Here is a 60,948-nt window from a genome sequence, read left to right as displayed (position 1 = left end):
CTGTGCCGACTGCTAGCTCGGAGCCTGGAGCCTGTTTCGGTCTGTGACTCCCTCTCTCTCTGACCCTCCCCTGCTCATGCTGTCTCTCTCTCTCTCTCTCTCTCCTAGAAATAAATAAAACATTAAAAAAAATTAAAAAAAAAAAGAAAATTAGTGATTGTTCATATTCTGCTTACATCCCATGGAGTGGTTTTCCCACCATATGCTGATGACAGGGATGTACATCACAACCCATGTGAGGTTTTGAGAATGTTAGTTATAAACAGACTGACTTCAGAGGTCCCCAATGAGGGACCAAGATGTGCAGTGCAAACGACTCCTCTTCATGCCTCAAGGGGCCAGACGGTGCCTTATCAGAGGGTGTTCTGGCTGCGCCTGTGCACGGGCCTATGGTATTTTCACTCAGGGCAAGAGAAGCAGCTGGTAATGTCCGCTTCATTTGAACACTTCTTTTTAAGTGGCTTTTTCCCATTTCTGTCTCAAATGGGAAAATAACATCTTTAGAACAAGGAAAACAACCTTTCTTTCTGAACTCAAAACATTAACCATTATTTCCTATGGTGATCCCAAGCTCGCTGCAGATGCGGCACACAAGGAAAGCTCATACAGCAGAAATGCCATCACATAAACCGCTCTCTGTATCTCCCCTACTCACCGCTCTTCCTCTTACTTCCCTAAGAGTAACTTCCAAAGCATCTGATAAAACTCCACATATGTATTAAGATGATGCACAACATTTCGCGCACTGACATCAGTCAGTTCTGGGAGCAGATCTTGCTTTGAGTTAGTTTCAGATGACAAGGCCCAGTTAGAGGGAGTCTACACTCCGAGGCTATCCCACCTCGGGAGAACCTAGCGCCTGCCAGGAGCCTGCTCCTCATGGTGAGGTGCCCTCTGGTGCTCACCAGCCACCTGCGTCCTTGTCATCTGTGCGCGACAGTGGCTGGGCCAGACTGCAGACATTAGTAACCTGTAATTATTACATTAAGATTCCTAACTGGTTTATTGGTTATTTCCAAACTGTACCCAAAATATTTAGACTACTGAGTGCTCAAAGTAAAGACATGCTACGCTACTTCCGATCGTCCATTTTTTTCAGAGGACGTCTACTTTCTCCAGCCTTCCAAACAGCAGCATGTAGAAGATACTCCAGTGAGGGTTTGTATTACAAGTTGAAGGATAAGTTTTAGGAAAGGATATTTCCAAGTCACTGAAAGCCGCCTGTGAGAAAAATGAGGAAACAGCAACGCTAACCCAAGTGAATCAAGCAAAAATACTAATTGTCCTCATATAAACTATTAAGCACAAAATATAAACAACATATTGTAACTTTATTAGATTTTTCTATTTTACTGGCTGTTTGGACTCAAAGGCCTTAGTAACCTGTAACTTTAACACCTCAGGTGTCAACAGTACAAAGCACAAATCTGACTAGGTGGCACAAGACCAGTCAAGCTGTCAAACAGAGCACCTGCTGACATCACAGCTGTGGCCATTCGATGTATTTGTATTAACTCAATCACAAACATAAGACAGTTGGTATGATGTGAGAGTTCACTGCTGCTGCCGTGCAAGGCATCACCCACGAACAGCCTACCAGACCAGGCCCAATTAATGGCAGATACCAGCTGGTGCCACTGTGCAGGTAAGCCAAAACTCTGCCTCATATTTAGAAGGAGAAAAGTACCAAGTCTATAAAAAACTATTTTCTTTTGGGCTCCTATTCCTACACCCACATACTCATTCCCTGCTCAGTATGTCCCATTATCCATTCATCTAATATCCGGATAGGACTCTGTGGGTACTTTCCAAAGTGAGAGCGGTGCTTAGGATCAGGGAAGGAGGCAGATGCGTGGATAAATGGACCAACTGACAAGAGGAGGGCAAGGAAAGGTTTCAAAACTTTCTTAGTTAATAGGATGTTCTTCATGACACCCCTCAGAATGTAAACAAAGCTCGGTGTTAAAAGGTTCATTCTGATGAGTAAAGACTTACAGGACTGAGTCAGGCAGTATCTTGGCCTATGTGCACCCCCTTCTAATAGATTTTCCTAAACCTGTGGGGCAGTCAGGGAGGAAGCATAGCCACCCTTGCCAACAGAGGGCAGCAGGACTCTTCCCGGAACGTAACGTTGCAACACTGGCTCCTGAAAGCAGCAGCCGCCTGCCAGCCGCTTTGCGACAGGCAGTCATAGCTGCACAATTTGGAACCGTCAGGTCTCAAGTCTGGTGTCTGAGGAGCGTTTCAGTCCACCTCCGTGCTGTGAGGGGCGGTGGCGCTCGGTGGCTGTGGTGGGTGCTCTAGCCTTTGATCACGGCAATCGGTCTCAGTTTAATGGCCTTCTTGCTGATGCCGGCGTCATGGCAGGTGTTCACCACGTCGGTCACGTTCTTATAGGACTCAGGAGCCTGCAGGGGGGTCAGACATTGTCAAAGACTATCAAAATGGAGCCCTCGAAAGCATTAAATTTCATGTGGGATTACAGAAATGCACATTAATGTGCATACGGAGTTTCCTCTTGTCTATCAAATAAAGATTAAAATGACGAATGAGCTCAGTGTTGGTAAGGGTGATCGTGAGATAAACACTTCCATCCTGTTTTATATTTTTTCTGTAGTTCTCATAATTTCCCCATAGAACATATGTTACTTGTTTTACTAGGAAAAGAGGTAAATGTAACTGAACAAAACATAGACACCAATACCCAACAGAAAAGAAATGCACCAAACTATCCTGTCAGTGGTAATTATCTATGGATGGTAGTTACTGGCTATTTTGATTTTCTTTCCCTATATATTTCTGCAGTTATCACAATTTCTGGAATGAACACACATTACTACCTTCACAATAAGGGAAAGTTCTGTTCAATGCATGTATCTCACTGCCAGCGTATGTGCATACGTTCATGTGTACACACACGTACACGCACACTGTGAGTCTCCAGCAAAACCACCACCCACGCCTCCCACCCGGTCACTGTCCTTCCACACACCCGTTCCTGGTCATGTCAGCACAGGCGCTCAGGCCTCCTGGCTGACTCCTCTCGAGCTCATGTCCCTTTCCCTGTAAGTTCTAACTTCCCCACCGCAGCCCCTAGAACTCCCTCCAGGGAGTCGTGTGCAGAATCCTCTCTCTCTTCCCCTCTTCTCCAGAGAGCCCCTTCCCCTTCTCGTTCTTGCTGAAGCACAGACCTCCCCTAGGGTTATTACTCTCACCTCCAACCTCTGAAGTAGTAGCTATTTTCTCTCCTAAATGGGGTCCTGTCATGAGGCCCAGACTTGCTCTTCTTGGTTCTTTCCAGACCATTCATACTCCTTCCTCCGTAAGTACCCCCAGCTTTGAGTCTCACAGTCATAACATGTTCCTACCCCTTCTTGATACAGTTCTCTGCTAGACTCTGAATCACTCCCCAGCATTACCTGAAGATTTCTTACCCTTGGCTCACTGTCCCTCTCTCGTTAATAATTCCAAATGATTTCAGTATCTAGGAAGAGGACCCTTTCAGTATCTTGACTTCTTAGTTCCCTGAGTTTTGCTCCTTCAAGTTTATTTATTTTGAGAGAGAAAGAGGAGAAAGAGAGCACAAGCAGGGGAGAGGCGGGGTGGGGAGGAGAGAGAGAATCCTGCACTGTTAGCACGGAGCCCAACATGGGGGCTTGATCTCATGAACCATGAGATCATGACCTGAGCCGAAACCAAGAGTCAGATGCTAAACCAACTGAGCAACCCAGGCGCTCTGAGTTTTGCTCCTTCAGTGCTTACCTGGGCCATTCACTCCCACCCAGGGCCGTGCCCCAGAACTTGTCATTACCAGCGATTACAACCCCTCCATAATCTCAGTTTCAAGGATGTCAGGCTGGTGACGACAGCTGGGTTTCCAACTCACTCCCCTCCTGTGCTCCATCTCCAACAAGACCTACAACCCCTTTGCAACACCCTCAACAACTTTGCTTCTCTTCCACTGCACCGTACTTGCAAACCCGGTTTAAGTTAGCCCAACATCTAGTCCAGGCCTGCACCTGCACAGCTGAATGTAGTTGAAAAATACCCAACCACTGAATTTAGCTCAAGCAGGTGCTTGCTGTTGTCCTGGCAACTACCCAAAACCTCCCCAGGCTGATTACTATTTCTCTTAAATAGTCATCTCCTACCTTCTCCTGGAGCCTTACTCTTAGTTGCTCGTACTACTTTCTATTACACTGAAAACAGAGAAACACCTGGAATAGAATCTCCATAAACTCTCATCATTATCTTCTCTGACTACCTGCATCCTACCTTCTCTGCTTTTATTAACGATTCATTATCTGAGCTCCTGGCAAAACCAACCTCACCCACCTGCACACCTGATTCCATCTCCTCTCTCCAGACACTGCTCCAGTAATTCCCTCTGCTTTCCTGCATTACCAACTTCTCTTCTAGATCATTCTCATCAGGGTGCCAGACCTTGTTACTCTTCTGCTCAACATTCTCCAATGTCTTCCCATCATCTCACTCAGAGTAAGAAGAGCAAAAGTCTTTTGAAGTAAGAAAAGGCAAGGACCCACACAATTTGGTGCCCTGGCCTCTCTGACCTCATCTACTCATGGTGGCCTCCTTGCTATGTCTCGAACACTCAGGTATAACCTTGCCTTAGGGCTTCTGCACATGGCTGTTCTCTGTGCCTGGAAAGCTTGCCCCTAGTTCCCCACATATACTCCACAGCCCACCCCCTCACTGCCTTCAGGTCTTCACTCAAGTATTACCCCCTACACCCTACTTAAAACTGCACCTACTTCCTATTTTTCCCAATCCCTGTCCCTTTTGTACTTTGTAGTACTTACTGTCATCCAACACATTACATCTTTTACTATGTGCTAAATTTCACAAGAAAGGGATTTGTTGGTTTTCTTCAGAGCACCTAACTATAGCAGATGTTTAATAAGTGTTTCCTGAGTTAATGAAATAAATCATATGCAAAACATGCAACTAAGGAAACTACCAACTGTTAATAGAGATAACTAAGGAAAATACCAACTGTTAATAGAGGTTATCTCTGGCTGGTGGAACTTTACGTGGCTTGTTTTCTTCTTTGAGTTTCCAAACTCTCTTAATTAAATAGGCGTTATTCTTAAAATCATAGAAAAAATTAGTAGTTCTTAAAAAATAAGGCTTTGTAAGACTCTGTGATTCAGTAAACCTACTTTTGGGACTTCACTGTAATTATTAAAACAGTATGAAGACACACATTACAACTTAATTTATAGCAGCAAAAATTTGGAAGCTACTTAAATGTCCAATATGGGCAGAAACTCATGGTACTTAACTGGCAGAATATTTGGCAATCATTAATAATTAATTGTTTGATCCTTATAAACAATACTACAGTAATGTGCTAACTTAAAAAAAGGACTACAAAATGTTTGTAAATCATGATTATAATTAGTTTTCCAAAAAAGCATTTAGGGAGGCTATTGCAGTCAGCATCTTAAAAAAGGAGGTAACAGTTGTGTTAGGGCACTGAGTTTCTGGATGACTACTTTTCTTTTAAACTTTAAAAAAAGTTATATTGCTTCTAATTTGAATATGTACATATCGGTACATAAACATACACATAATTTAAACAAAACCTTGGCTCCCTTTTGAATCAAAATTATTTCCCTAAACAGTTTACCCTTGCCTTTTAAAATCTGCTTTCAAACTTATTTTATTTATGTATTACATGTATTTAGAGAGTGTGCACAAAGATGGAAAGGGGAGAGTAAGAGAGGGAGAGGGAATCTTAAACAGGCACCACGCCCAGTGTGGAGCCTAATGGGGGCTTGATCTCACGACTGTGAGATCATGACCTGAGCCAAAATCAAGAGTTGGATGCTTAACCAACTGAGCCACCCAGGTGCCCAGCTTTCAAATTTAAGTATACAGCTGTGCAAAAGAAAAGTTAAAATGAGTCAGCTCAAACAATTTTTAAAGTTTAATATGTAGAAAGGTAAGAATCATTCTATGGACTTGGCTTATAATTAGTCTCCAAACAAAAGACAATGATAAACTATAATTGAGGTTGTTTAAAAAAAAAAACCCAAACATAGTATCTTAAAGCAATACTAAAAATTATTCTGTGTAGTGACCTTAACCACAGACAGTTTTGTGTTGAATATTTATCAAATTTTCACTCACCTCCTCCATAACCAGTTTGGGTGAGGCAACGCGGATGGCGATCCCCATATCTGCCAGTTTGTCCAAGACATCCTGGAAATCTAAATTACGTCGAGATTTTGCTCGGGACAGTGCACGGCCCTGGATTGGGAACAGAATGAACTTCACTTATAAATTCTGAGCTACAATCTATGTTCAATTCCAGCAATTATTTAAGCCCTTGGGATTATATGCCTTTTCCTTGACTTCTTTTTAAATAAAAAAAAAAGTTAAAAAACAACAATCTTTTTCTGTATTATTAACCTTATTAGCTGTCTTCTGTTACAAGTCTCATCATAACCTTCTGGAAAACAAATTTCCATCTATACAAAACATTCAGTAAAGATTTTGTTTTGTGTTTCTAAAAACTGTCAATCCAAAATAAATACATTGATTTTAATTGTAAACAGTATGTCTATTATCACAAAAACTTTATGCTTTGTGATTTAAGACAATTTCTCAATGTCAACATTACTGCCATTTTATTTATGTGCTTATTAAATGTTTATTTATTTTTGAGAGAAAGAGAGAGAGAGGGAGAAAGAGAGCGAGCAAGCAGGGGAGGGGCAGAGAGGGAGGGAGATACAGAATCCGAAGCAGGCTCCAGGCTCTCAGCTGTCAGCACAGAGCCTGACGCGGGGCTTGAACCCATGAACCATGAGATCATGACCTGAGCTGAAGTTGGACATTTAACTGACTGAGCCACCAAGGCACCCCAACACTACTGACATTTTGGACCAGATCATTCTTGGTCGTGTAGAATGTTCAGCAGCAACCTTGGCCTCTACTAGATGCCAGCAGCAAAGCTACTCCACCTCACTGTGACCAAAAAACAAAAACAAAAACAAAAACACCCCCCACCCAAACCAAAACAAAAACACAACTGCTTCCATGTGTTGCTAATGTGTGGTGTGAGCTGTTGTGCTGGTTTTGATCACTGAGTTAAAATTAGGAATTGGGAGGCAGCTGGAAATGAGAAAGGATCAGAGAAAAAGGAGGATTTAAATATACTTGTGAAGGTCTGTCCTAGGAGAAGGTACTTTAATTTCTGTTTTCTACTTCACCACTAGCTAAGCACTCTCATGGCTTAGAACAGGGACTGGCAAAATGGTCTGTGGGCCAAATCTGGCCTACCACCCATTTTTGTAAATAAAGTTTTACTGGAACACAGTAATTCCCATTCCCATTTGTTTATGTATTGTGTACGCTGCTTTTTCACTACAATGGCACAATGGAATAGTTGCTACAGAGATCACTTGGCCCAAAAGCCTAAAATACTTACCACCTGATGCTTTACAAAGTTTACCAACCCCTGACTTAGAATGTAAGAGGAGATATGGTCAATAGGTGTGTATGCAGTCTATGCCTGGGCTCTGATTTGCAAATCCTCCAAATCTTGAGTGGACCTACCTAGTAAGGAGCAAATTATGCAAATGACTAGGTCCAGTGAATGGCTGAGATAAGCTTTGATGTAAACTTGCATCAGTTAAAGTTATATTCGTTATGCTGGTGTGACAATTTCTCAGTCTGGACTTTGTGGCCATGCAGAGACGAGGCACAGCCTCTGGCCCTACAATGACTCCACTAAAGTAGACATACTAGGTGACCTTAGTCAGTTCCTTAGACAGTGTACACTATGGGAATAAATTCAGGTAGAAGGCAAGATACATCCAAACTTCAACTTTGTTAATGCTCAAACACATCTACCTATCGAAATGCAAAATGATGATGAAATGGAAGACAGCATTACTACCTAAGTTTCTGTTTTCCTTACCGCTCCGTGACAAGTTGTTCCGAAGGTCTCAGTCATGCCCTGTTCAGTGCCAGTAAGAACGTAACTACAGGTGCCCATGGTGCCACCAATGAGCACTGGTTGTCCAGTGAGCTGAGGATACACAAATCAAATATATTACAATTTAGAAAAGCGTGAGCTTTTGATGCCTGGGATTTACACTTCCTCTAGCATTGCAAGACTGTGGGAGAAACCTGGGCCTCTAGATATATTGTTTTCACAACTGTATTATAAAATTATTTTAATTCTTTGATAACTGAGAGAGAAGTGGAAGGGAGTGAAAATGTGAGGACCAGGAAGGCAGCAGAAGACATACAATATAAGAGCAAAGCCAAATTCAAACATTTGGAGAAGTATTATTAGGAAGAACTATCCCAGGCAAGGCACCTTGCCCTCTCCAAGGTCTGGTTTCCTCATCTATAAAATGGGAGCAGACTAAGGGCCCTTCTACCTCGATCACAGCCAGGTATCAATAGGAGAAGAGAAATGAAGACCGTGTTTAATCTTAATCTTGCCTTCCAATCATTCACAGGCCTTGGAAAGATCACCTTTATGGAGTAAAATAATCTCCGTGCAGGATATTTTAGACAGCCCACTGCAAGCAGATGCTAGGAGTCGCTACTTCAGAGAAGACTGGAAATCACCGTTCTCAAGGATGACAGATTTTCTATTCACAACTGCTGCCTTTCTCTTTATTTATTATCTTTTTAAAGTTTATTTATTTTGACAGAGAGAGAGAGAGCAAGTGAGCGAGCAGGGGAGGGGCAGAGAGAGAGGGAGAGAGAGAATCCCAAGCAGGCTCTGCACTGTCAGCACAGAGCCTGACACAAGGCTCGATTTCACAAACTGAGATCAAAGTCAGACACCCAACCGAGCCACCCAGGTGCCCCAGCCTTTCTGTTTAAATTCACCCATGTTTAGAGCTCCCTATATCATGCCGCCATGGCTTGAAACCACAAATGGCTTAGTACATACTTGATAATCAACAGCAATGAGGGGATGGTGAGGAGGAAAAGCTCGGGTGGATCCTTTCCTGTGCACCAACAGCGTCCGTTCCTTTCCATCCACCACATGCTGTTCGACTTTGGCAATATTATGAGAAACATCATAGATCACGTGCAGGTCCAAGTCATCAGGAGTTGTGTTGAAGACCTTGGCAAAAGCCTAAGGGGAGAAACCTGAGTTAAAAGCAGCCAGAACCAGCTCTTCAGAACTCATCTGATTTCAGTTCATCAGTTTCTGAAGGGAGTGAGGCGTTTAAGAACTCAAATACAGAGGCATTATTAATCTTCACATAAAAGACAAAACCATCTTTTACACCACATTGCAAATTCTACTCCATAAATTCCAACTCTGGTTGAAAAGCCGCTGGGCTATTCTTGATCCCACACTCAAAACTTCTTCCTCAGCCTTTTAATTTTCGTGGATGGCACTTCTATCCTCTCTGCTGCTCAAGGCAAATTCTAGGAACAATTCTGGGCTCTCTTCTTCCCTCATTCCCCAAGCCTGATACCCTGCTGATTTAGTTTAGTTTGAGGAGACACCAAGAGCCTGGACATTTCCAGTATTACATTCATTTTGAAAACCAAATTTTATAGGCTGTTTTAAACTTCACCATGAGTAACAGAGGAGCAAATTCAACTGTACCTGACGAGTTAAGAAGGTCATGGAAGAGCGGTTGACCCAGGCATAGTTCCCAGCAGCTGCCATTCCCTTCAGGTAGTCCTGACCCTCTGGGGAAGCGATCCGAGCACAAGCCAACTGCCGGTCATTGACTATGATCTTGTCTCTCTTCATGGCTTTTTCCATAGCAACCAGTGCATCTGGACGAGAGAGAAGCAAGTCTAAACCAGCCAGTTTTCCCTTTATAATTCAGATTGTTTGCAGAAAAGCAAGCTAATTTCAAGCTTATTCTTTAAAAAGCAAAAAACGGGGCGCCTGGGTGGCTCAGTTGGATAAGCGTCCGACTTCGGCTCAGGTCATGATCTCGTGGTTCATGGGTTCGAGCCCCGTGTCAGGCTCTGTGCTGACAGCTAGCTCACAGCCTGGAGCCTGCTTCAGATTCTGTGTCTCCCTCTCTCTGAGCCTCCCATGCTCACGCTGTCTCTCTTTCTCAGAAATAAACATTAAAAAAAAAAAAATTAAAAAAAAAAGCAAAACACAACTTTCCCTTTGAAGTGTTTCTATGTTCATCTTGGTCAAGACACACTTATTGAGCACCTTCTGTCAGAGCTGTGTGACAGAAGTTACGTGGGCTACAAAGACAACACCTTCCCTTCAGGAACTTTTAAAGGGGAATGAGATGTGTGCACAAATAGTAACAACATGGTCTCAGTCATTCCTTTCCTGGCATGAGAATGTATGAATAGAAGTAGTAAAGTACATTTTATTACCATCATGGTTTTAAAAAATAATCTTTCAATGACGTAACAGAAAAGAGAGACAGGTTGCTAGAACTGCAGGAAAACCAAATTGATAACAAAGTGCAGAGAGGACTCAGTAGAAAGTTTAGTATTACTCACCAATGCTCCATATATTTGCCAGATTAATGATGCTAATGGGTTAGGCTGGCCCAAATTATTAAATTCCCATAGGATGAAAAATGCACAGAATGATGAACTATATAACACACAGATAAGGTTTACAATAATTCCCATATGTCCACATGCTCATCAGTCCTTTCACACATGCTTATCATCAAAGCGACCTTGCTGCTATTCCCCTGCCTCCTCTTTCGGTCATGAATGTCCTTTGTGCGTGACTATCCAGACTGCAATAGTACGTGTTCATGCCACTCCCAAAATCTTTTTCCTACACACTTTACATCGACTCTTCTATAGTATTTTATCAATTATGAGCTTTTCATTTTAATGAACCTGACATCTTTTTCTTGAGATAATTTGAGGGCAGGACCTTGCCTGTTTCCTCCGTGAATCCACCATGATACTTAATCTTGCAGTATAGGTATGTAAGACATTTGTATATGCCATAAATGTATAAATACTTTACATGAAATATGCTATTTCATTTAATCCTCCATGACACCACCATCTGAAATAGTAAAAACCCACACTGTTCCCAGAGTAAAAACCCACAGTATGATTCCAGGGCTTTCTTTCTTAAATCTCTGTTTCCATAAATGCATGCTTGAGCACCGAGTCAAAAATTAGTTCCAGAACATACCTGTGGCTACTTGGTGGCCCAAGCCTCTGCTCCCGCTGTGGATCATCACACACACCTGTCCCTTATGGTCAATGCCCATTTTCTTAGCAGCGTACTCATTGAAAATCTCATCCACAACCTGGATTTCTGCATAGTGGTTGCCTGCTCCCAGGGTCCCCAACTGCAAAAGTAAGAATGTCTGATAAAAATAGCTTCTATTCTGCTTTAAAAAAAAATTCATTTAAGAAGCAAACAGGTAGAAACAACCAATAACAAAAAATAATCACAATGTTTTATATAACAAAGACACTTCTGAGCCTTAGAAATGCTTCATGCATTTAAAGCAATACACAATAAAAATACAGTACAGTAGTTCTTGAAGTTTACTGTATCACTATCTGCTTGAGGTACACACATATTAAAAGCTTCATAAACCAAAATCCAGACCATTAAAGGGCTCATAGGACATTTTAAACATTGTGGAGAAAAGGGTCAAATTTTGGGATGAACTCTGGTGAATGTGGACTCTTATACAAGGTCCAAATTCAAATGATTTTTGAAACATCTATGAGTTCACTGACACCTACCACTATCCACCATTGAAAGAGAATGTCCCATACCTGGAATTAATAGATTTAGGAACTCCGTAATCGAAGCACTGGAAGAGTCGTTAGAGGGCGTCTAGTTTTAACCACTCCAATTTTCAGACAAGAAAACTGACCCAGAGAAGCAAAAGAGACTTGCCCACAGTCACAGTGAATTAGTGGCAAAGCCATCACAATTAGCTGTAGATTTCAAACATGTGGTATATTCTGATCTCATTGGACACCATGAACTAAGGTCTTCTCACTTTAGGATCCAGAAAACTCTCAGCCAAATCTGCAGATTGTCAAAGTATGTACATATACAACTTGGGCATACATTTTATGCCTTATAATCATATCCCACTTTTCTCATATCCATTTCTAATTCAGGACATCTTATTTTATCTTATAAACATCTGTGAGCTCCTCATGGCTTTCCAAAAGAGGAAGAACAAAACATAAACAAGTTTGTGTTCTTTTTGATACACTGCGAAAAAACCTGGGGATATATTTGCTATGTAGAAGGCAACTTTTCCCCTCAACAAAAACATATGGAAAAAATGAGCATGCCATCCTTCCAAAGTGTTACCTGAGGAAGGCCTCTTTTCTTAGCCCTTGCGGAGACCTTGTTGGGATCGGCCTGCAACATCCTTCCGTACTCCTCACAGTGCTCCTTGTCTTCAGCCCAGGCATAGCCTTCCCTTAGGGACCAGTCCACACCCATCTCCAAGGCCTCCTCCAAGTCTCTGAGTGAGTAATAAGGTCTGGTCATTTCACAGCCAAGGCCGAGCAAACGCTAAGATGACCACATCTCAACAGGGCAGAGGGAAGCAGTTTCACTTACTGCTTATTGCCCGCGTACCAGACACTGCCCTAGATGCAAAATTTATGCTTTCAGAGATTCCAGTATTTTGAGGAAAGCAGTTACATAAATAATTGCAACATAAGTGGCAAAAAACAAGTTAAGTGTCATATTAGAGATGTTATAGTCTTTAAAAAAATTTTTTTTAAGTTTTTTTTTTTTAAGAGACAGAGTGTGTACCAACAGGATGGACAGCTTGGGATTCTTGCTTTCCCTTTTTCTCTCAAGATAAATACACTTTAACACAATTTATTTATTTAAGAACTCCCACCCAACATGGCGCTCAAACTCATGACCCTGAGATCAAGAGTTGTATGATCCTCTGATTAAGCCAGCCAGGCACCCTTACTATGATCTCTTTAAACCTCAGTTTCCTTTCACGTAAACTGGGAATAACACTAGCTTTACCATCTAGATGAAACAACAGGATATACATATGCTGTAGCACAGTGCCTCCCATGTGGGAAGTGCTCACTGTCAGTTGGTATTATTCTATTATAAATTCTGTATGTCAAAGGCTGTTCTAATGAACATCAGTTGACTAATGCCTCTAATAAATGGGCAGGACCTCATGCTTAAAAGAACAATTCATTACCACTTCCTGAAAAGTGATTGAACAATCCCCATCTCCTAGGCGGCCTATATTAGATATGAATATGAGGGTCATGTGGTCATTTTCTTTCTCACTCCATTTATTGGAAAGTTGTCCTCTTACTTGGCATTCATGGGGATGACACCTTTTGATCCCACCCCAACAGGAATGTGGTCAAACATAGCCTGGGCGAGCTGCTCCTTCACTGGCTGGACATCGCTTTCATCTAAATTGGTTCTGAGCAAGCGGACTCCGCAGTTGATGTCAAATCCGACACCACCTACAAAACAGAGAAGTTAGTCAGAGATCAGCAAAACCAGGTAGTTGGGCAATGTTACCTGTGGTTTCTCACCATTAATACGGGTTTGAAAGACACCTATTCTTTTAAAAGTTAACTTTAAAATAATTTATTTTTTATTCTTTAATTTTGAGAGAGAGACAGAGAGAGTGTGAGTGGGGGAGGAACAGAGAGTGAGAGACACACAGAATCCAAAGCAGGATCCAGGCTCTGAGCGGTCAGCACAGAGCCCAATAAGGGGCTTGAGATCACGAACTGCGAGATCATGACCTGAGCCGAAGTCGGACGCTTAAGTGACTGAGTCACCCAGGTGCCTCAAGGTTAACTTTTGTTTTAAAGGAGCTCACAAAGTAGGTAAAGTCTGATGGCATCAAGATGTTTAAAGTTATATACATACTACAGGTACTTGGTGGGCCAGGAATGTGGTAATGAACCATGAGAATCATCTAGACTAGAAATTAAATTAAAATGGGAATTATTTGCTTCTCTGTTTCTATGGATCATTCTTGTTGGGGGTTTATGAATTCTATTAGCTTTTTCAAGGGGCCAATATTTGGTCTTGTTCATCCTTTCTACTATATATCATTTCATTAATTTTGTTTATTATTACCATCTCCCTATCTTTTTTGGGTTTGTTGTTCTTCTCTAGCTTTTTGAGATGGATGCTTAGATTACTGCTATTTCAGCCTTTGTTCTAATTTGTACATTTAAGACTATGTTTCTATCTAGTTTGGCATTAATAATAAGCCAGTTTCTAGACACAGCATTTTTTATTAACATCGTTACAATTATTTTGAGTTCCTATTAAGATCTTTTTTTGACCCATGGGTTATTTATTTATATTTATTTATTAAAGTTTATTTGAGAAACAGGGAGAGTGGAGGAGGGGCAGAGAGAGAGCAAGAGAGAGAGAATCTTAGGCAGGCTCCGTGCTGTCACGAAATGGGGCTCAAACTCACGAATTGTGAGATCATGACCTGAGCCTAAATCAAGAGTCGGATGCTTAACCGACTGAGTCGCCCAGGAGCCTCTATTTATTTATATTTCAGAGAGAGAGAGAGAGAGAGAGAGAGAGAGAGAATGCATGTGCATGAGGGGTGGGCAAAGGAGAGAGAATCTTAAGCAGATTCCACACTCAGTTCAGAGCCTGACACAGGGATTGATCCTACAACCCTGGGATCATGACCTGAGCTGAAATCAAGAGTCAGACACTCAACGGACTGAGCCACCCAGGTGCCCCTGACCCGTGGGTTATTTAAACACACACTACTTAATTCGTAAATATATGGGATTTACCCCTAGCTTTTGTTGTTCTTAATGACTTCTAACTTAATTCCACCACAGTAGATAATACCCTCTGTACCAGTAGTACTTAAGTGTGGTCCAGAGAAGCTTTCAGGTCTGTAAGGGTAGCTAAATAATGCTAGGGCACCTGGGTGGCTCAGTTGGTTGAGTGTCCGACTTCGGCTCAGGACGTGATCTTGCAGTTCCTGAGTTCAAGCCCTGTGTCAGGCTCTGTGCTGACAGCTCAGAGCCTGCAAACTGCTTCAGATTCTGTATCTCCCTCTCTGCACCTCCCCCACTCACACTGTCTCTCTCTCAAACATAAACACTAAAAATTAAAAAAAAATAATGCTAGCATATTATTCACTTTTAAACTTACTCTCTTAAGAGCAGAGTTTTCCAAAGGCTACACGACAGGTGATAGATAATGAAACATACTTGTGTGTTACTGTTTTAAACATTTCTCAGTTTTAATTTCTGGAAAGGTAAATACAAATAAAAGCCTTTGAGAACAACGCACAATCTTTTTTCAGAGAATAAAGGGGTCAAGTCCAAAAAGTTTGAAAACTGCTATTCTGTAATTTAAATGCTTTAAAATTTGAGACCCGATTTATGGCTCAGCAATGTGGCCAATTTTGGTAAACATTCTGTGTGCGCTTAAGAAAAGGTGTATTCCACAGTTCTTAGATGCACTGTGATGTGTGTGCACACACACATGTATATTAGAGGTCAAGGTGTTAACTTTGTTAACTGGATTGTTCAAATCTACATCCTTACTGACTGAAATCTGCCCTTATCTCAGGAAAAAAAGAAAGCTAAATGCAGGGCTCATGTATTTGCACTTTTTCTCTGGTCTTTGCCTCACAAATTCTTATTGTTCCAAAAGCTTTCCTGTGCTTCCAAACAGATGTGTTTTTGTCTTTTATTTTATATTTTTTATTCAGTCTTTCTTGCTATTCTTGGCAGAGGACTGCTCTGAAACAAGTGTATCCACCATTGCAAAAGGCAGAACTCTCAAGATATAATTCAAACTTTCACTTCTTTTTCAGACTCTGAAAGCAAAGACATTATCTGGTGTGAAGTATTTTCAGTGAAAGCACCCACAGCAGAGAGGATGTATACAAGTAGACATCAACCACAATGATGATGAGAGCAAACACGTACAAGCCTGGTACTGTGCTAGGTATCTTACACAGCTTAACTCATTTAATCCTCACAGTAATGCCATGTGGAGGCAATATCAGCTCCAATTTGCCCAAGAGTTACCGGGACACAAAGAAGGCACATAATTTGCCAGTGAAGTGTTTCAGTTCCTTCTGTAGCCAATGTCTAAAAAGTGCATGGCATAGAGGAGCCCAAATAATTCTGATAAATGTATGCTTTACTTGATGTTTTAGTAGCTTCTGAGTGCTCACAACTAATTCTCTCAGTAAATGAGAGGGCAGGAAAGGACAGAACATGGTGAGACTGAGAGGTGTCCATACCCTGTCCCAGAAGGACTATGCTTCACACCTGACAGCAGATGCGCAAGGCGACCTTACCTGGGGATACCACTGCTTCGGGGTCATTCATATCAAAGGCTGCCATATTCCCAATAGCAAACCCATAACCTGAATGGACATCAGGAAGACCAATAGATCGCTGAAAGAGAATTAGAAAATGAAATACATCTTTATCAACCCAGCATTCTGGTTGCCTGACAAGTCAAATTAATTCTCAAATAGGTTGTGGGCCAAAGTCTTCCCAAATCAAGATTTTGTTTTCATGAAATCTCTATTGGTGGAAATAAGTGTTAAGACTCCTAATCATAAAGCTAACTATAGCAAGAAAACCTCTTTTTATGAAGTCTGACCATTAATTGAGGAAACCAAAAACAGAAAAGCCTCAATATAACATGATATAGGATGACCACACACCAGCTTTAAGGTATTATTACATTTTTTTTAAGTTTAGTTATTTTGAGACAGTGCACAAGAGGGGGAGGGAGAGAGAGAATCCCAGGTAGGCTCTGCATCAATCAGCACAGAACCCAACGCAAGGCTTGAACTCAGGAACTGTAAGATCATGACCTGAGCCAAAATCAAGAGTTGGACACTCAACCGACTGAACCACCCAGGTGCCCCTAAGATAGTATGACATTTTAAAGATAATCTTTAGATATGGACAAACTGTGGTCATGTCAGGCTAAATGAAGGGAAGTAATCTGATTTATACAGATCCTTAGGTTTAAGCAATCACAGACAAATATAATCCATTTGATGGTATGAATACTGTACACTGTGTACATCTTGGGCCTGGAAAGGGTCCTGATCCAGGAAGAATGCAGGTCAAACATGTTAAGGACATATGCAGACACCAAGACACTTAGAAAATGCACAAGCCAAGTCTTTTCATTTTCCTCCAAGTGCCAGCACAGTAAATGGTACAAAGACTGCAAAAAAAAGTCCCCTGTGAGGATTTAACATCTTCCTCTGATGGTGGACCCGGAATGTCAGAATATGGAGGGGGCCCCACTTGGAGCCCCGCCAGGCCTCCCTGTTACCACCACCACCATCCTTTTCCAGTCATGTCTACAACAGCTACACTGTCTTTTCCGTCCCACAGTCCTAACCATTAAACTTCTGTCCATTCTTTCTCTAGGCATCCTCTCAAATGGGGCCAGAGTGAAACTTTCAATGGTGGTACCCTGATCCAGGACTATGACAAAGAAACAAGAAAACAAAACTACTTAAAGTTTCTCAAATGCTTATAGATTCTAGCAAAAGGGACCCAAAACTGAGATGTTTCCCAGACTCCATTACTTCTTTAAGTGCCATGGCTATTTCTAGATGTTTGAAGATCACTGTCTAAATGACACCACTAGCAGTTACCCATGGACATTCATCCACTCAGCAAGCTTTCAGATGAAGAGAAAATGTAAACGATTAGAACTCTGAACATGGACTCACATGAACAATCCCAGGCAGGGCTGCCACGTTGCCAATTTGTTTCATGGCTGGCAGGAAGCCACCAACACCTGAAGACAAAAATTCAACATTAGAAAAGGGGACACAGGTGAGTTTTAGCATTCAGTATATTCATACATTTCTAGCTTGCATTAAATGAAGGGTAGTGGTGACCACCAGAAGGGGTGTCTGAGATGCAGGAGGAAGGCAGCACGCGCACATGGCGGTAGTGAGGGCATCCACAGGGACCACAAGCCTGGCGTCAGTGTTCTGTGCATACCATGAGAAGGGTACTTGAGAACATTGTACTGAGGGATGTAAAACAACTATTAAATGGTTATGTTGCCAACGTAAAAAAATGTATTCTTTCAGTAGTTCACATTATTTACCCCTTCCCCCCCAAAAAACAAACCAAGCACTTTTTTTACTGTAAGTGACAAAGAGGGCAATGTGGACGAGCTGGGAAAACACTGGACTGAGAGGCAGGGGATATGGGGCTCTAGTCCCAGCTCTGTCACTTGGTTGTTATGTCACTGTGGGCGAGTCAGGATGTCCTGGTGGGGAGAGGAGTGGGATTTAGTTTGTTGAGCTGAAAATAAAAGGGTTAAAACTAGGTTCCATTTTTATACCATAATCACCATTAGAACATTATATTGGAACTTTATACATTTATCTCTAAATATTACTGCAGTTCAGCAAGATATGTGTAATAAAACTCTCCTTTATAGATAAGATTAGCTGAAGTTCAGTGAGGCTACTCAGTGTACTGGACTTTGGAATCTGATACTCCTGGCTTTGAGTTCTGCCTCTGTTACCGAGAAGCTCTGCAACCCTGGACAAGTTAAAACTACTTAATGTCACTGAGCCTTGACTTACACACCTGTGAGATGGAGATAACATCTTCCTCTTAAAGTGACTCTAAGAATTACATGAGATAATCTACGTAAAGCACTGAGCAGAGTGCCGGGCACACAGAAAGTGCACAATAAGTAAGAGCTCATTATTACTGCCCAAGGTTAGCTGCAAAAGCAATCAAACAGTTTCTTAGGAAGGTAGGCAGCCAACAATGTGATCACAAATAAGTAACAGGTTTTGATCTCATTTAAGTCTTGATCATCAGCTACAATACTGTCACATTTTAAAATTATATTTGAGTTACTATTTTCAGACCACAGAGAAGACACTATGTAAAACTCTAATGGACTTACCACCACCTCGACAGGCATTTCTTAATTCCTCAAACATTAATTTTTCCAGAGCATCATTCACATAGAAAACTCCTTCAACCTGGTACCAAAGAAAAGGAAAAACCATGTCTGAGCACATGCCCATGGTGTCTAGGCAATGGACAGAATATAAATACTGTACCTAATACTTATTTTGCTTTATTCTTTATAAAACACTTTCTCATTACCTTAAGCAAGCAGAAAACTTGCAAAGACTACAAGATGCTCCTATCTTTAAATATATGTTAATGCTGCAATGTTCACAAATTGTTTTGTTTATTCTCCTACTCCCCAAGCCATACTGAAGAACTCAACAGGTAGGGGCGCCTGGGTGGCTCAGTTGGCTGACTTCAGCTCAGGTCATGATTTTATAGTTTGAGAGGGGCACACTCTTCATGAGTTTGAGCCCTGCATCAAGCTCTCTGCTGTCAGCGCAGAGCACGCTTCAGATCCTGTCTCTCTCTCTCTCTGCCCCTCCCCTGCTCGCTCGCTCTCAAAAATACATGTTAAAAAAAAAAAAAAAAAGAACTCAACAGGTAAAATATTTTTGCATGTGTGATAAAGCAAAGTCTTCCAACTATGCTCTCATTGAGCCCCAAAGTTCTACTGCTCTTGTGCTTCCAAAAATCAGTGGGTCTTAATAGATGAATCAAAAAAATAAAAATGCAGTCATCTGACCTTAGTGTACTTTTTCTGTGCTGAAGACAATAGCACATTACACTTTATTGTTTCCTATGCTGATTTACAGATCTATACTTAGGTAAATAGTGAAAAATTTTTAACACATAGCTATGCAGCTATGTGCTTAGTGCTATAACCTATATAGTTAGTTTTAAGAGGATAAAGAAGCTTGATAATAGAATACAAAATGGCAATGGAAGACATAATTATGTAACACCAAAGGCCAGAACATTTTTATCAAAGACCAACTATTCTGAAGGAGGTGCCCACTAGTGGATAAAGACTTAACACTTAATCATCTGGACAAATTTCTTTCTTTTATCAGGAAGAGGATTTCCACATGAATGACAATACCAGTTGAAGGAAAATGTCTCCAGTACAATTTTCTAAGTGCCACATTTATTTTTATACACATATTTTAATGGATATTTATTTTTGTGAGAGAGTGTGTGCATGCATAAGTTGGGGAGGGGCAGAGAGAGAGAGAATCCCAATCCTCTGCTGTCAGTGCAGACCTCGATGTAGAGCTCGAACCCACGAACTGTGAGATCATGACCTGTGCTGACATTAAGAGTTGGTCGCCTGACTGAGCCACTCAGGCGCCCCATAAGGACATTTATTAATTCACCAAACATTTACGGAGGACTTCTGTTTAGGCACTGTACTGGGCCACTAGGGGAGAGACAAAGAATATGTAAGATCCCGTTTTGAGGAGTTTCCAGTCCAGGATGCGGCCTAGACTAGAAAATGGAGGGTACAGGAGGCAAGTGCTGTGGCAGGAGATCCCATGGAAGCAGCGGATGCAGAAGTGGCTCAGCAGCCCAGGGAGCCTGAGGCGCCTTCCCAGGCGTTCACTGTCTGAACTAGCAGTTCAAAGACAAGAGACATTACGGGAGCGACAAAATTCTTGGGGAGACAAAGGAGGCACAAAGATGACAAAGATGAGAGGGGAGTGTTATAGGGAAGAGGATTCTTAGTGCAGCACGCAGGTCTTAAGGGAGGAATGGAGATTAAGTAGGATACGGTAATGACTGTGAAGTTCCCTAATCTCGCTGAGAATGGGAACGCAATCCAGGTTTAGCATCAAAGGTCTGTATCTTTACTGAGCCTGGGTGGCTCAGTCGGTTAGGCGTCCGACTTTGGCTAAGGTCATGATCTCACGGTTTGTGGGTTCAAGTCCCACGTTGGGCTCTGTGCTGACAGCTCGGAGCCTGGAGCCTATGTCCGATTCTGTGTCTTCCTCTCTCTCTGACCCTCCCCTGTTCATGCGCTCTCTCAGAAACAAATAAAAACATTAAAAAAAAAAAAAAGGTCTGTATCTTTTTAAAGAGCAGCATATGGAGATTTCAACTCTCCCCTCTTAGGCGGGAAGTGGTAGTGAAGTGGGGTACAAACAGTTAAACCAGAGCTGCCTAGCAGAAAGAGACTTGCTCCGGGCAGAATCAGCAGCAGCAGTGTGTGCATCAAAGTCAAGCTAGAATCACCAGACACTGACAGTGTGTCATTGTTAGGATCAGGTCATGGTTACTTCCTATTCCCTCTTCCAGGGAACGAGATTCCATCAACAGGAACTGGCTAAATGGGAAACGCAAAAAAGAATCTTAGGACCCTGGGCTTGTTCTCCTCTCGGCATCTAGCTAGGTGCTTTGCTCATGGGGGACACTCAGCAAGTTTTGATACAGAGTAAAAGAGTGAAATGGCTATCAGGAACTTTTACCAAGACACGGAGTCACAAACCTTCAATGCATTTATAGGGCACCTTAAGGGATTTCAAAAGCTATTTGATAACATATGCACCAAAACCTTACAAACGCCTTTTTTTCATTCACTTTAATGGAAGATAACAGACACAAATGGCTATGAAGCCCTAGGGATACAAGTGAGCCCAGGCTTTCACACTCCGCTGCACTGGGTCCCTGAGCCTCCATCGGGGAATACATCCCTCTGTCAGAGGAAAGACAAGTAAAACGGATATCAAGTCCTGGCTGAGCTTCTTACTAGGGGAGCAGAGGAAGCTGTGTCACCACTCGATCCTTAGCGAGGTGAATATTAAAAACAGGCCACCCTGCTCTGTGAACTTAAGCTGTTGTGAGACACAAAAAACGTCTTAAAAAACCCACACAGAACAGTGAACGCTAACCACCTGCTTCAGCCATCAAAGGTCTGTAAACGTCACGCAGATGGCCAGCATGACTCAGGAACGGAGTTCGTGTCCCAGCAACTCCACCCCGGACTGGCTGTGCCACCGTGTAAAAAAAAAAACCACTAACGTCTCTGAAGCTCGGGAATGTAACATCTTACAGGGCGTTTCTGAGACTTCTGTGTGCAAGCGTTCACGGAGCTTCCCCAGGCACGCTCCGCCCGGCTGCTCCTCGTGGCCTAGCGACCGCTCCCGCCGGGAGGTGGGGCCGGTCGGAGGGTGGGGGTGGGGGTGGGATCCGGGCTGTCGGAACGCACTGCCCGGGGTAGGGGCTGACCCGGCGCTAGCAGAGGGTCGGGAGGGCGAGGGGGAGGCCGGGCCGGGAGGGCAGGGAGGTGTCGCGGGCCCCCAGGCGAGAAGGCCCCGTCACCGGCTCCTGCTTCTTCGCCTCACCTGCATGTTGGGCACGAAGCCCTTCTTGATTCTCCAGCAGTTTTTATTGATCTTATCCAAGAACTGCAGCTCATCATTATAGCTGCGACTCATGTTGGCGGCAACGGTGGCGAAAAGTCCCAGCTCCGCTTTGAAGAGCAACTGCCGCGCTGTCCCACAGCCTGAAGGGCCACCTTCCAGCAGTCAACGCGCAGGCGCGGCCGGCTCCGCCGCAGGATGGGCGACGGCAAGCGCCGAGGCTCGAAACTCGTGGGGCCAATCGCTTTTCTCGGGTAAAGTTAGACTGCCCTCTAGTGCTTATTTTTTCGGATATTTACTTGTCCTCTTCCAGGCTTCAAGCTAATCTAAATGCAGTCGTTCTAAGTGAAACGCAGTCATCCTTCGTTTTGGAAGTGCTTGTCTGGATCGGGCCCAACTGCTGTAATGAATATCTGCGTGGAGTTTACATTCCCGGCAGAGAGGGGAAGAAGATGTCTAGAGATGAGAAACGTGTTTCAATAAATATAACTGGAGATTTGTAATGTTTCGGAAAGAATTTATGGATGCACAAGAAATAACTTTTCTGTCGGAAAAGCACATTCCAAAGAATGAAACGTGACAGTTCATCATTTATTCCACCAAACACTGATGGCGGTGGTAATTGTGGCCAGATATGCACGACGAAGGTGACTAAATCGCAGTCCCCTGTGGACAATTAGGGACCCTATGCTTATGCTCTTTTATACGCTTCGCTTGCTCACAGTAGTAAGTGATCTTTACGTGATTTCGGCTTCTAGTCCTGCCTCACGTAAATAGCAGTGACTTCGAAATTGGGAAAACTTGGATTCCGTTTCTACCTCTGCCGCTTTACCAGCCTTGTGTGATTCATTTCTCTTCACCTTTATTTCCTCATGTATAAAATGGGACCACAATTCTTAAGAGTATCTGACTGTTAAATGAGTGATGCTCATGGAGTAACCAGCATGGGGCGTGGTAGGCACTTCAGGAAAGGGCTCTTTTCCACTCCCTGCCGGATTGCCAGAGCCACAGAGGCGAAGTTTGTGTCTTCTGTTCATTTCTTATGTTATCCATATGGGCTCCCCTTTCCTCCTTTTCTGCCTCAGTTTCACCCGGATGATTAGGTGCTCTAACACCTTAATGTCATCAACTCCCAATGGTCTAGGCTTGGTATTCTGCACTGCCATTTCATTTAATGTGGGAGGGAAAATATCCTAAAACCTAAAGAAGTGATAGAGCTTCCAGAGTTTCCTGTGACCACAGTTTCTCACTAGAAACATCTAAGAGGCAAGGTATTCTCTTTTATTTACTTTTATTAAAACTTTTTTTAGGTTTATTAATTTTGAGAGAGAAAGAGAAAGCGAGTGTGGGCATAGAGAGAGAGAGGGAGAGAGAATTCTGAGCAGACTCAGAATAATCAGCACAGAGCCCTATGAAGGGCTTGAACTTAAAACTGTGAGATCATGAGGGGCGCCTGGGTGGCTTAGTCGGTTAAGCATCCGACTTTCGCTTAGGTCATGATCTCGCGGTTCGTGGGTTCGAGCCCTGCGTCGGGCTCTGTGCTGACTGCCGACTCAGAACCTGGAGCTTGTTTCAGTCTGTGACTCCCTCTCTCTCTGACCCTCCCCTGCTCACGCTCTCTCTCTCTCTCCTAGAAATAAATAAAAATATTAAAAAAAAAAACTGTGAGATCATGACCTGAGCTGATGTCAAGAGTCAGAGCTTTAATGGACTGAGCCCCCCAGGTCTCCCGAAGTATTCCCTTTTAAAATCAAGCCTTGAAACCTGTACAACCTCACTTTTCATCAACTTAAAGATGCTAAATTCTGTCATCTTTGTCTTACTTTATTAAAAAAAAATCCAGAGCAGGGAATTTTTCCCAAAAAAGAGGTTGACATTGATAGAAAACAAGTTTAATTAAAAACAGAGGACAGTGGCAGTAAATATAAAACATAAAATCCAAAATGCAGGGAAGTGTGGGAAACCCTGGGTTGCTGAGAGAGCTCAAGGGAGCTCCCCCAGTAACAACTCATGCAAATCAGAGTTTCTCAGGTGCCTCCTCAGAAGTGCATGCCTAGCTCTTGGCCCCAGCACCTTATTAACACAGGAGCACACAAATATGCATTCAAACATGAACACACATTCAAACACCCACCCCTCCATACACATGGGGACACACACCCTGCTCTTTAACCCAGGTTGCCTCCTTCTGTCCCTGAGGGTTTGAGAAAGAAAACTGTCAGCCAAAGCATTTCACAAGGGCTTACAATCCGGTGTGTACTGTCTGCCCCTTCTGGGGTTACAGTAGCTGTGGGATTAAGAGCCATCTACTTCCTGGAGTGGACTCCAGACAGGAAATCAAGCAGCTGGCTTCCCCTTCCACTGTCCACTTATGAAGTTCAGACCTTCCCAACCATGGAAGCTTGGCTGCTGCTTTAAGGATGTTTCATACTTCAGGTCGGTGGAAATCAAAAGGAAACCCTGAAAAAGACACAAGGGTGAAGACAACGTCACAGTCTGGGGACCTGCAGCCATAGGCTATCTGGGTTTGCTGAAGAGTGAGGGAGAGGTGGTCCCTTTACCAAGTCCTTCTATGTCGCACCCTCTCCACCCCCATCCCCTTGTGAATGCCTCAGACATAGGAGCAGGCCACTTGGGATAGCTGTCACCTTATGAGACTTAAGCAACTATAGAAAGGGAGGTGGGGAGGGAAGGGGGTGGGCAGGATAGTGTACGGGATGGGAAAATTCCATCAGAATCTTATTCTACCTCCCTCCCCCAAAGAAAAGTTTCGAAATGGAAGAAAAAAGGTGTTTTGAAGCTTGTTTGTAACGATTAATGACGAAATAGCTCACAATAGATCCTGAACTAGAGGAGGGTCTTTGGTTCAGGCAACAGTTCAATGAGAATAAACTAAATAGGCACACTACAGTGTACCCTCTCGTACTGTGGTGTGAATAGGTCTGGCTGTGAAGGGAAATCAGGCTCGGGTTTATTTTCATTTTTATTTTTTAAAAAATTTTAATGTTTATTTTTGAGCGAGAGATAGACAGAGTGTGAATGGGGGAGAGGCAGAGAGAAGGAGACACAGAATTCGAAGCAGGCTCCAGGCTCTGAGCTGTCAGCACAGAGCCAGATGCGGAGCTCGAACTCAAAAACTGTTAGATCATGACCTGAGCTAAAGTTGGATACTTAACTGATTGAGCCACCCAGGCACCCCTTGGGTTGATTTTTAAACTCATGGTTAAATGCTTTTCATTGTTAACTGCAAACTTTATGGGCTAAACATTTTGTCTGTAAAATGTGGTCTGGAAACACACGAAGCAGAACAAAGTAGCATAAAACAGATAAGGAAATTAGGAAGAGGCTTATTCTAGTATGAAAACAACTTGTGCAGTTAGGAGAATATTCATATTCTTACCTCAAAAACTTCAATATCTGAATTGACAAAGGAGATTTTGTGTGGCTTGGGCAGGGGAAATCCTTGCTGCAATTTTGCTAAAATATAGAACAAGGTGTAAGATAACTAGGCACAGACACAGAAGTTTTAGCAAACTTTTTAGTAAAGGACAAATAAATAGCTTTTAAATATATAACTTTTCCTTCTTCCTGATTCTGAGTTTTCATTCTATGTCTCTAGCATTTTCCTGGATGAATGCTCTTCACTTAATTAACAAAGTGCTTAATAAAAATGCATGTGTGATTATGTACATTCAAATGGCAGAAAAATGCTGGCAACTTGTCCAGTTTATATTTTGAAAATGCCTTAATTTGTGGGTCTGCGAACATTCTGGCCTCTGACACAGAGTGTATTTTAACCAGGCCAAACTCAAGATGCTGCAGTTAGTGGGTGACTACGCACAGGGAGAGAGCCTAGGACGGTCCTTCATCAGAACTGTCTATCCAGATGGTGGTCTGCTTATAAGAACCACAGAGATGCCCTCTAGGGAGAATAGCTCATTTCTGGTTGATTCTGGCTGACCCCAAGGAGATTCTTCACTGCCTCAGGAGGGCAGTTTCAATCTGTTTAACTCAACCAGAGTTTAACTGTTCTTGCTGAGTTCTGCAGGTAGTGTTGCTAACAAGGCTTGGACTGGAATAACTAATTTTGCAACCACTATGTTGATGGTACAAATGTTGTAAATTCTGGCTTTGTCCTGGATTCACAAAATAACAGGCTACAAGTACAGGCTTTGGGGTGGAAAGTCCCAAACAATCCCCAATGTTTGGTTAACGTCAAAGGCACACGTTCCCAAGAATCCCCTACCGTTGGCCAGTGGGAGGATACCAAAGTGGAGAATGGAGGACAGAATGTTTTCGAACCTCAAGACCTAAAATGAAAAGGGATACTAAGTCAGTTGCCAAATCAGGGCATTCTGAAAGTACCATGCCTGGTTTGGACGTGCACTTTCCCAGACCTCATCACGGCAGAGGGCGGTAGTTAGAATCTCCCCATAGAGACAGGCTCACTTTCCAGACACTGAAAGCTATTTTGCAGGAAAGCATATTAAACAGTTTCCCAACCTTTTTTTCCTCCTTGAGGATAGACATTTCTGCCCCTGGGTATGCTAGATCATGGTGACAACAAACGCAGAGGGACCACATGGTGGCAGCAAACATGGCAGCTTAGATAATTACCAAGTCAGACAATCTAAACAATTGCCAAGTATCCCGATTAGTAATGCCTTTAATTGAAGTATGCCCTTAATTGAAGTCCTTTACATTATGTTATGCTCTATATTTAATAGTCTCACCAGAACATCCAATTTATCTTGAGCAAACTATGGTAGTTGTTAAACCTTAGCAGAGTGTCAGTTCCTGGGAAAGTTCAGGTATTAAAAATAAATGGACATGACGAACATGGATTCACTCAGTGAATATATTTGAACATCCTACATGCTTAGCAAGCTATGCAGTCTAGCGAGGAGGGCTCTGAGGCTGAGTTCCTAGGTTTATCTCTTGTTTTTACCACTTAGGTCATGTTGGGAAAGCTCTTTAACCTCTTTGTGTCTAAGTTTCCTCAAGTGTAAAATGAAGATAAACAGCACGAATGTCACAGGGTTGCTCTCATGATTAAACAAGTTAATATCATGTAAAATGCCCAGTATTGACCACTGTCATTTTTTCAGAAATGTCATCATTAGCACGCTCTCTTGTTCATACGAAGCAGTTTTTTTTGAGTCTTCTTGGAAGACTTGGGACTCGTCTAGGCTCAGGAAATATTATTCATGAGAAAGTCAGCCATGCTTTCTCATGGACTATAGTCTGTCCTCTACCAAACAGCTATGCCATGGAGGTGCTAACCCATAGTGCATGAGACGATCTTGGTATTTTAAATTTCAATGTCTGGCATGAAAGATATTGTCTCCGGCTTGTTGACACTATTGTCACTGGCTCCTCATCTTCCCAACCTAAAAATCAAGATGCTCCTATAAAAACGTCTTGTTTGGTCTCCTGGATAAGTTCTCTGGTTTCTTTGCTATTTTCTCTTTCTCTCTTAATAGCTGCTTCTGGTGAACATGGTAATAAATCCAGTACTTACCATGTCCCAGGACTGCCCTGTGGGGGCTTAAGTGACCTGACCAAGGCCACGGAGCCAGTAAGTGGGAGTTCACTCTTGCATTTTGGTCTCAGAGTCTGTGTAGGTAACCATTACGCTACACTGCGCCTTGACATAGAGGTGGCAATAACTGAAATTAATTTTTGTAAAATATTTTTTACAAAATTAATTTTTGTAAAAACAATGGCTATAATTTATTTAATACCTGCCATATGTTCGATGTGCTAAATAAATTTCATATATAATCCCAGCTAATCGTCTCAACAACCCCAACGCTGTAATCCCCACCTCCATGCTTACTTGCACTGCCAATTCTCTTGCCCTGACTTATCTTTCTCTATAATATTTTTCAGCACATACAATATCAATTTGCTTGTTGCCTTCCCCTCCCCCTGTCTCTCACTCACTCACTCTCTCTCTCTCTCTCTCTCACATTCTAGAATAGGACTGCCCAACAGTGGCAGTGTTGACACTTTGGGAAGGCTCATTCTCTGCTGTGGGGGTTGTTTTGTGCGCTGTGGAATGTTAAGCAGCATCCTTGGCCTCTGCTCACAAAGTGCTTATAGCACCCTTTAGACTGTGACAACCAAAAATGTCTTCGGGGCTGGGGGTGGGGGGCAAAACTGGACTTAGGTGAGACCCACTGCTCTGGAATGTGGGTACCATGAGCATAGGGACATCAATTAGTGATTTGGATGATCTTCCTGAAGTTTGGGGGAGGGGCTTGTTTCCATGGACCTCTTCCAATCAGGAGGTCATCAGAATGGGACCCCCAAAAAGGTATCTGCACAGCCAGCCTTGATACACTTTTAGGAGATGGATAGAAAGGCTTCAAAGAGCAAACTTAATCATGGCCTAATAATTTACAGATAGCCTCATCCTTTGGGAGTCTGGATCTTATATGTAATTCTTAAAGATTCTTTATCCAAAAAATGAAATTTCCCTTAAAATGACTGTTTTTTTTTCACCCAACATTACATAAGTCTTAGTTTTTAAAAAATTCTTTTAAGTCTTTCTGAATAGATAAAAGTGAATTGGAGAGTTCCTGTCCTGTTTAAAAGTTAATGGGGTTGGAAGACATGTAGCTACACAAGGAATTTTAAAGTTAAAACCTACGCTCAAGGTGAAGCCAAGTACCCAGGGGCCTAGAAAACTGTCATCCAGCTACTATATAGGAAAATTCTCATTTTTCCCTTGACAGAGAACCCTGAGAGCTTTGACTCCTACCTCAATGTTGCTGCGATTGGACTCTGGTAAGGAGAGGCGGAATCTGAAACAAAACAAAACAGACAGGAAACATTTTAAAGGATGGAAGATTTAAAAATGACCATCTCAGTAGAAAGGAACAAAAAGGAAATGGGATTTTTTTTAAGGTCCATAAGCCACTATTTTAAACACACACACACACATGCACACACACACACACACACACAGACTTGTAAGGATATAATGTTTTATTGCATCTTTATCCCTATATTTGCTGCTTACCAAGCAAAGCAGGAGTAGCAAAAGGCTTCGGTTTGTAACTAGAATGGATTTCTCAAGTGTGTTTGCTATATGGGACTTAATGTTGGCAACTCAAATGCAGCACAATCTTAAGAAAACAGTTTTCAGTCTCCAGCCATACCACCCTGACTGTGCCCGGTCTCATCTGACCTCTGAAGCTAAGCAGGGTGGGGCTTGGTCAGTACTTGGATGGGAGAAATAGTCTGCACAGTTTCTTGGTCTGAACTCCCAGAATACACATTTGATTTTCTGTGCATAGTATTAGTAATATGAAGTAGTAGTAGTCAACAGGGAGGATCCTATCATTTCACAGATGGGGAAACTGAGGCCCAAAGAGGGGAAATACTAATGGCAGATTTAGGACCAGAACTCAGACCTCTGGATGGCCATCAAACCTCCCTTCCATTGTAGGATGCTGTCTCACGTCCCCTTTAGCTTCCATGGCTCACTTTTGCCCAGGTGTGTAGAGCCTTCCCCCTGCATCAACCTTCTAAGGTTCTCCCTGTCTCCAGTCTGATCTTCTCCAATCTGTCTTCCACACCATGCCCAGAGTCAGCTATATGACAGGGATGTCTGATGAGGACACGCTCCTGTTCAAAATTCTTTAATGGCTTGTGATAGAGTCCAACACACTTATATGGCACACAAAATTTTCTGTATTCTGGGGTCCAGTAGCCTCTCTGCTCTCACTTCTGTTCGCTTTCCATCTTGAACTTTATATCCAAGAACTCTGAACTGCTTGGTGCTATGTTGTTTTATTAATCAGGCACTATATATCTGAGGTTAAAAAATATATTGGCTTTAGAGCACATAACAAAAAATCCTGAAAAATTGAAATTAATACAGGCCCACAACCAGTAACATTATGGCCACTCGTCACTTTAACTAAACTCCACCCATGGGTAAATTTAAATGATATTAAATGTGGAATGCATTTGAATATTGAATATATTGAATGCAATATATTTTGTGCTGGATTCTCCAAAATTAGAGTGGATAAGGTCATAAAGATCTTTAAACAACTGTAAAGTATTTCCTTGCATATTCCATGATATTTCTGGCCTCCACACTTTTTCCTCATGCTGTTCCCTCTTTCTGAAATTGGCCTTCCCCTTTTTCTCTGACTGGTTAACTTCTTTTCATTGCTTACAATTTAACTCCGGTGTTACTTCTTCCGGGCATCTTTATGTTATTACATTTAAGGAGCAGATAGATATTAATATAAGAGGTAAGCTTGCTTGTTATCAGTCAATATCATGTCAATAGGAATTAAGTTTTGAGATTGCTTCAACGTGACAGGCAAGAGTAAAAACTAAAAAAGACAGATCTGACAAGAATCAGAGATGGCATCAATGGCACTGTGGTTCAAGTGGATCTCAGTGGAAAGTGGAGACGAGAATCCTTAGGGCATCTTTAAAGGAGGTAAGCTGAGCAGTTGAACAAACATTCGATGGCATCGCTGGAGAAATGTGAGGGAGGAGTGTCTCCTCTTGGCCAAACTGCCATTTATGATGGGCACCCTAGGCCAGTTTTTAGAAATTTATCTGAGAGGTGGAACACTTGTAAATTTATTTTTTTTAAGATTTTATTTTTAAGTAATCTCTTAAGTTATCTCTACACCTAACAGGGGGCTTGAACTTACAACTCTGAGATCAAGAGTTGCATGATCTACTGACTGAGTCAGCCAGGAGCCCCACACTTGTGAATTTCTGTCACCACACCTTCAAGCCATGACTGGCTGTTTCAGGACCACCTGCTGTGAGTAGAGCTTGCCTGGAGTTTCCCATGCCTGACTATCCTTTCCTCCCCAGGCTGTCTTTCTTCTATCAGCTTCCTAGTTCTCTAGGCATACTTATCAGGTTAGTTTGCTAATGGACACATCTTACTAACTGCAGAGAAACAGAGCAACTCTCCTGCAAAATCACACAAGTGCAACTCCGACCACTAGGTGGCGACCGAGTTCAGTCTTTTGACCTTTGGTCCTGCAGGGAGCCTCTAACGTGTTGCTTAAAGCACAGTTACTAGGAACTAAATTTTTGCTTTAATTTTTAAAATATTTATTTATTTTTGAGGGAGGGAGAGAGAGAGAGAGAGAGAGTGAGAGAGAGATGGAGGGAAGGGGAGGAGCAGAGAGAGAGAGGGAGACACAGAATCCAAAGCGGGCTTCAGGCTGTCAGCTATCAGCACAGAGCCTGAGGCAGGGCTCCAACTCCCAAACCACGAGGTCATGACCTGAGCTGAAGTTGGATGCTTAACTGACAGGCGCCCCTACTAGGAACTAATCTGATTGCAGAACCACAGAGTTCTTGGGGAGAAAGGGAGCTCAAATAGCCCTATCTTGCAAACATTTAAGAGTAGAGCCTATTTAAAAGGTTTTGGAGAAGGTTTACTGCCCTGATGGAAAACCAGAGCAAAAGTGCAAACTCTTAAGCGTGTCAGATGATGGTGGGGTCGTCATCTGGGTCAATAGAGCAAATAGGACAGAATGAAGTTCAAGTGGACCAAAGTACGGACACTCACAATGCCACTCCTCCAACCCTCTGGCCATAGCAGACACTGAAAATCAATCCTCACCCTCAAAATCTTAGAACATTGGTTTACCTCTTTGCCCTCTGACTATGAACTTGAGTACAGAGCATGGCACATTGAAGCACTTAGTATTCATTCATTCATCTGTCCAGCAGATACTTATTGAACCCCTAATAGATGTCAGCTCTGGGACAGGTACTCGAGTCAATGATTGTAAGTGAAACCAAACACAGCCACTGCTCTCATGTAGCTTAAAGCCTAGTGGGGAGGCACACATTAATCAAATAAGCCTGCTGATAATGGTTTAATTACAGACTGGGATCAATGCTCTGAAGGAAAAAAAAAAAAGTTCACGGGGGCAAATAAGAGAGGAGACTGATCTAAATTGGCAAGTGCAGGAAGGTTCCCAAGGAGGAGAACTATGTCCTTGAGCTGACATGTGAAGGTTGAGCAAGATTAAAAAGGCAAATTGGGGAAGGAAGAGGGGACTGTCTTGCAGAGGTTGTGAAGATACCATGCAGGGAATGGAGGCTTGGACGAGAACAGAGTAAGATGACGCTCGAGAGGCAGACAGTGGTTGACCAGGCTGGGTTTCTCAGGCCATGTTAAAATTTTGATATTTATCTTAAGAGTAAGGAATCTATGGAAGGTTTCTAAAAAGGGAGATGATGTTTGTGTTCTGTAAAGATCACTCTGGCTGCAGTATGGAGAGAAAAGATGGACAGGCCAAGAGGTTTCCTAGGTGACCCTTCTGTGCTCAGTAATGCACGAGGCAATGTAAAGAATTTTAATTATAACTATATTTATGATAGACAGATGGAAGCTGTGTGTATAGGAAATAATTAGAGAACAATACAATGCAGCTTGTATTCAGTGCTCCGTTGTGGGTTTACACAGCACACTGACCTGCCACAGGAATCCCAAGAGGTATGAGAAGGTGAAGAAACCAGTGTGGGCGGGAGGAGGGTGTGTGTATGTCTGTGCATGTAAGATATGGGGGGAGGGATAGACTGCCCTTTGAGAGAAGCACTTTGTACACTACCATTTACAAGCACTCCACCATGTTCCTTTAGTACCCAGTTTTGCCTTTTTATAAAAAAAGTAGGCTTCATGCCCAGCACAGAGCATGAGATCTGAGCTTACAAACCTGAGATCAAGACCTGAGCTGAGATCAAGAGTCGGATGCTGGGGCACCTGGATGGCTCTTTTGGTTAAGCATCTGATTTCAGCTCAGATCATGATCTCATGGGTTCATGAGTTTGACCCCCGCATCAGGCTCTCTGCTGTCAGCATGGAACCTGCTTGGGACCCTCTGTCCCCCTTTCTCTCTGCCCCTCCCCTGTGTTCTCTCTCCAAAAATAAATAAGTTTTGAAAAAAAGAGTCAGATACTTAACTGATTGAGTCACCCAGGCACCCCCTCCCCAGTTTTTGCCTTTTAATCTGAGTGTTTCTCTTACCAGGCTGTGGACATGGAAGGTAGACATGGATTGCTTTTTTTCTCTACTCTCTGTATCAAGAACAGTGTAGAGCATGTAATAAGTGATCAGTAAATTCTCATTGAATTAATTGACTATGGATAAGTGAGCAGATAAAGGATGGGTAGGGGAGTGTTTATTGGAACTGGGGTCATTTTGAGGGAGAGCCAGTCTAAAGCAGAATATTCATTTTAGCGAGCTCTGAGAGGTAAGATTGTCTGGCTTGGAAGGTAGTTGAAGTGCTTGACAACCCCAGGCTGTGGATTTAACCTAATAATTGAAGATTTTAATATGAGGCATGTATTGAGCCCTTTCCAGTATTATAAGGACCCTCTTGATGAGGAAGAGTTCCCCAATGTTTTGTCTTTATTGCCTTCTGCAGACTGGCAATTCTTCCAGCAAGTCTGGGAGAAGGGGAAGGAGTCACTTGGGGTTTCCTCCTTTGTCAGGGGCCTCCCACTACGGAACTCTTGTGCCCAGGCTTCCCCATGACCTCAGAGGGAGGGTGGAGATGGCGGTCAGCCCAAATGCCAAGCCCCCGCTCTGATGACCTGTCTAAATCACTGTTTCAACAGAAACTGGATCCTTTCTTCTAGACCTGTTTTCTTTTCTGGGTTTCCCTCCAGATGACTCACATTGGGAAATGTTTATCTGCCCAGGATGTGAGGCATAGAACTGGGTGGTGACTCCGTCAGCTTGTAGCCAGCTGTATTTATATTCTCTGATGGTGTTGGTGGTGTGTGTGTGTGTCTGTGTGTGTGTGTGTATGTTGGTGTTACTGGTGTGAGGTGCAGTTTGGGAGTGTCCAATGCCTCACTCGTTTCAATGTCAAAATTGTTCCAAGGTTCTAAATGGTTCAACAATAATGTATATGTAATTGCCTTGAGCTTTGCATGTGATTAAGAAAAAGGGTTAGATTAAGTCATCTGCATGGGGACCGAAAAAAAGAAAGTGGTGTTTAATTTGGTCTCAAAAATGTCTACTACATGGACCAACCTGTACTGGGGTTACCTCCAAACAGAACTGTGTTTGGAATAAAAGTCTCAGTTGTAGATAGACCAGGACAAATCTGGTTTATGATTTTGAGGGCCAATTCTATAGCTTTTAAGGCTGTCCTGACTTGTCCTCTCTTGGGATCAATTTCTCCCTCTTATTCAGTCAAAATGTGATCCTTGAAGGGGGAAAGAGAATAAAATACCACCACTAGTAGTAATAAATATCTTGAGCACCTATGATGTGCAGAACATTGTGCTTTTCAGACATCTCATCTACCCATACAATAGCTCTGTGGATAGGTGCTCTGTTTTGCTGATGAGGGAACTGAAACTTAGAGAAACTTAGGTTAAATAACTTGATCAGGATCACACAGCTACCAAATGACTGAGGTGGAATTCACAGATATTCCTGAACTACAGGGCTGTGCTCTTAATTAGACATACCCACAGAGATCAAGTTGATTACTTAGTACTCCCTGCTTTTGCTTTCTTTATTTTTTCCTTCACCCCATTTCTCAATGCAGCAAGAAAAGGGCCGTGTGCATTTTCCATTGCAAGTCACCCACTGCCAGTGGCTTCTCTTCTATCATTTAACATTGAGAAAGGACATACTGCCTGCTTCAATTTCGTGGGACTCCACACTCATGGGTTCCTCTTCTGGGCAAGGGTATTTGCTGTCTAAATCTTCTAAGTCTTGGCTCTGTACCACATCAAAGGCAGTACAATGTCTTAAGTGAACACTCATGGATGTGAAAAACGCTCACCCAGGTTCAAGTTCTGGCTCTGCTCTTCAATAGCTCTGTGACCTCTATAAACTGTAAAGCAGGGGTAATAAGCTACCTCCAGGTAGCCTCCACAATAAAGTAGCCATAGGGGCTCAGTTGGTTGAGCATCTGAATTCGGCTCAGGTCACGGTCTCATGGTTTGTGAGTTCAAGCCCCATATAGGGCTCTGTGCTGACAACCTGTGCTCTGTGCTGACAGCCTGCTTCGGACTCTGTGTTTCTGCCTCTTTCTGCCCCTCTCCCACTCCCACTCTGTCTCTCTCTCTCAAACAGAAATAAACATTCAAAAAATTTTTAAAAAGTAGCCATAAATAGTAAAATAAAAGACAGTTTCTCCAATTGCCATCACTGGGTGGGAGACAGGGCAATGAGTGTTTCCTGACTCTTAAATGATTTTGTAAAACTGAGCACCTCCTTCCCCTGGCTGAGGCCAGCCCCAAATTTTAAATAATAGCCATAGCCAACCTTCTTGAACATTTAACATGCACTTTACAATGATAATTCATGTATTCCTTACAATAACTCCCCGAAGTGGCTTGTATTATATAGGTTGTATTATATAAAATTCTCTAATTTTATAGAGAATAAAATGGAGGCCCAGAGATGTTAAGTAACTTGCCCAAGATCCCACAGCTAATGAATGGCAAGGTGGGGCTCTGAACTAGCTAGTCTGATGCCAAAATCTGTGATCTCACTGCCTCTTTATTTTATTTTTAAAAATTTAATGCTTATTTATCTTTGAGAGAGACAGAGTACAAGCAGGGAAGGAGCAGAGAGAGGGGGAGACATGGAATCTGAAGTAGACTCCAGGCTCCGAGCTGTCAGCACAGATCCTGATGCGGACGAGCCCGCAAACTGTGAGATTGTGACCTGAGCCCAAGTTGGACACACAACCTACTGAGCCACCCAGGCGCGCCTCTCATTGCCTCTTTAAACTCACCACACTGGATTCACCTCAGTTTCTGTGTCTCCTGTTTGTGTAGCCAGCCGTGAACAGCTCCAGAAGGAGACACATTCAGGAGGGGGGTGTTTAGAAAGGTGTTTTGGGGGTTGGTGTTCTGGGAGCCTAATGTGGAGACCCTGTTTCCCAGGTTCTTCTCGGGGATGCTTCACTGACCTCTGCCCCCTTTACACCTCTCAGTGCTGTTGTCTCTCTGACATCACTTAAGACCAAATCAGGCTGTCTGTCTGGAAAAGCAGGGCTCATGGAACCAGGAGAGGAGGCGCTGGCTGGGGCAGTCGTGAGGGAGGTGGGGCTGCCTCTTCTTGTGGCCAAAGACCAAGGTGGTCCTTCAGCAGGGCCTCTGTTCCTCTGCAAAGTCTTGCATCAGCTGCCTGGGGACTGAGTGGTGCTTGGCCCATCTGCCTCACCCCCTGTCCTCTGACAGCCCCAGGCTTGCCATAGCACCCCTGCAGGAGCCACCTGTAGATCGATGCCGGTTACCTGTACAGTGGGACATGACCTCACTCAGAAGGGCCCACACTTGCTTTAATGCCTTGTTGTCTCCATCTTGAAATTCTTCCTAAGTTTTTGAAAAGGGGCTCCACATTTTCATTTTGCAGTGGGCCTTGTGAATCGTGTATCCAGTCCTGCTCAGAAGGCCTCAGGAAGCCTAAGGTGCTGAAAGTCTCCCCAGCTAACAGAGATGGGGCGCGGCGGTGGGTGGGGGTGGGGAGACTCCAGGAAGGCAGGAGTCTTGATTTCAGCTTGTGTTCCCCAGGTCCCCAGCTTGTGGGCTGCAGGAGGCTGGAGAATGGATCCACGTGTTTCTTTGGATGATGTGAGTTTAGCATGTTGTAATCCGTTTTTGCAATTATTCCTGTAAATAAACCTAGTGCCCTCTGAGTGTGCAGAGGAACGCTGGGGATGAGAGTCAGCCCCATCTAAGCAGAGAAGTGAGCCTAGTCTCTCTGCTCCTTAAGGTCTCGCCTACCTCCTGCCACAAGTCTGAAGCCCCATCCTTACTAAATCCTTCCTCCAAATTCTGTCAGTAAACCAACTCCTGCTCAAATGGGGTTTTTCCCTTCTCAAGAGCTTGCCGCCTCAACGAGGGGCCTTGCCCCTGTTCTCCCCCATTCTGCCCGATTTCCAGACCCCTCCCCTAGCAGCCCTGTTCTCACGCTGCAGATGGAGGGCTCCCCAGCGCTTGTGGTGGTGCTGCTCAGGCAAACCAAACTGTGCATTCTCTGTCTTCTCTCCTGGCCTACCTCCCATGCTGCCTACCCCTCACCTACCACCCTCCCCCCCCCCCGCTCTCTGCCCTCCATCCTCTCAGCTATTAAAACTGCCATCTCAAAGATGACCCATCAAAGTTTAGACTTTCATCATCCTTGACCTTGTGGGGATAGGGCCACATTATGACTTCGGGGGCTCTCGGGCGCTTTTGCCTCTGGGAGCCCTTCCTCCATGAAAAAATATTAAAAATTATATTCGAAGACTGTGTTGTTATGAAGATAAGTATAATTCAGCCTGGGTTGTATTCATTTTCTAATTCTTCTTTCAAAATATATCAAAATATTTTCATGGGTCCCTAAGGTATCTGTGGGCTCTAGGATCCATGCCTATTGAGGCTAATGAAGAAATCAGTCCTGCATTGCAGAGCTGGGTGAAATGTAATAAGGCCTTCTTGAATCTTATCTCTCTGGGAAACCATACTATGTTTTTTGTTGTTGTTCCTTTTATTGGGAAAACAATATAGTTACAGAGAAAATTCTAAGGAGAAAAGCCCATTCAATCTCCTAACACAACTCTTCACCTGCGATTCACTTTCTTGTCCAGATGGAAAGCTATTTTACACAGATGACCGCTGTGTTTATGCAGTTTTGTATTCTGTTTGTTCCATTTAGTATCACTTTACTGAAACCATCTTCCATGTTTCTGCAATAGTCTTCATAGCCATCCAGTTGACTTACCGTGATTGACTTACTTTTCCCTTCTGTCGGTTTCCTGTTCTTCCCAGACTCTGCTTCCTCTGGCCTTTTTATAAAGTTTTTCTTCTTCCTTCCATGGATCATTCTGAATATCATTTCCCCTCCCTAGGTAGTTTGATTCATGGCTTCAACTATCAATCAGCTTCACAGGGCTGAGGAAAATGGGTTTCGCAGACGGTTCTTCTAAATGGGAATTACTGTCCAGTGGTCTATGTATATATATGACCTGCCCAATCCCTTTCACACTGCATGGCATTCATCTGAGAACCAGCTAGGCTCTGGGGCATGGTTTTGTTAAACTCTATATTCTAGTGATGGGGTTGGAGTTTCAGAGCTGGAAGACACCTCAGTGATGCCCCAGTCCAATTCAGTATTTTATAGACAAGGAGATTGAAGCTCAAAGCCATTAACAGACATGATCATGGTTATAGAACCAATGACCAGGTATTTGACACTTTGTTCCTTGACCTCAAAGTTCCATGCTCTTTCCTCATAGCATGCTTTCTGAAGTTGTTGAAGAGGAACATTAATTTATACTGTTGTACCATTAGAATGTGAATTTGTATTATGGAGTTATATTTACAATTATCTGGCTCCCCATTTTATCTGAATACTGTCTAATGGGAAGGAAAAAGAAAAAATCCACAACACAGTTTTTAGTGAAGCCCATACTTTAAACCTATCTGGGTCATTAAAGGAGAAGTGTCTATGTGATTCATGATCTAGCCAATGGTAACTTCACTTGCTCTGTTAATGTTCACTTTGTCTCTATGGTCTGTTGACTCACTTATTACTAAGTTTTTCAACAGTCAAATCAATTAAACTTACCTGTTCAGGGACAATGAGCAGACCAGTCTTTGTCCCAAAATGACCAGGCCAACACTGGTACTAGCAACCTGTAGATAACAAAAGCATTCATTACTAAGAGGAGTGAATTTGTCTATTTTGGCTCAAATATCATTTCTTATTTCCAAATATTGTAAGCCCCACTTTCCCTTTCATTTCCAGAGGTGCTGGAAAGAAATAGCTTTGAAAATGTTGTCTTGCAGGTAGGGAAATTAATTATAAAGGCTTTTTAGGAACCTCTCTTAAATCATTTTTCTATTTCCCCCCAATCTCTCTTCTCCATGTACGTGTGTGTGTGTGTGTGTGAGACACTTTACTTGGATTCAGTGTATCAGTCCCTTTCCATTGGGTTGTATTTGGCCTTCATCTGCTTAAATAGCCTTCAATTACATCCTGACTTATTTTGGGGAAAAAAGAAGGTCAGCTATCAATGTAACTAAAGCGAGAGAATGGCACAAAGGAAGCTGAGAAGGGAGAGAGGTATTTTACCATGTAGGGGGGATCAGTACTGGCTTCCCATACTTTCCCCACTCCAGTCTCACCCCTGTCCTCGCCACTAACTCACGCATCTTATCTCATGCCCCCAAACACTGAGTCGAGCATGTAGGAACACATGCCTACTGTAGGAACATGATTTGTGTCCACAGGCTGCCCTCCTGCCCCCTCAGGCTTACAAAGTCCATGGAAACGATGGCTTCAGCAGTTGAGTTCTTGGACTGGGTGAGGATCATAATGGAGGCAGGGATGTCCAGGGTGAAATTACCCGGTAGTAACCTGATCACAGGAGGCTCCGTTGCCATGACTCGTACCAAGAAGGGCTGGGACAAGATGTAGATCTCTGCGATCTGCCAATGTCCAGGGAAAGAAGTGGAGAACGGGCTTGAGTTGATGAGGGGAAATCACCAATTCGAGGTGCCCTGGGGTGACTAAATCTTACATCATGCAGTTAGAATAGAAACAAAGTTCTTCAATAATTGTAACACCACCATACACAAAACAAATAATACCAGCAGCTGACATTCACTGAACATATCAAAATTATCTGACTTAATCTTCACAAAGTCCCTGTGGGCAGGTTCTTTCAGAATCCCTGTTTCATAGCTGAAGACAGTGAGTCTTCTTTGGTTAAATAATTTCTTTAACTTCCAGGTGAATAAGTTGAAGAACTGGGATTTGAATCTAGGGTCTGTCTGACTCAAGATCCTAACTCTAAAGCCAGGATGCTGTATGAGCCTCTCTCTGTCCTGAAGAGCACACCTGAGACTTTTAGTATACTATTTCCAACATGCAGGTGCTACAAAGGCATGAGATTAATAGCTGCTTCACTAAAGGTACAAACATGGGCACTATTCCCTCATTTCCCATTTAAGCAAATCACTTCAAATGTGTGTTGGAAACTTATCGAAGGGACAGTTGGTTTATCTTATAAACGTATAATACCTTTAATAGTAACTTGTTTCATAAATATTTGTGGATATTTTATTAAAAGAAAAGAAAACCTCTTCAGAATGGAAAAATGGACTCAGGTTTGGACCAAAAAGGAATAGAAAGAAACCATGAATCTTCCAGAATTATCAAAGGGTTGAATCCCCAGCACTCACCCGGGAGAGCACATTGCCAACACCTTGAGAGTTTTGAACCAAATGGTTGGAAATCTGGAAAATAAAGACCATCATATCACTGTAATAGTTTTACCTGGGTTCTCTTTTCAGGGAAAATCTAGTTTTCTTTATATTTTTATGAATCATGAAGTTGTTATACCAACAAATGATTAGTGTTTAAAGGTAGCTCTATCATTTCATAGCCCAACCACAGGAAATCTGAGGCCCAGAGAAATAAAGTAACTTGCCCAAGGTCACATAGGAAGTACTTTCCTTTTGAGAAAGTGTCTTTTAACCTTGGCAACACTGTGCATGTCATACATATATGACTCGTGTAAACATTCTACAGTGGTTAACAGTAAGTCTTGTATTATTGCCCACCTTTTCAGAGATTACTGAGACAAAGGATGCTTAAGTAATTTATCTTCACAGATGAATGGTTTTCAAATCTGAAGCTAGACCTTTCTGATTCTTGGCACTCTATGGTAGCTGGTGTGGTCACACCCAGTGTTTTGAACACAAGTTTTATAACCACTTCTATAATTAGGACCCATGGAATGAAAAGATTAGTAGGGGATGCTTGATAAAAGTTGTGGGTCAACTGGAGAGAATATTCTCATCATAAAAGGGAGGGGCATGGCAAAGAGGATCCATGAGTATGTGTACTATTACCGGTCATTATAGATAAGTCAGTTGCAATTACCACCAAGTTCTCCTCTTTGCGTTGGCATAACACAAGCCGTAATAATAAAAAAGATAATAAGCAACACTTTATAGTGTTCTATAACATTTACTCTGTGTGAGGCATTGCTCTGAATGTTTTACATATCTTTAAACCTCCCTAATGTCCACATCAACCTTGGGAGAATGGAGTTATTTTTATCCCCACTTTCGAAATGATGACACTTTGGCATAGAGACGTTAAATAAATTTAAGATGCCTGAAGTCACAGGTCATAAGTGGTGAGGGGAGTCCTGGCATTATTTAAGATCAATCTAGAACAGTGTCCTGGTTTCACACAAAACTGAAAATAGCAGAACTGGAAACCCAACAACTTCTCAGCTAATAACAACATTCAATTCACAATTACTTCATTCATGTCCTGGTAGGATTGGGGGTCTAAAGAGGCCTGGGAAATAGAAATTATGACTTAAAATTCCTGTAATGGGCTACTTATAATAAGAGTAAATGCTGGTGCTGATTGTCACTATCCATTTACTCTCCTCACCTCTTTTGTGGAGAGAGTGACGTTGAAGGCTCCAGCTGTAAAGTAAGCAAAGGATGCAGATTTAAAGAAAAACTCGGAGATTCCAACATACAACATAGAGTCACTACGTTCTGGCAGCACAAAAGGAACTGGCGAGAAGGGGGGGTCAGTGAGGTCTTCCAGCGGGTAGACTACGCCCTGTGGGAAAACAGAGAGAAAGATCAGTGTATGAGGTGAAGACTCGGACATACAGCACTAAAGACAGTGGATCCACTCATGTCAGAATCAGGAAAATACCAGAAACTCTGTTAGGGACTGAAAGACAAGGCCTTCTGACTGCTTGACCAGCGACTTTAGTTTCACAGCTCTGATGACTTCTTGAGTAGATATGGACCTGTCTGTCCACCCTGGGATGTGATCTTCTCTCCGACAAAGGAACGCAGGTGCATTTAACTGGACGCACAGCTCCACATAGTTCCTGAGGTGCCACGTAGAGACACCAAACCCTTGACCTTCAAACTCTGTGCCTAGTGAGCAGATGCCACAGAAAGACTCAAAAGGACCCAGGATTCTCAATGGATTAAGTGTGTTTGTGGCATTCCTAATGCTGCCCTCATTAGCTATAGGGTGTTACCACAAAATGATGTCTTGAGTAACATTTAACTGATTTGAACGACTCTAAGTGATTGAAATATGTTAATATGCACTTACCGAAACAATGATATTAACTTTGGGGGGCAAAACTAAATATAAAGACAATCTCTTTTCCAGAATCAGCAAACACCATTTTTATGTGCGAACGGGCCTGACCGAGGTCAACATCCCTCAGTTAAACTAATGGGACAGGAATAGGAGTATCAATATGTACCGTCTACTGATGTATTAAGTTCTGACACATGCAGAGACACTGTACCTCCTGCCCTTAGCATCAGACCTGTTCCCAGAGACAAAGGCATCATGATACTTTCCTTGAAGAAGGCAGACATGTGTTGGGCAATCCAACCAAGAAAATGTTGAAGAGTCTTTTGAAAGAGCCTAAGCATGAGGGAATTGCTTGAAAGGAAATTAAATTATTTGACGGGTAAGTAATTACATTTCCTTTTGCACATAATATTTGTTCTTCAAATATGGCTCTTGAGAGCCAGGAAGAGAATTCTGACGATGATAGAGGGCACTTGTGGGGATGAGCACTGGATGTTATATGGAAACCAACTTGACAATAAACTATTAAAAAAATAAAAAAATAAAGTGAGGTAACGTTTTTTGCCCATAAAAAATAAATAAATAAAAATAAATTTTAAAAAAAGGAAAAAAGTTACCTTCAAATTCAGGTCGATGTGATTCTCAGTAATTTCTGGAGAACTGATTAGGGAATAATCCAGCAGAGTATAGTTGTCTATCTTGGTTAAAACTAAATAACAAACAAACACACAAAAAATGTACATTAAAGGCATAGTAGAGCAAATAATTATTATCTATCTGGAACAATGTAATTTTAATTCTCTGTTATTTAAGATAATGATTAGCCTTATTTTATAAGTAACACATGCTCACTTTTCAAAACCCAGGATAAGTAGGTAAGTTAAAAGAAGAAAGTAAAAACCCTTCTTAATCACATTACACTGAAGGAAACATCAGTAAAATGTTGTTGTATAGCCTTTTTTAAAAAGTTTACTTATTTATTTTGAGAGAGAGTGAGCAAGCAAGGGAGGGGCAGAGAGAGAGGGAGAGAGAATCCCAAGCAGGCTCCACAGTGTCAGTGCAGAGTCTAGTACAGTGAGATCATGACCTGAGCCAATATCAAGAGTCAGACACTCAACCAACTGAGCCACCCAGGCACCCCAAGTATAGCCTTTTATATACACACATATACATGCCCCCATGAACACAATGCATATATACTTCTTTTTTTTAATTAAAAAATTTTTTTTGATGTTTATTTTTGAGAGAGAGCCAGTGAAAGCCAGGGAGGGGCAGAGAGAGACAGAGAGAGAGGGAGACACAGGATCTGAGCTGTCAGCACACAGCTTGATGTGTGGCTCAGTCAGTTGAGCATCAGACTTCAGCTCAGGTTATGATCTTGCGGTTCGTGAATTCAAGCCTTGCGTCAGGCCCTGTGTGGACAGCTCAGAGCCTGGAGCCTGCTTCAGATTCTGTGTCTCCACCTCCCTCTCCCCGTCCCTCCCTTGCACTCTTTCTCTCTCAAAAATAAATAAAACTTAAAAAAAATATAAAAAAAGAGCAGGCCCTACACACAGCCTTCTGGTGGCTCGAGTTTGCAGAGCATAAAGCAGGCAGAAGAGCTGGGGGATCTGGCACTGAAATGCAGACCTGGAGAGCACCAGAGTGTGAAGGTGGGAAGAGACCCATCCCAGAGAGGCAGCTCTAGGACTCACCCTCTATTGTGCTGAGGTTGGCATTCAGGGCTTCCACCTCATTCATGATAATGGGACAGAGCTGGCCACAAAAGGAATAAAACAATGGCAGGTTATCATATTGCACTTGAAACCTCTATTTATGGCTGAGACCCTGCAAACAAAGACCTTCTGGTTAGAAGACATTCTCCCTTTGGTCGCCAGGACTTTCCCCGAAATTAGTTGATGCCCATGGGCCTCACGTTACGTACGTGTGGCTGGCATGTCAGTGAATGCTGGCTAGACTTCAGAGCAGCCAGGATGACACCCAGTTAACGCCATAAAAGAATGAGCCCTCGGCTTTTCTCTCTGAGGCATGACAGGACATGAGCCCAATGCCTGCTAGTGGTCACACCCGAGGAACCTGCTGCCGGAACGCCTGCCTGTCCTGCCATGCCATGCTCTGATGGGGGAGGCTACAGACGGGGCCTCCACTTTCCCATTTGACTGGCTTGAGAGCCCACTCGTTAGAAAATCAATCCTGAATCAGACTCAAGCTCATCTTTACAAAGGAGAAAGAGTTGGATGGGCTGCCGTGTGCCAGGCATGTGCCCAGCTCTCAGCAATGGTGGTTACGAGCAGAGGCTTGGGAGCCTGGCCGCCTGGACCTAGTGCCCTTGGCAAAGTGGTTTGCACTCTGTCCTCAGACTCCTCATCTGAAACATGGGGATGATAATTGCACCTACTTGGTCATGTTGCTGTGAGTAGAAATTGAGGTAATCCATGTAAAATTGCCCAGCACATAGCAAGCATTCAGTAAATGTCAGCTGTTGTGTTTTAACCCCATTGCCTCACGATGACACAGAGAGGTGGGTGCCACTGTTGCCTGTTCACAGATGGGAAAGCCAAAGCTTAGAGCCTCCACGAGTTGCCAGGAGTTACATTACTAGGTTGAGAAATCTAGATAGTTGTGGTCTGAGCATTCTTTTCTATATTCCCGAGGCATAGAGGGAATACTAGAAGCAAAGCATCCGTGGTCTCATGTATAAAGTCCAGGCCAACTTAACTAGTTGCTTCCTGTCAGAGGCCAAAGAATCATGCCTTGTTTCAAACAGAGAAACGATGGTGAGTGTGGGGCCTGTGAACGTGACAGCACTTCCCCGTCACTCTCTAACACACACATGCATTGGCACTCAGCACCTGTCAGGTGAGCATGGAGAAAGACCGTGAAACTTGGGAGTCCCCTGACCAGCTGGGTAACTTCCTTGGACAAGCTGCTGAATGTGTTTGCGTGCTGATTTCCTCACTGATGGTCATTAAGCACCTCCTTGTCGCTTACACTGTTTCTGGAAACAACCATTCTTCTCCCCCACTCCTTACCTATCAATTGTACTTCTACTTGAAGGCCCAGTACAAGTCCTCCCTCTTCTAAAGAATATCCCCCAGGGAGCTTTCAGGCCCCTTTGATTTACTCTTTCCATTTCTCTGAACCCCTTCAGTTCAATCTAATGATCATGTAATTCTGTATTAAATTCAAATACTCATAGTTATTTTTCTACAAGACTGAGTTGGGTTTTCCTGAAAAGATGCTAAGTGCATTCCTTTCTTACATCCCCAACAGCCTGTAGCCTAGTGGTAGGCATGCAGTAGGTGCCCAATAAATGAATGCTTCCTGAGTGTTGGCCTATCCTGTGGTGAGTGCTTGAAGGTGGGAATGCTGTTTTATTTGTCTCTGCATCCCCAGCACTTATTGCAGTGTTTGGCTCATGGTGGGCATTCGTGAAACTTAAGTCGCAGAGGATAATGTGTGTGAAAGTGCCTTGGATGATGCCTAGCATACAGTAGGTGCTCAATAAAAGTTTATTGACTAACAAGTAAGTAAAGCATGGCAGAACTGCTGCTGAGCATTTTACTGTGGCTGTGTTACCTCTAAAGACTTACCATTTCATTTAAGTTCTTTAAAATGGGTTTCTCCATGGGCTCAGCAAAGGAGTTGTACAGGATACTGGGGAAAAAAGAAAATAAGGGCTTATTCAGGAACCTTATCTGTCAGTTATAAACCTTTTCTGGTACTGCTGGAGAATCCAGCCCCAGACTAGCAACCGCCCACCACGGTGCTATCACTCACCTGAGTTCTCCGGAAAAGGAGACATGGGCATGGTTCACTTGGGCATAGCAGTCTTGGAGCTTCAGGATTGGGTGACCAAAGTCATTTCGGGTCAGGACAACGATACCGGTGAAGTAGACCCCAGAGAGAAACAGATTGGCTCCTCCTGTGTCTTGGCTGTCGAGAGAAAAAGTGCAAGGTTACCCAGGCCTGGGCAGGAGAGAGAGGGATCATTTCTCTGACTACTCACAGCCTCTAAGCTCCTGGAGGACTTTGTCACCTCTGGATTCCTGGCACCAATAATGGGTAGAAGCAGAGTAGGTGCTGAATGGATTTACTGAACAAATGAAGCAATGCATATGTGAATGGTGACAGCTTTAGCTTAGATCTTTCTTCCTGAGTGCTCTGGTGCCCACAGTGGCTAAGTGCTTATTAAGCACTATTTGTATACCGTGCTTGGAGAGAGAACACGGGACAGCCTTATTTAGGACAGGCACAGATGGGGATGTGACAGATGTCATCTGTGAACTCTCTGAGGGACTGGAGTGTGTATTATTCATTTCCTTGTCCCCAGGATAAGCACATAGAATAAGCACTTAACATGTGGCTGATGAGTCAGTGAAGAAATGAATGAACCCCTGAATCCATGTTACTTATGTGAGAATATATCATTTCTCTACAGTCTATAGGACTGGAGTTCTTGAAATGGAGATAAATAGTAGTTGGTAGGCACTCAGTAAATGGTTGTTGAATGACGAAGTGGGTGAGTGAATGTGCCATTCTAGGGCACCAACCAAGGCAGACCTAAACATTACACCCAGGACAGTGGCTTGCATGTAGGTGGTCTGCAAGCATTCCTTGAATTTGATACCTCCTTTCTCTAGGAGGTTGCAAAGGCCTTTTGGTAGGGAGAGATTTGGGCTCGAGCTGACTATTATCCTCTTAGCCTCTTGTTTGTGAGGTAGGGAGGTCCCATCTACCAATCAGTTGCCTCTGTGGATGCGGACATGTGTTGAATGGACCAAGATCCTACAGTGACTCGATGAAGGTCTAAAATCTTGAGTACGTGTTCATTCCTTCTAGCTCTTAGGAAATCTTAAATGACATTTTGCTCTGCCTTTAAGGGATGGATGCTTTTCAGGCCTCCCACCACCTCCCATCCCCAGCCCCCAACAGAGATATCCTGATTTAAATTTCTCCTGAAAAAAAAAAATGCTCTTGAGAAAGACTGTTAACGGCTAAGGGAAATAAGCCTAATGTCAAAAACATCACCAGATTTATGTACTTCCAGTTTTTATTCCATTTCTTCCCAGAACAGTGGCAGACTTTTTTTCAGTGGGATACTCACAAGAGGGGAGACTTGATTTCCCAGGCAGTGCTGATGTTGGCAGTCCCGTGGTTAGTCAGTGCCTTGATTCCCACCCCAGGCACAAAGGCTAATGAAGTATTTGGAAATGAAAAGGCATTGATTTTTATGCTGTAGAACGAGAAGCAGAGAGGTCAGTGCACATCTTCTAGCACTTCTCTAAGTTAGGCAAAAATCAGAAATGGGGTTTGTGGAACCCCTGATTCCTGTAGATGAAGGAACCTCAGGTCCGCAGTGTTGCCTCTGGGCATTGCCCTCTGATTCCCCCTTAGTCCTTGCCAGGAAGCCCCTTGCTTCTAGTTGAGGGGGCAGTGAGCAAGTTTAGAAACAAATGTGAAAATAGTAGATTTCTTTAGTTTCATTAAAGAGAATACAATGTCGCCATCATTATTTTTTCCTTCAGCCCTTCCAGTGTTTCTCAATGGAGTGGGGATATTAGTATTTTGGATGGGTCACTTACTTTTTGTAGAAGACTTTATACACATTGCAGGTGTGTGCCAGCTACATGTCAGTAGTGCCCCTCCCCCATCATTGGACAATCGTGAGGGGGCCTTTCTCCTATTCCCAGATGCTCTCTATGTGGACAGTATCTTCCCTAGTTGAGAAACTTATTTTAGAATATTAACTTCACCTAGGATTCTCTGAGCTGTCAAACACGTAAGTAAGAGGCAATGGGCTGTGTGTCATTTATATAGGTAGAGGCTCGTCTATTGAGTGATTACTCCACGCCAGGCACCATGGTAAGCACTTTGCATGCATTAGCTCATTTTAATCCTCACGATAATCCCATGATGCTGTGGCTGTTTTTGCAATCTGCAATCCAGAGATGAGAAGATAAGGAACTTGAAGTCATATGTGGGTTGTAGAACCAGACAGGGAGCCCTTCACGATCTGTTTTCAGACTGGTTTTTAACCACGAGGCTAGGCTACTTCATGTATTGTGCAAGGGGCACTCAACTTGGAGACGAGTTTTGTGCTACCTGTGCAAACTTAGGTAAGGCACTTAACCTCTTTCAGGCAATCACTGAAAGGAAGGGTTACTTATGGGCAGGCTGGGAGGGCAAAATGAGATCACCTATGTTTAACTGTGGCACAGGAGAAAGGCATTGTTATGAACCAAGTTTAGGAAAAATGTAAAACATAAATGTGATAGCTGATAACAAATGCCTATTTACTGTTTCTTCTATTTTGCATCCTTTCCTACCTGTTCTTTGTCTCATACCCTGAGTCCCACTGTGGGAAGAGGATGGTAGAGATTCATTTAACAGGTCTTGGAAATACTTTCAGTTTGGTACATATAGGTTTAGCCCATTCTTTATATTCAAACTATGGATGTATCATGAAAAAAATCATTTCTTTGTTGGTGGTCACCTAGGTTATTTCCAGTATTTCTGTGTTATAAACAATGTCACACAGAACCTTCTTACACGCTGTTTACGTGCGTGTCTTTCTAGCAAGGATGCGGAGAAGTGGGATTAGCAGGTCAAAGGGCATGCATTAAAAAAAGGTCCTTGTAAATTACCATTTAAAATAGAACTGTCCAACAGAAATTGAATGTAAGCCACATATGTAATTTAAAAATTTCTAGTAATCACATTTAAAAAAGGGAAAAGAAACAGGTAAGAGTGATTTTATAAAATTTTTTTACTTCAGTAAAATCTAATATGGTATCATTTCAACACATAGTCAATATAAAAATTACTGATTGGATATTTTACTTTACCTTTTTCTATACAATGGAATACTACATGGCAATGAGAAAGAATGAAATCTGGCCATGTGTAGCAACATGGATGGAACTTGAGGGTGTTATGCTGAGCGAAATAAGTCAGGCAGAGAAAGACAGATACCATATGTTTGCATATAGAGTTGGATTAGAAGGAACTTAACGGAGGACCATGGGGGAGAAGAAGGGGGGAAATGGTGGGGGAAAGGGAGAGAGGCAAACCATGAGAGACTCTTGAATGCTGAGAACAAACTGAGGACTGATGGATGTGGGAGGAGACGGGGGAGATGGGCATGGAGGGGGGCACTTGTGGGGATGAGCACTGGGTGTTATATGGAAACCAACTTGACAATAAATGATAAAAAATATATAATATATGTAGTTATAACTATATATATACATAGTTACATATATATATAGTTACAACTAAAATTATAGCAGGTCTAAATAAATCTAACAAAAATAAAAAAAGTAACTCTTCAAAATATGGTGTTCATTTTACACCATAATATGACTCAAGGTGAACATTGAATTTCATCAAAAATACTTGACCTATATTTGATTGGATAAAATTTTCAACTGATACAGTAAACTTACATACTCAAATTGTCTCACACATACGTAAAAGCTTTTTAATAACTGAACTGAGCACCCAGTTTTAAATTAAACTTGATTGAAAGTAAGTAAAAATTCAGTGCCTTTATTGTACTTGTTACATTTCAAGTGCTCAGTCGTTACACGTGGCTAGTGGCTCCTGTGTGGGGAGCATAGATCTAAAAGTGCTGTACCAGTTCATCTACTCCCATGAGCAATGCATGAGGATACTGTTTCCTCACCTTCACCACACTTCATAGTATATGATTCACCCTGAATTTTTCTGCTGTGGCATTATCATCACATAATTAAATAATTCATTCTGTAAATATATCATGTCCATTTCTCTTATTGGACATTAAAGGCAGGAGATATTCTATGTCATTCATTATAATATCCCCAGTGACTAAAACAAAGCCTTGGTACCTAGTGGGTGCTCAATAAATAGTTGTTGAATGGCTGCCTTTATTAACAACTAGAGCATTTTCCGGGAGCTTTAACTAGATTATCATTCTTCTCCCTACCCCACACCTCAAAAGACTCATGATTTTATAGGATATTATCCTTGATAGGAGGGAAATTATTTCTCCACAGGGTTGGAGCCATCAGGGAATTATCAGTAGATTGATATTGGGGCAAATTGTGAATCACAGATAATTCCTATAAAATCTTGATTCTCTGCTTTACCTTTAAGATTGAGCTCCAGATGGACAAAGACACCGTCTTTGTGGCTTTTGTTGGCAACTACAGCAGAGCTTGCCGGTTGCTGTCTGAACATCTATTTCCCCTTCTTCTTTCCTAAATATCCTTAAATTTGTTCAGGATGTCAACTATGTCTGGTTGGAAAGCGAATTTTCCAGTCTCCCTTGCTAATAAGTATGACCATAAGTTCTGTCTATTACTGTATAGGCAGACTATTATTAGAGCAGGGCTTCAGAAAAAAAAACTCAGTGAAGAGACTAACCCAGCTTACAAGAACCCGTTCAGCCTTACATCTTGCTCCTTCTCAGGTCTGACAGATGGATTTGAGGGCTGAGCTGCAGGGGCCATATTGGACCATGAGACCATTTTGAGGACAGAAGCCAGAACTAAGATGGTGGGGCAGAGAAATACAAGAAGCCAGGGTTCTGATGAAATCATGGGGCTTCCAAAGGATTCCTCTACTCTTTCTTTTTGAGCTTATTTGTGTTCTGTTTCTATGACCTCTGAAATCTTAACTAAACTTGATTAAAATAAGGAAAGGCTTGATGAGAATAGATTTGTCTTTGAGACTGTGGTTGAATCCTACATCTAGGTTTAAAGGGGGGGGGTCAGCAATGGGATGGACAAGAATTTCGCTTAGAAACTCAAGGGGCAAGGAGTTCTTATTTTAGGAAAGAGGCAAAGACATGGGACTCAGCATATTCTCCAGGCACACACAAAACTAGTGTGCAGCGGGGATATGATATGGAACCAGGTGTTCTGACCCAAATACCACAATCTTTGTCAGCTTCATGACCCCTCTTTCTTGGGTCATTCGTCTGATAAGCCTCTTACCAAAGTTGGTTTAACTTTTACTGTGCAGGTCCTGGTGTTACATCAGAAGACATAGTGGCATATCTACAACCCTAAGGTTTTAAAGATTAATTTCACTGCTAAAAATGCTCTTCTTTTTTACTTACTTGGAAAAATTGTAGTTCACATAATCAACTTTCAGAAATTCCAGAGATTCAGAACCTTTTAAGTCTGGGATGTCTTTTTCCTTAACCATTTGCTCAATCATCTCCATCCCAGCTTGAACACCTATGAAGGAACCAAAAAGAGCTCTTACTGATAATGACAGAGATAAGGGCATAATGTCATTAAACATACGCAAGAAGTTTACAGAGTATGTGCTCTTAGAAACTTAGAAAACAAAACAAAACAAACAAAAAAAAGAAACTTAGAAAACAACAACCCTACAAAGTGGGTGTTATTGTCCCTGCTTTACAGGTGAAAACACTGGTCCTCAAAGAGGCTAACGAAGACCCCAGGACCCCAGAGCTAACAGTATGAGAAATTTTCATTATGCAGCTAAGGTAAAGGGCAGTTACTACAGGGCAGTGTGATGGAGCAAAGTACAAACTATTATCATTATCCACATTTTACAGATGAACAAACTGAACCTCAAAGAGATGAATTCTCACCTAATTCACACAGCAAAGAACTGAAAGCCCAATAGTGAAATCTGGGCAATTTGGCTCTAGACTCCATGCCTTGTTAGAAAGTCATTCCACACTCTCTCTTTTCCCCTAGATTCTTTAAGCTCAACAAATTTTGGCCTGAGATGCATGGGCTGTTGGGAGCTTTTAACCTTCCTAAAATTCTAGTAGAAGTCCATGAATAGGTTGTATGCATACGTATCCATTTGTATCTCATATTTCATGGGATAGAGTCCACATTTGCTTCAGATTCTCAAAGATCCCAGGACCCCTAAAAGTTTAGTAAGCCCTGCTTTTGTGCAATTTAGGAATAAACCCGTCTTTACGTGATAGTACCCCAGGACACATTTTTCTGAGATCATGGAGAGAAAGAGCCCTTTTCCACATAAAGAGCTCAAGAAAAGTAACTTACATAGTAAATGAAGAATGGGCTTTTCATTTTAACCTTCTTAAGGAGGAAGTTTGCCCTTAACCCTTATTTTGCAGCTTAAGCTCATTTTCACTTAGGCTATCCTTCTGGGGACAATGAAGAACAGATTTTATCCTCTGTAATACCATGAATCATACTGTAATATAGGGTTGTAGGGATAGAGTGTAAAAGATATAAAGATGGAACAGAAAGTACCAGCAGACAGCTTAGTTTCGAGTCCTAATATTGTCACTAGCATTGCAGGACTATGCAATTTACAAAATCTTGCTGTCCCTTGCTTTCCTCATATGTAACATAGGAACATTAGTAACTGTGGAAGGGTCTGTTCACCCATGTGAAAATAACAGTAATTGATATTTGTCGGGCATATGCTATTGCCAGACTCTTTTCCAAACTTTATGTCAATGTATGTGTTTCCCACAATAGCCCCATGGGTTGGAACTATTATTGTTATTTTAACAAATACCTTGAAGGTACTACTGATAATAGGTACATCACATAATGTGACAACATAAATATTTGATGAATTAATAAGAATAGCTAGTTTGTGTGTTTATATGTGCCAGGACTGTCTATACTCTACACATATTCTCTCTTTTGATCCTTATAGCAGCCCAGTGACATAGGTGTCATGATCCCTATTTCACATAGGAGGCAGGTACGGCTCAGAGAGGTTCACTAGCTTGCCCAAGAGCTCACAGCTACTGAGTGTCATCATCGATGGCTAGGAAGAATAGGAAGAGGAGAGCAAAGCGTAGGTTTTGAAATCAGGCAGAGCAGACCTGAGATCTGATCTTGCCTCGCCCCCTTACTGGTGTGTGACTTGGGAAATTATTTCAGCCCCTCTGAGGCTCAGATTCCTCCTCTGTAAAATGACTATCCCTTCTTTATAGGGTTGCTGTTGGAATTAAATCAACCTAGAGCCCATAACGCACATATCAAAGAGCCTGGCTATGATAGAGTCTCTAGAAGTGGTTCTGACTTTAGAGCCTGTCCTTCCTGAGTCTATGCCGTATTTCCCCAGATGATCCCACATGGTCCTCATGTCACTATACGGGGGCACCATTGTTATCATTCCCCCATCCTGTTTTCCAGAGGATAAAACCCACTGGCCCAAGGCTATGTGTTGAGGAAAGGGGCAGAACTGAATGAGATTCACACACATGTGGACTGACGAGTTCTGTTCTTTTAATTTTTTTTAACATTTATTCATTTTTGAGAGAGAGAGATAGAGTGTGAGTGGGGGAGGGGCAGAGAGAGAGGGGACACAGAATCTGAAGACAGGCTCCAGGCTCTGAGCTGTCAGCACAGAGCCCAACGCGGGGCTTGAACCTATGAGTGGTGAGATCATGACCTGAGCCAAAGTCGGATGCTTAACTGACTGAGCCACCCAAGCACCCCTAATTCTGTTCTCTTAATTGCTCTGATCTTGAGGGTGGAATAAGATGTTTTTCACAACTTTAATACTGTTTCAAGATACCTATTTCTGTGCATATTAATATGTTAAGATAGTAACAAGATATACATATACATACATATATACATGAGGATACACACAGGCATACCTGGTATGTATTTTTCTTTTCTTTTTTAAAAAAATTTGTTTACATTTATTTATTTATTGAGAGACAGAGCATGAGTGAGGAAGGGGCAGAGAGAGACACACACACAGAATCCGAAGCAGGCTCCAGGCTCTGAGCTGTCAGCACAGAGGCCAACGCGGGCCTCGAACCCACAACTGTGAGATCATGACCTGAGCTGAAGTTGGCTGCTCAAATGACTGAGCCACTCAGGCGCCTCCTGGTATGTATTTTTCATTATAGCCAGCTCATATAAGAATCATGCAAGATGGATTAATTAAGATTCCCTGTGCCAGATGAGGTACTGGGGGAAGGAAGGACAAGGATTTGCCTCAATCTCTCCTTCCTCCATCTCTCCCTTCCTTTCTTCCATACTTGTTGTATTTTTTTTTTTTAATATGCTTCATGCTCAGCATGCAGGGCCCAGCACAGGCCTTGAACTTACAACCTGGAGATTAAGACCCAAGCTAAGATCAGGAGTCAGATGCTCAACCAGTTGAGCCACCCAGGCACCCACATCCTTCTTGTACTTTTTTTCTGGTGTAGCAGGGGAGGATTTTCCTGGTTACACTTTGGTATTTCTCAGTGAGACTAGCAGTGCTTTAGTTAAGAAGGGATAGGGTGATCTGCTGCCTGGATTCAGTTAACCTCAGGCCAGAATTTATAGGAGAAAAGTAGGCCTGCACACCTTGACTTTGTAGTCCCTCTCCTGTACACAATCTGCTCTCGCCCCAGCTCTGCCCAACATTTATAAACACTTCTAGAGGGGTTTTCTTAATCTTTCAGCATCTCAGGCCCCTTTTTGCATCTAATGAATGCATGGAGCTTCTCTCAAGAAAATGCAAGATCATCATCTACATTACATTTGGCACAGTTTTAGGGGACTCTAGGTTCCTTTTGGAATCAAGACCTTTCTGAAGCTCTGAGGTGTTACTTTTACTCTCATAGCTCCTTCCCTCTGTCCTATGATGTATCCTCCTTTAGAGCAGAGATGTTCACTGTATGTATGTAGGGGGGGTGCAGGCAGGGGAGGGGAGAGAATGAATATCTTGGCTGTGTTTGGATAGGTCTACCGTCAAGCTGATTGTTTTTTATTTTATTTTATTTTATTTTAAATGTTTATTTATTTTTGAGAGAGAGAGAAAGCAAAAGAGCACAAGCCGGGGAAGGGCAGAGAGCCCCTCTGCTGTCAGCATAGAGCTCACTTTGGAGCTCAAACTCACAAACTGCATCATCATGACCTGAGCCAAAGTTGGACACTTAACTGACTGAGCCACCCAGGTGCCCTTTTATTTTATTTAAAAAAATTATTTATTTTGAGAGTGAGAGAGAGAGTGAGAGAGAGCGAGCAAGTGCATGTGTCCGGATGAGCAGGGGAGGTGCAGGGAGAGAGGGAGAGAGAGAATCCTAAGCAGGCTCCATGCTGTCAGCACAAAGCCTGAGGCGGGACTTGGACCCACGATCCATTAGATCTTGACCCGAGACGAAATCCAGAGTTAGATGCTTAACTGACTGAGCCACCCAGGTGCTTGAACATGACTGTTTCTAAGACACCACTTCCTTCCGGCCATCCCTGCAGTCTCTGCATTAGGGGCTGGATCACTCCACAGTAGAGCTTGCCTCAGTTATGAGATGGTCTGGTATGAGCTTCCATGTTAGGGTTACAGACCCTGCCTGGGGGCTGAAAGCACCCCACTCACCATAGTCCAGAGCCCGCTGCGTTGCCCTGGCCTTGATTCCAGGGTAAATGGTCTGGGCGGATGAAATGTAGAGATTCCACAGGAAGAAACATCCCCAGAGGACTATGACTGCCTTCATATGCATCTGCAATCAACCAACATTTATGGTTCCTTTGTTATTCTTGATGCTTTCATTGGTCAGTTCCATCCTGCTTTGCTGTGATTTGTTAAGAACCCACTCTACCCACCCATCTGTCCATATATCCATCCATCCATGCATCCATCCATACATCCATCCATCCAGTAATCATTGGTTGAACACTCCAGAACATATGCTAAGTGCTGAGGATGCAGAGATGACCTATGCATGCCCTCGACCTCTGCTTCCCACAGACTAGTGGATGAGTCACACACACACACACAGATGATTATAACTCAACACAATACAATGCAATGTGACACAAGAGCCTTGCCGTAAATGTAACAACTGCGATATGCCTTGGGAAGCATAATGGGGTGAGGATTCGGGATTCTTGACAGTTTTAGAATAAGAGTCAGCAGTTTAGAAAGGTGGCTTCAGTGGGTGTGAGGTAATCACTCATCTGCGTGAAGACCCTTAATGACTCCCCCTTGTCCATGGGGTTTAAGCTCGCAGCCCAGCTGCAAGGCCCTTCCCTTCCCTACACTTCTACTTCCTCGTTGACACATGCTTGGCTTATCCCAGGGTCTAGTACAATGCTTGGCACATAGTAGATACACACAATAAAAATCTTAAATAAACATCTCCAAGGAGAGAGACCACATGTTTTTCATGTTATATTGCTATTGCTTGGCATATATTAAATATACAATGTATACTTATTCAATTAGTGGACTCAATGAATTAGTGCCAGCCCATTTTCTTGATGAATGAAGCACTGGTTACCAATAGTAACAGTGACATGGGTTTCTTTTAATGACAGCTGAGTGAGTAATACATTCATAAGCCTTGTTTCTAGTTCTGGGAGTTTACAATCTGGGTGAGCGACTATTGCTGCATTCATATGTGCCAAAGACCCACAGGTGACAGAGACCCGCTGGGTTAGCATACAAATGTGAAACAAACCAGGGAAGCATTTGTGGGGGTGGTCAAGAAAGAGGAAGGTGTGGGAGGCATGCAAAGGGAGGAGGTGAGGCAGGGAAGGATTCAAAGGGCTGGGATTCAGGAGCAGTCTGGATGAAAGAAAAGATCATTGAGAGGGGTGTGTGGGGGGTGCTTGACCAAGACAAGCAAGAGGTTTGATAAAGGGGGTTGTGTGAGCTTTATTGAGAAGGCCATAGAGATGGGAATGGAATGATGTCGACAAAGGGGTATTCCAGAGGATTTATTTGAGAGGAACAGAGCAGTCTGGGAAGGGAAGAGGAGTGTCTGAGCAAAGTTGTTGCTAGCCTATCTTGGTCTTCTGTTTGGAATGGGAAAAGGCCCTTTGGAGATATACCCACCTTCTGGCACAAAGGGGCCGGCAGAGAATGTTTTAGGAAAATCCCATACCAGTGTACCCAGCTTGAGGGGAAGAGCAAGGGCTGCCCCCATCATCCCTTGGGCTGGCATTTTGTCTAGTGCACAAGCAGCCCAACCTACAAAGAGGACCTATGTTCAGATTAGTGAATGTTCATGTTGGTATTTTGCTGGAGGGCCATGAGGTTGAGACCTGGGATCCTGACCTCTCTGTTCTCTGGTGCGTAAGTCTACCTTCAGGTGTGAGAAGAGGCTGGTTTAGTCAACCTGCTTACTTTTCTCACCTGATTTCCCAGGAGCTATCTCCATGTACCCCACTGTCCAGACAAACTGGACTTCTGGTCCCTAAACACCCACCATGTTTCCTGCCTAAAGCCTGTGCTTATACTGTTCTTCTTCACCTATGCCTGAAGAAACCCTGTACATCCTTAAGGTCCATTTTAAACACAGTCTTTCTGAAGCCATTTCTGACTTCCCTAGGTTAATTAGTCTCATTTCCTTCTGAATCTTTGGTCAAAATATGTATTTATCTATGTGTGTACATTTATTTTCTCATGTATTGTCTGTCTCTCCTACCAGAATGTAAGTACCATGAGGGCAGAGATCTCATCTGGTTGGGAGATCCTAGAGACTGGCTTAATGTCTCAGATACAGAGTGATTGATAAGTATTGGTAGAATGAATCAATGAATTCTAAATTAAGGAAGAGTCCTTACCTCACTCTGCATTATATTACAGTTCTTTGCAGAGCTGATAAACAAAGCATTTGTACACTAGTGGAGCACATGCACCCATTCAAACAGATGTTGGCCACAGTCTGGGGGCAGGGTTAGGGAGGGTAGGTACTGGATCATGGGGACAGGAGAAATCTTGGATGGACTGGCCAGTGTGGTTGGGGTACTGGGGGTAGAATGAGGGACAAGTAGTCACAGTGACTACTATTAGAAACTGAGGCATTTCAATATCTTAACACCGCTATGGCCTTATGCACTTAGTGTGATGTTTTAGCCCTATAGAGTTGATTTGGGTTGTTCTATAGGACAATGTATAGAAAGGGGCAGCAGTGCTGGGGGGCAGGGCTACAGAGGGGTGGCTTGGGGATGGTCAGGGTGCAGAAGACACCAAGGGAAGCATAGAGCAATGACAGTAAATGCCAAGGGGGAGGAATTTGAGTAGGGGGCTGGTCTCTAGTCAGACAGCTAGTCATCTGAATGTTGGAGGAAATGCGGGGAGTAGGAGAAGCAAGTGGGAGGCATAGTGATATCAACATCTTATATTCAGTTAGAATGAATGCAGGAGTTAGGTCTTGTTGCCATATGCCCTAGGCCCTCCTTGATCCTTGCTGTCCAGTGTAGGATGATAGTTGGTCAAGGGGTCTTGGGTGGGGGGGCAGGCAGAGATGGATGAAGCTATGAGGGGAACACTTCTGGGGCTGAGGTTAATGGCTATTCACCAACTGGTATAAAAGTATTTCTACATTTTAACAAATGCTGAGGCCATACTGATGTGCAGGCACACTGACATGGCTGTGGGCAAAGAAGTGTAAATGGATGTGCCATGCCAAGACAGGCAGGAGAGGGATTTTTTTTTTTTTAAGAGGGAAACATTTTCAAAGCAGCGGAAAGTGACAGGAAAAAAAAGTTAGACCAAAAAGTCTATACATATTCGACTGTATCTAAATTAAGGTTGAAATGCTCTCTCAGTGCCTGGCACATAGTAGGACCTCAGTAAATATCTTGACTGTCTTACAAGATTCTGGCTAACTAAGAAAGGTTCTAGAGAAGTGTGAAAAAAATGTGAAAACCAAGCCATTATATAATTAGTTCTTCATTCTTACAGTAAAAAAGCACAATAAGCCAAGGCAAAGTGATTACTTGTTAATGGAGCAACAACTAAAATAATACATTTGTATTTTTTTTTTACCATTTACAAAACTCACAACAATGGGGGTAGATGTTACTATTATCCCACCTCCATCTTAGATATGTGGACACAGAAGCTTAGAGAGTCTGATGACCTATCTGAGATCATGCAGTAAATCAGGCACCTGGGAATAACAGCTTGCTCTTCTGGATCCCAATGCTAGTGTTTATGAATTTAATTACTTGATAAGTGCTAGATTTTTCATTTTTATCTGGGAACTTAATTTTTTTTCATGTTTATTTTTGAGAGAGACACACATACACAGTGTGAGTAGGGGAGGGGCAGAGAAAGAGGGAGACACAGAATCTAAAGCAGGGTCCAGCACAGAGCCCAACATGGGGCTTGAACCAATCAATGGACTGCAAGATCATGACCGGGGGCGAAGTTGGATGCTTAACCGAGAGGCACCCCTTCATCTGGTAACTTTAAATACGAGTTGCTTGATACCATTTTCTATGTAAAAAAAAAAAAATCATTAAGCATCTGGAAATTTTCAAGCACTAAAGTGCAAATGCTTTTGTATTTTCTTGGGCACAAATGGAACTTTAAATTCTCTTCCAGCAGCAAAAATCTATTTCCCTTCTTGGTGAAAGGATGTTTCTGAAATGGTCTACTTTGATAGAGATCCAGGAACTCAAAACTGCGCATAAAAAACATATTTTTCCTCTAGAAATTTTATGAGTGAATGAAATTAATGGTCTACTTTGATAGAGATCCAGGAACTCAAAACCGCGCAAAAAAACCATATTTTTCCTCTAGAAATTTTATGAGTGAATGAAATTACTGGGCTATAAAAGAATAGACTGTATGTAACTTTCAGTTGAATTGTTTGTTAGGATGATAATTTATGGACAGGGGAGGGAAGGAACCTTGTCAAGCAAGGAGATGAGTCCTAAAAGGTTAAGTAATTTGGCTGACAAGTAAGGGCAGGATAAGTTGCCTTAAAAGAAGGGATCCAAGATGACTGACAAACGCTGCCAACAAGTTACCTATTTTGTTGCTTCTAAGGAATTGTTTCTTTCCAAGATTCAAAGCCTCATTAAATTTCTATACGAATGAACAGACAGAACAACACTTCTAAATTAGATGGCCCTGCCATAGCAACATTTTTCTAGATATGTCTCCTGAGGCAGGGAAATAAAAGCAAAAATAAACTACTGGGATTACTTCAAAATAAAAAGCTTCTACACTGTGAAGGAAACAACAAAACTAAAAGGCAACCTACAGAATAGAAGATATCTGCAAATGACATACGCGATAAAGAGTTAGTATCCAAAATATATAAAGAACGTATACAGCTCAACACCCCAAATCATACAAGAATCCAATTAAAACAAAATAGGCAGAAGACATGAATAGACATTTCTCCGAAGAAGACATCCAGATGCCCAACCAGGCATATGAAAAGATGGTCATCACTGATCACCAGGGAAATGCAAATCAAAACCACAATGAGATATCACCTCATACCTGTCAGAATGGCTAAAATCAACAACACAAGAAACAACAAGTGTTGGCAAAGGATATGGAGAAAAATGCACTGTTGGTGGGATGCAGACTGGTGCAGCCACTGTGGAAAAACAGTATGGAAGATCCTCAGAAAGTTAAAAATAGCATTACCATATGATCTAGTAATTGCACTACTGGATATTTACCCCAAAAAATACAAAAACACTAATTCAAAGAATTACATGTACTCCTATGTTTATAGCAGCATTATTTACAATAGCCAAATTATGGAGCCAGCCAATTATCCCCGGACAGATGAATGGATAAAGAAGGTGTGGTACACATACATACATACATACACACACACACACACACACATACACATACACACACACACACACACACTTACAATGGAATATCATTCAGCTATAAAAAAGAATG

The 60,948-nt window shown here is 42.6% G+C and overlaps 2 protein-coding genes across 2 annotated transcripts; both read right to left on the bottom strand.

Moving 5' to 3' along the window:
• Positions 1–1,310: 1,310 nt before the first annotated feature.
• RTCB (RNA 2',3'-cyclic phosphate and 5'-OH ligase) lies at positions 1,311–22,505 on the bottom strand. The gene is made up of 12 exons (XM_039230472.1): positions 22,191–22,505; positions 18,899–18,977; positions 17,694–17,761; positions 16,287–16,386; positions 13,287–13,443; positions 12,299–12,455; positions 11,147–11,306; positions 9,611–9,786; positions 8,939–9,127; positions 7,946–8,056; positions 6,154–6,273; positions 1,311–2,408 (listed from the first exon to the last, which is right to left on the bottom strand). Exons 1-12 carry the CDS (start codon positions 22,281–22,283, stop codon positions 2,301–2,303), a joined length of 1,518 nt encoding a protein of 505 aa, XP_039086403.1. The 5' UTR covers positions 22,284–22,505; the 3' UTR covers positions 1,311–2,300.
• Positions 22,506–24,545: 2,040 nt separating this feature from the next.
• Positions 24,546–55,783, bottom strand: BPIFC (BPI fold containing family C). The gene is made up of 15 exons (XM_039230473.1): positions 55,660–55,783; positions 51,431–51,551; positions 47,432–47,560; positions 46,105–46,260; positions 45,918–45,981; positions 44,019–44,079; positions 42,942–43,033; positions 41,644–41,820; positions 40,416–40,469; positions 39,489–39,659; positions 38,797–38,864; positions 28,975–29,017; positions 26,455–26,518; positions 25,609–25,685; positions 24,546–24,668 (listed from the first exon to the last, which is right to left on the bottom strand). Exons 1-15 carry the CDS (start codon positions 55,781–55,783, stop codon positions 24,546–24,548), a joined length of 1,524 nt encoding a protein of 507 aa, XP_039086404.1.
• Between the last annotated feature and the right edge of the window lie 5,165 nt (positions 55,784–60,948).

This window comes from Hyaena hyaena, unplaced genomic scaffold, assembly GCF_003009895.1.
Source record: "Hyaena hyaena isolate Hyena2069 unplaced genomic scaffold, ASM300989v1 scaffold_46, whole genome shotgun sequence".
Classification (NCBI taxonomy): Eukaryota; Metazoa; Chordata; class Mammalia; order Carnivora; family Hyaenidae; genus Hyaena; species Hyaena hyaena.
The sequence above is the reverse complement of the archived record's forward strand: the minus strand, read 5'-3'. Positions and strand labels throughout refer to the sequence as shown.

Excerpts from the sequence above, each read along its gene's own strand:
- RTCB (XM_039230472.1), bottom strand. The coding sequence starts at position 22,283 with ATGAGTCGCAGCTATAATGATGAGCTGCAGTTCTTGGATAAGATCAAT. Across the intron at positions 17,762-18,898 it reads AAATGCCTGTCGAGGTGGTG|GTGTTGGTGGCTTCCTGCCA; the intron begins GTAAGTCCATTA and ends TTTTGTCTTCAG. Across the intron at positions 16,387-17,693 it reads CCCTGCCTGGGATTGTTCAT|CGATCTATTGGTCTTCCTGA; the intron begins GTGAGTCCATGT and ends ATTCTCTTTCAG.
- BPIFC (XM_039230473.1), bottom strand. The coding sequence starts at position 55,783 with ATGCATATGAAGGCAGTCATAGTCCTCTGGGGATGTTTCTTCCTGTGG. Across the intron at positions 41,821-42,941 it reads ACATCGACCTGAATTTGAAG|GGCGTAGTCTACCCGCTGGA; the intron begins GTAACTTTTTTC and ends GTTTTCCCACAG. Across the intron at positions 24,669-25,608 it reads CAGATATTGAAGTTTTTGAG|GGTTTCCTTTTGATTTCCAC; the intron begins GTAAGAATATGA and ends TGTCTTTTTCAG.